Source organism: Budorcas taxicolor, chromosome 25, assembly GCF_023091745.1.
Source record: "Budorcas taxicolor isolate Tak-1 chromosome 25, Takin1.1, whole genome shotgun sequence".
Taxonomy (NCBI): domain Eukaryota; kingdom Metazoa; phylum Chordata; class Mammalia; order Artiodactyla; family Bovidae; genus Budorcas; species Budorcas taxicolor.
In genome coordinates this window covers 40,508,837-40,573,140 of record NC_068934.1, presented here as the reverse complement: position 1 = coordinate 40,573,140, position 64,304 = coordinate 40,508,837, and the positions used below count along the sequence as shown (strand labels likewise).

Here is a 64,304-nt window from a genome sequence, read left to right as displayed (position 1 = left end):
GAATCAAGATTGCCAGGAGGAATATCAATAACCTCAGATATGCAGATGACACCACCCTTATGGCAGAAAGTAAAGAGGAACTAAAAAGCCTCTTGATGAAAGTGAAAAAGAGGAGAGTGAAAAAGTTGGCTTAAAGCTCAACATTCAGAAAACGAAGATCATGGCGTCTGGTCCCATCACTTCATGGGAAATAGAAGGGGAAACAGTGGAAACAGTGTCAGACTTTATTTTTGGGGGCTCCAAAATCACTGCAGATGGTGACTGCAGCCATGAAATTAAAAGACACTTACTCCTTGGAAGGAAAGTTATAACCAACCTAGACAGCATATTGAAAAGCAGAGACATTACTTTGCCAACAAAGGTCCATCTAGTCAAGGCTATGGTTTTTCTAGTGGTCATATATGGATGTGAGATTTGGACTGTGAAGAAAGCTGAGTGCCAAAGAATTGATGCTTTTGAACTGTGGTGTTGGAGAAGGCTCTTGAGAGTCCCTTGGACTGCAAGGAGATCCAACCAGTCCATCCTAAAGGAGATCAGTCCTGGGTGTTCATTGGAAGGACTGATGCTGAAGCTGACTGATGCTGAAGCTGAAACTCCAATACTTTGGCCACCTCATGTGAAGAGTTGACTCATTGGAAAAGACCCTGATGCTGGGAGGGATTGGGGGCAGGAGGAGAAGGGGATGACAGATGAGATGGCTGGATGGCATCACCAACTCGATGGACATGAATCTGGGTGAACTCCGGGAGTTGGTGATGGACAGGGAGGACTGGCGTGCTGTGATTCATGGGGTCGCAGAGTCGGACACGACTGAGCGACTGAACTGAACTGAACAGTAAAGAAGGCTTCCCTGGTGGCTCAGTGGTAGAGAATCTACCTGCAATGCAGGAGACATGGGTTCAACCCCTGGTCCAGGAAGATCTCCTGGAGAAGGGAATGACAACCCACTCCAGTATTCTTGCCTGAGAAATCCCATGGACAGAGGAGCCTGGTGGGCTATGATCCATGAGTCACAAAAGAGTCGGACACAACTTAGTGACTGAATAACAACAGGTAAAGAACCCAGAGCAGCAGCAGAAGCTCGAGCTGAGGGAAAGGGAATTATCAACATAGGAACTGAAGAAGGAAGCCATGGTTATCAACTACAACTTTGTGACCAGTTATAAAAGTGACCAATTACAAAAACGAGAGCTCTGGTAGTTTTTTGTGTTTCTTTGCTCCTTGCATGCCTGTGTTCTGGGGGCTTCCCTGGTGGCTCAGTGGTAAAGAATCCACCTGCAGTGCAGGAGCTGCAGGAGACACAGGTTCAATCCCTGGGTTGGGAAGATTCCTGGAGGAGGGCATGGCAACCCACTCAGGTATTCTTGTCTGGAGAATCCCATGGACAGAGAAGCCTGGTAGGCTACAGTCCATAGGGTCAAAAAGAATCGCACACGACTGCAGCGACTTGACATGCATGCATGTGTTTATTTGTATATACTGACCATTTTCTCCTTTTTTCCTTTCTATTGACTATTTGTTGGAGGTCAACTTCATAATTTAATCTTTATGTAATAGAATATTTAGTGAGACCATGACAAATTTGTAGAGTAATTAATATAGTTAGCTATGGATACAGTGACTGTTGGGACTGTATGTCTTCTCATTTTAGGGGAAGAGTGAGAACATCACTTAAAAAAAATACTTTTATCTATTTGACTGCATCGGGTCTTGGTTGTGACACGCAGGTTAGATGAGGCTGCAAAATCTTATTTGTGGGGTAACCCTAATCCTCACCCTAGTTCCTTGACCAAAAATCAAACCCAGGCCTCTTGCACTGGGTTCAGTGTACTATGAGGGATGTCCCAAGAATGTCGCTTTTAAGAATAGATATATGTTGTCAGTAGGAATGCAACATGGAAGTTCAAATAAGTGTAGAATGGTGCATGAAAGCTGAGTAGCTGAAAAGACGGACATGAGCTCTGCATTCACCTTCAGAACCTGTCCTGTGGTTCCAGACTGGACTCGGCATTTCTCCCTTTCAGTGAGCACCATGGTAAGCCCTGTCTGTAGAGGGTGCTGGAGGGATATTGAAGGAAGGAAAGGGCTTGTCTTCCTAGCTCCCATAAGCTCTGGTTTGCTTTTCCTGCTCCTGCACTGTGGTCTCAGCGGTGCACGTGTGTGAGGACAGCTAGGATATCAGATGGTCCTCTCCAACCACATACCAAGAGCAGGCATTCCCTCAGCAACCTCACGAACCTGGTCCATGCCTGGTGACCACTTTGCTGTGGCCCTCCTGTTGAGGATACCGCATGCTCCAGGCCTTGGCACACATGGCAGTTCCCTAACTCTGTGCACTTGCCCCCTCAGCCTTGTTTATCTCTGCCCTGGATCACTTTTCCCCAAGCCCTCAGGCACAGACAGTGTGTATCCACAGCGGGGCCCAACTCCACATGTCTGCTCATGGACCTTGGCTCTTCTCCCCAGAGGGTTGATTCCTGTGGCCCTCCATGCCCGGCATGGATATCATGCACTGCAGGCCTTGTGCACCTGGGGCGTTCTGTGTGCACCTGCCCAACAGCCTTGGCTCATCTGTACCCTAGAGGGTTGTTTCTTGCCTGGCAACTGTGAACTAGCTCTGCCTTGGCCAACCAGTGAACTTGTTCACCACCCAGTGGGCTGCCGTGAGGTCTAAACCCCAGATTTGGGGGTGGGGGACCCTACAAAGTTTGTCCTCAGCCCTCAGGTACCCTTTTAGAAATCCCTTTACATTTTTATAGGGCTTTCCAGGTGGGTCAGTGGTAAAAAAAATCTGCCCGCCAGCGCAGGAGACACAGGAGATGCAGGTTCGATCCCTGGATCAGGAAGATCCTCTAGAGGAGGAAATGGCAACCCGGGTCTCCCACGTGGCTCAGATGGTAAAGCATTTGCCTACAAGACAGAAGACCCAGGTTGGATCCCTGGGTTGGGAAGATCCCTGGAGAAGGAAATGGCAGCCCACTCCAGTACTATTCCTTGGAAAATCCCACGGACGGAGGAGCCTGGCAGGCTACAGTCCATGGGGTCACAAAGAGCTGGACATGACTGGGCGACTCCACTTTCTTTCCACTGTCTCTTATAATTTAAGGATTATATTAAACCTGCCATGTTTAAATTACTAGGTAGTTTCTGTCTTCTGATTGGACTTAGATTGGACCACCTAGTTATCTAATTGTTACTGATTTCTAACTCAATTCCATCATTGTCAAAAATACATGCTCTTTCTCCCGATAAATGTAGTGATTATTGTTTTATGGTTCAGCATGTGACTTGCACTGGTCATTACTCTGCGTACATGGAAAACACTGCATTTTTTACTCATATGTATTATAAATAATAAGAAAAACATTTTAAAATAGTCTTTATATTTACTCAGATACTATTTCTGATGTACTCCATCCCTTTCAGAGGATCTGAATTTCCATCTGTTATCATTCCTCTTCAAGCCAAATAACTCCTTTAGCATTTCTTTATAGTGCAGGATTGCTGGCAACAAATTCTGTTTTATATCTGAAGTATATTTTTGGTAAATTTAGATTTCTGAGTTGACCTCTTTTTCTTGCAGCACTTTAGAGATGGTGTTACACTCTCCGCTGGCCTCTGATTTCTGGTGAGTAGCCAGTTGCTAATTGTTGTTCTTCTGTATGTGGTTTGTTTTTCTCTTGCTGCTTTCAAGATTTACTCTTCATCTTTAGCTTCTGACTATGATGTTCCTCGATGTGGCCTGTGTTAATTAAGGTGGCTTTGTGGAGTATCTAAAATCTGTACATTTTATCAAATCTGGGAAAATTTTGGCTGTTTTTTTTTTCTGCTTTCTTCCTTCTCTTTTCCTTCTAAGATTCTAATCATACATTTGTCAGGCTGTTTGACATTATCTAACTGGCCTGGGAGACTTTTAAAAAACCTCTTTTTGTCTCTGTTCTGCAGCATGGGGAGTTTCTATCGGTTTACCTTCTATTTCATTGACCAGTTCTGTAATCTTTTTTGCTGTTAAATCTGTTCATTTGATTAAAAATGTTTCAGTTGTTTTAATTTTTATTTCCAGAGTTTCTATTTTTCAAAAGTCATTTGTTTCTTTGCTGAGGTTGCCTATCTTTTTATTCACTGAGAACATAATTTCACTGCTGCTTTATTATCCTTGTCTGTTAACTCCATTATCTGGGTCACCTCAGTATTGGTGTCAGTTTTGAACGTTAAATTGTGGAGGCTCTGGTTTGTATTATTTGTCTCCAAAGAGTGATGGTTCTTTTATCAGGCAGTGTGGGTGAATTGTTGTTGTTGTTGTTTAGTTCTTAAGTCCTTTCTGGCTCTTTTTTGACCCCATGGCCTGTAGCCCTGCAGGCTCTTCTATCTGTGGGATTTCCCAGGCAAGAATACTAGAGTGGGTTGCCATTTCCTTCTCCAAGGGATCTTCCTGACCCAGGGATTGAACCTGGGTCTCCTGCATTGGCAGGCAGATTCTTTACCACTGAGTCATCTGGGAAGTCCATTTTGGGTGGATACACGGTGCAGATCACACTATGGGGCCATAGCTCCAATCTCAGCTTAGATTTTCTGTCTTTAGCTGAGTTGCTTGAATCTGAACAACACATTTGTGGTCCAGAGCTGGGGCAGAGATGTGGGCAGACAGAACTTGGTGATTGCTGCCTCTTCCCTTCTGAGGCTCCGTCTTTTCCTCCAGTGGCTTCAGTTGCCCCGGCTCAGTACTGTGATTGTCCACCAGCATAACATACCTACTGCTTTGTCAGCTGCCGAGTTACAAGCAGCAAAAATAGGACACTTTCTCTGCATAATTTCCTCCTGAGTGTGAACTCCCCATCAAACTGTCTCCCTTCATTCTCTAGTAGTCTTTAAGTAGCTGTTTTTCATATCATGTTCAGGTTTTACAGTTATTTGTTGGAGGGGTCCTTCTCAAGCATAGTACTCAGTCATTGTTAGACATCTTTAGGTGTAGTCTAAATATTTAATCCATTTCTTCCATATTTTCCTCTATTTCTTGAACATATCAGTTTAAACTCCTTTTCAATCTTCTCAACAATATTTGGCTCACCTGTTTCTATTTTCTACTTTTGCTCTGGTTTTAAATAATATGGTCTTATCTCTTGACTTGCTAGTAATTCTTACTGGATTTAGAAATTGTATATAAAAAAAATTATGGCACCTCTAGATGTTTTTTCTTCCAGTCTTTTCTGTGTTACACCAAGAGAATGGGGGCTGATCACCTTAATCCACTCAGAGACCACATGGTTTGAGGTTGCGCTGGGATTTTGATAAGCCTCAGTCTGCCTGTTTCACCTTGTTCCCATAAGGAGCCCTCCTGAGCTTTGAACTGAAAGACCTATGTGTTCACCATCCCTGCCCCATCGTGGGTCCTGAATTCTGATCATCAGCACCATTAGCCTGCCAAAAATTTGATTATGCTTTTCAGAAGTTTGAGGTTTAGCTTTTTATAGCTTCTGGCCCTATACGGCTTCAGTGTTTGCTAAGTATCTTAGAGAAGAAATGTGTTACGTCTTTAAGGCTCTTTCAGTCCCTGGTTTTGTTCTTCCAGTGTTATGAGAGCACTAAGCTCCACTGGCTTCTCTGGTCCCCTCTGCCTGGGCAATGCTTGGATTCTCAGCCTCTTGCTCAAACCCAGAGTCAGCAAATGCTCCCAGGGGGAAGTCTGCTGCAAACTGTCAGTTCACGTCCCTGATTCTACTTCAGAATTTTAGGCCCTTTCATCATCTTTCCTTCAGCAATTCTCTAAGATCTTTTTAGATAACTTTCATATTTTGTCTGGTCTTTCTAGTTCTCTAATAGAGCACTGGTCAGCTAGAAGCAACTCCATCCTATTAAAAGTCAGCACTTTTAAAAGTGTTTATTTTCTTCCTTTGATCTTTGAAAACTAACTGCCCCAAGCAATCAATTTACATCACATCTTAAAAATATATTCCTACTGCTATGTGAAAAAGAAAAACCAAACTATGTTATGGCATAGTCCCCATAATCACAACTGTATATAAAATATAAATACATAGCATCGAAGATATGATATTATTTCTGGGGTAGGATGTAGCCATTTTTTTTCTTTTGTAAAAATGTTTCTGAAATATTACACTGTCTGTAAGAAATTATGCAAGTAAATGTAGATTGTCAAGGAGGGGAGGGAGAAGGAACTCAGTGACTGAGATACAGAAGTGGGAAGACTAATTGCACAAATATAACTTCAATTTTGTATCACATGAATGCATTAACTATCAAGATAAAAGAAACAAAGGAAGAAAGAGGGAGGGAGGGAGGGAGGGAGGGAGGGAGGTGGGAAGGAAGGGAGGAAGAAAGGAAGGAACACACACACACACACCCAAGAGACTCCTGGGACTACAAAGTGCCATTTATATTGGGAGTGAGGACAACAAACATTTGATTGTACTTACTAGCTGCAGAGATTGCAGAGAACAATCCAGCCCTGATTCATTTGGGGACACAAAAAAATCTCCTATCTATCAGGGACTGTGATGAGCAAAGGGGATAATATTCTTGTAAGAGCTTTTACGGAAAGATTCAAAATTGTGCTATTGTCATTTTTTGTACAGACGAAGGTACAGTACACATAGATGGTGGTCTTGTTAGGACTTTTTCGATCACGTCTCCCAATCATAGGGGATGAGATCTTAGGTATTTTCTTAGAACTCTGTAACATTCTTTTAAAATATCTGATAAATCTTGACAGCACAGCTGATTAACTACAGCCTCTTTCCCGAGGACTTCATTGTAGGCTTCTAAACTAGGGGTCAGCATACCATGGCCTGAGAGCACATCTAGCCCGTTTTGTATGACCCTCAAGATTAGATTTACATTTTCATGTGGTTGAAACAAAATCTAAATATTTCTGACATGGGTCATTCCTCTGAGTTTCATCTCTGGCTGCTTTTGTGCTTTGATGTCAAAGTTGAGTAATTGCAACAGAGGCCACATGGCCCTCAAGATCTAAAATATTTACTATCTGACCTTTAACAGGAAAAGTTTGCCAACTCCTGGGCCAAAGTACTTCTGAATAATGAGTTTCATGGGGCAGCTTTCTGGTGGGACGGACTGACCGCACCCGTGTCTTTTGCCAAGAAACCTCCTAGCGCTTTCCCATTTCTGACACTGTGCTCAGTCACATGATTTGCTTTGACCAATGGGAATTGAAGAGACACAGTAGAGGCTTGAACTGGGGTTGCTCCCTATAGCTTGATTTCCTGCTTCTCTGCCACTGTCTAGTCAACCGACTCAGGCAAGCCTGCTGGACAATAAGTCATGTGAAGCAGAGTCATTCTAGCAGAGGTCAGCCTAGGTTAGCCAGAAGTCAATGATCTCAAGTTAATGACAGCTGGATGGCTGACCCACAGCTGACCACAAACACGTGTGTAAGCCCAGCAGAAACTACCCAAACCCAGTCAGATGAGCTGAGCCCCAACACTCAAGAGCCATGCCACCCAAGTGTAGTGGTGGGGCTGTTACACGCAACTATTCCGGCAATAGAAAACTGATACTACAGGCACACGAATGTTTAAAATTTCTTTTGCCAAAAGAGGCTAGGCAACATTTCACTCTCCTGAGGACAATTCTGGGCTCTGACAGGGGGAAAGACTGAATAAAACATGGCAGTCTGAAACTCCAGAGATGGGGGTGGGGCATCAGATCACATCTTTTCTGCAAAAATATCTTGTACTCACAATGGGATTCAAGGAATACCCATATCTGCTCTGTGGCTCAATCTGCCCACTGGACCAAGCAGACGCTAAGGCTAGGCTAGGCTAGGACTTGGCATTCCTCTTAACCACAGAGGGACTGAGCAAGGCAGAGACTCCATCATTTATGGAAAAGAATTTATTTCCTATTTATACAATGTAAAAAAAAAGTACCTTGGGTATAAAATCTAAATGTCTGAGGTGTGCTCAGTCAGGAGGCCAGAAAAGTCACTCTTTGCATCCTTCAATCATCAGTGTGCAGTGCAAACAGAGCCGGGGCTGGGAGCTCCTCCTGTACTAGGGTCAGTGGAAAGTTCCCTTGGGAAAAAGCCACGGAGCCCTTGGTGAGGAAGTGGGGCAGAGAGCGCGAAGGAAAGGGGGCAGGGCTGCAGCAGGAGGATAGGAAGGGATGATGTTCAGGAGTCTGCACTGGGGACACTTTAATGTGCTAGAGGGAGGCTCCGCCTCTTCACCTGCTGCACACTGACTGGCTGGGGCCTGTCCTCAGAATGTCAAGCTACTTCCTAGCACACAGGGCCGACGGCCCCCTCTGCAGAGCCCCCAGTGTGACTTCTGTCAAGAAGGAAAGGCGTTCATTGATGTGACAGAAAACGGTCACCTTTGAACTTGCATGAACTTCTTGCGCAGCCATAAAGAGTCCTGGTAGAAGCGAGGGTCGCCTAGCCTCACAGCTGTCCGTTTGTAAAAGTAACAGTACAACACTGCCGCTGTGGAGAATAAACAGGAAAGAAGAGTCAGGGATGCACCCGAGTGTGTGTTTCAGGGGAAGAACATGACCAGACGAGGCTGAGGGGCCCTGTCTCACGATTTCCCAGTGACTCCCAGAAAGGGCAGAGGGCAGTGGTCTCTCCTGGTCTTGGCATGGCTGTTCCACTCATCTCACGCCGGTTGTGATGGGCTGGGAAGTCAGGATCAAGGCCCTCGCTGCCAGAGCCACAGGTGGGGCCAAAGTGAGGCCTGAGGTTGCTGTGGTTCTTACCTAGCCTCTGGAATACAAACAATGTTTGAAGTCCATCTGTCCAGACAAAGCGGTTGGAGTTTTTCCAGCGTAAGTTCTGAAGGAGACAAGAATAGACAGAGAAAAGTGAATGGCCAGATGAGGCCCTGACATCTCCAGCCTGGTGAGCTACAGAGATGCTGCTTGATTTAGTATCAGGCTAATCTCACCCCCTTCTTTCTTTCCACAAGCCAAAAGAGTGTTTCTCAAACAAGCTTCAGCAAGTCCCCTTGTGTTTTGCTGCAGAGGAAGTAATTCTTTTAACCCTAAGGGAGTAAGTTTGAACTAAGCCATTTATTTCCTTTCATCCCATTGCCTTAGCCAATGAGAAATGATACACATTATCTCGGGAGTTCAGCATGGTCACTGTCTTGCCTTGGAAATCTGAGGCTTGGTTCCTGTCAGATAAAGGCTTGGTGCACTCAGGGTTTAATCAGATTAGCAGCTTCACAGTACAAAGCCAGGACTATTTTGGCTCTAGGAACCTGAGCAGAGACAATCCTCTCTGGGAAGCACCTTGAAACTTTGGCACTGTGCCGCTTCTCCCCTGTGAGTTCTTGTTCTCTCTGTGGAATCACAGGCGCAATCTAATGGGAGGTTTAGTCTGAGAAGGTGCCTTTAGTAAAGAAATGCCTAGAGAACCCTGAGGTTTTAACGTGTTCCATTAAATGAGTACCAAGAAACACATGAGATACCCACAGAGAATTTGTGGAGAAGAAATCTGAAGGAATTCCCTAGTTGCCCAGTGGTTAGGACTCCACACTTCCAATGCAGGGAGAATGGGTTTGATCACTGGTCGGGGAACTAAGAGCCCATAAGTCACTGTTGCTGTTATGTCGCTTCAGTCGTGTCCGACTCTGCGACCCCATAGATGGCTGCCCACCAGGCTCCCCCATCCCTGGGATTCTCCAGGCAAGAACACTGGAGTGGGTTGCCATTTCCTTCTCCAATGCATGAAAGTGAAAAGTGAAAGTGAAGTTGCTCAGTCGTGTCCGACTCTTTGCGACCCCATAGATGGCTGCCTACCAGGCTCCTCCACCGTGGGATTTTCCAGGCAAGAGTGCTGGAGTGGGTTGCCACTGCCTTCTCCTATTAAGTCACTAGGTACAGCCAAAAAAAAAAAAAAAGAAACAAAAAAGAAATCTGAAACCACGAAAACTGGATCTGCTTCGAGGCCTATGTTAGAACCAGAGGGAGGCATCTCGGAGGCTCGTTCTCCTAATGTAAGTGATAGGGACACAGCAGAGGGCTCGTGGCACTCCTGCCTGGCTCTTTCCCATGGGACACTGATGCCTAAGAATACCCTGTATCAACACGCACCTGCCCAAACAGCTAATGATGGAACAGATTCAATTTCCTGTTTTAACCTGCAGGTCTTCTGGGGCAAAAAGAATCAAACGTTCCACAAGTGCCCCTCAACTCCTGGATAAGGGTGTTCTTCAACACATAAGGTTGAGAAAAAGTATCTTATGAAATTCTCATGTGTCGAGCTCCAGGCTGGACCACATTCATTTCACCTGTTTCTTATAAAGGATTCTGTGAGATAAACATCCAGAGCTGCTGGGTTCCCACAGATAAGACATTTCAAGTCTTTTAAGGACTCAGAGCCTCCCTCTTACCATGACCCAGACATGAAGAGAGATGCTCAGGGCGAAGTACACAGCTGTCAGGATGATGGTCCCTTTGAACTTATGGAAGAGGAGGTTGACCAGGCCAGCCTGGAAGACGAAGGTGTTGAAGAACATGAGGAAAATGATGATGATGTTGAAGAGGACTGCGATATCCTGGATGCTGCAAACATGGAAAACAAAAGGACAGCCAAATGGAGGCCTGCGGAGCATCCACGAGTCGGCCCTGAATCCTAAGGGACACCATGAGGTCTTTCCTTGCCTCTGAACCCCGCCCCGCAGAGGTAGTGTGGGTTTTGGACCCCAAATGACATGAAATTAAAACTACCTACTACCTGTTGGTCCCATCAGTTGAGTGGCAGTCTATGGACAAGGCTTTCCTGCTGACACTCCCAACTCAACAAGCCTCTGAGGCACCTGTGAGAAGCAGCTAGTTTCCTCCTTGTATCCATAAAATGCCAGCCCTGTCAAATAACCTGGTGCCTAGTGCCATTCAAGTGTTGGTTCAAATGTCCCCTCTTCAGAAACTTTTCTTTCATGCCACTACTTTCTTCTCCCCATTCCACATACTTTATATCTACTGTATAACATTCATTACTATTTGAAGTTATTAAAATATTTGTCTCTCTCCACTAGAATGGAAATTCCATCAAACAGAACTTGTCAGGTCCACCACTGCAACTATAGCACTGTCTGGTAGGCTGATGAACATTTGCTGAGTGAAGACAGGGTCTAAAATTGTGGTTTTCTGTTTAGAACTTGACTCATGGAAACTAAAAATCACTGTGGATGAAAAATGACAATAGCCTCCATCCTCTGGGGTGCATATATGTTATCAACATGATTATTCTGGAAACTTCCTGGTGGTTCAGTGGTTATGAATCTGCCTTCCAATGCAGGGGATGCAGGTTTAATCCTGGTCAGGGAACTAAGATCCCACATGCCACAGGGCAACTAGAGAGCCTGTGCTGCAACGAAAACCCAGAACAGCCCCCCCGCCAAAAAAGATTATTTTTACTCAGGGCCAGGGCAGTGAAGGCGCCAAGTCCTAACTCCTGGACCGCCAGGAAGTCCCTGATAACCTCTTTATCTGACATTTTGCAGCCCTGTTTCATGGCACTGTAAGACACTTTCTACTCACAGATGCAGATAATGACAGTGTCAACAATCTGACCCTCTTTTTCTATGTGCACTGCTTCCCGTGTCCCAAACCCTTGTTAGAAGTATATCAAAGCGGAAGTATCAAAACAGTGTATCCTGTGACATGTCTATGGACCATGGAGTACCCAAGACAAACTGCAATTTTATTTTCCCTGATATTTCTCTATTAATAACTTTAAAATGCTAAATCATGCTTTTCTGAAATGACTGGGTTGAGCTGCGCAGTCCCACTCACATGAAGAGCACCAGCTGTATAACTGGAGCTGCTCGGAGAAGCTCAGAGAAGGAATTGACAAAGAGGTCATAGGACAGCAGCAGGAACTGCAGGGAGAGCACCAGGCTATAGTTACTGGTCTGAAGCATCTTCCTTCTGCTCTCTTGTGTCCCCAAGGGCACATTCCACAGTTCCTCAGAAAACAACTACTGGTCCTCCCCCAGGCACTGAGTTCTTCAGAATGGCAGCTGCTTCCCTTGCTCTAAGACAAGGGTCTGTTGAAGCCAAAAAAAAGAAAAGAGAGGTTAGAAATTCAACAGTACAATAAATATTTACTTAGGACCTACTATGTGCCAGGCACCATTCTAGGTGCTTGTGATACATCGATGACAAAACCAACAACAAAAAATGCCAACTAGTCATTCCTTCCACGGACACTCACCCTCAAACCTGTCTCCATGCCTGGAACCCTCTAAATGTAGAGCTCTTTCTAACTAGTTCTGAGTCCAAAGGAATCTAGGGAAAATACACAAATACACTATATGTCTGGTCATATAGTGATAATAATTCTAATTGCAGAAGCAAATCTTTGTATATCACTTGTAGTTCTAAGCAGAACATTATTTAAATCTCTCCATTACCCTTGAGGTGGAAGACACACTATTACTCTCTTCATTTTATAGAGGGGACAATTGAAGCTCAGGGAGGTAAAATAATTTGTCCAACGTCATATCGCTAGTAATTGGCAGGGCTAGCATTCAGATCTAGGCAGTCTGGGTCTGGAGTCTGAGCACTTAACTACTGCTCAAAGCTGCCTCTTACAAAACTGACAGGTTTACATGCAACTAGGCAGGAAAGGGCTTCCCAGGTGGTTCAGTGGTAAAGAATCCACCTGCCAATGCAGGAGACGTGGGTTTGATCCCTGGATTGGGAAGATCCCCTGGAGGAGGAAATGGCAACCCACTCCAGTACTCTTGCCTGGAAAATTCAGTGGACAGAAAAGCCTCGTGGCTACAGTCCATGGGGTCACAAAGAGTCAGACACAACTGAGCATGCACACAGGCAGGAAAAACATTGGCAGAGAAGTGGTTAATGGTGTAGGCAGAAAAAGCTGAGAGGAAATAGTGCTCTTCTAACGTTAAAGATTATGGTAGCGACACAATGGCACCAGGTAAGAGGGGCTGGGCCTTTATTTTCATTTATTCCAAGACAAAGAAGCTGCTCTGGGGTTGTCCTATGACCCTCTCCAGCTGGATCAAATCCATAAGCAAATTTCAAAATGTTTTGAAGTGTTACAGAATGATTAAATCAACATCTGTAAAATGTTACTTTACAAACTCTGCATATTTACTTCCTTATTTAATCCTATATCCATTTTAAGAACTAGCTGTTGTTATGCTTATCGCCCCACTTTACACAGAGCCTCTGAGAAGTCGTAGAACCTCGTCCACCTCACCTAATGAAGTACTCCCACTGAGGATGTACACTGTGGTTTTCTCTGAGCCGAGTTTCCTTATTCATCAAATAACATTGATAGTATCACCTATGTACCCGCACCAGGATAAACTTGTCAACCAAGATAAATTCCTTTAGTCCTCGAAACTACTCTGCAAGATGGGAAAGAATTATCCGCATTCTACAGGCAAGGACAGTGTCAGAGTTCAAGCCGTTCCTCCAGGATTCACAACTAGGTGTGATACGAAAGCCCATGCTCTTAACCGCTACTTCACAGGCCGCCACAGAAGGCTGTTGTGAGGCTCCCTTAAAAAGAACCGCTCACCGCCATCTCTAAGGGAAGGATGACCATCACCTCGGGTTAGCGTAGCGGTGATTTCGCAAGGTAATGAAGCAATTCGGTCTTCTCACCGCTATCTGCCGCGTTCCCTCGGTAGAGCAGAGCAATTTTCCCCACCCGTCCCAACCCACTTTTAAATGGGACTGCCTTAGCGAAAAACCAAAACCAAAGCAATTAACAACGAAATTCCGACTTCTGGCCTCTTCACACACTCCTCAACAAAGACTCACCTCAGAGGTCCAACGTCGGTTGTCATGGGGATACCACTCTGGCTTCCGGAAACAGGCTTTAAATTCCGGAAGTAGATGGCGGACGCGGGCTCAGCCTGCGCCATGCTACACGCTTGTCCTAGGCTTTCTCACCCCGCTCTATGGCCGACTCGGCCGCCATGTTTGGGCCCCCGCTTTTCTGGGCTCGCGTCTCTCCAGGCCTTCCCAGCGTCGCCGCGGCCTGTTCCAGGGCTCCTAGATCCGGCCAAGGCCTCCCGTTCACCCCGCGCGCCGCCTTGCGGAGGGCCAGCCCCTGGCCAGAGGCTTCGCCTTGGCCCGAACATTTCCGTTTCAACGGAATCGTGGGGCTGAGGGTGAGGACAGGGCCGACCCGTGACGGCATTCCTGGTCCCCGGTACCTCGGGGTTAGGGAAGAAACGCCCGCCGAAGAACTGGAGTTGGGGGTCAGCGCCTTGGAGCCCGAGAGCTGGGGACCCCGAGAGCCGGGACTTCATTTCCCAGGTGGCCACGCGCGCGACCGGACGTATGCGCGCCTATAAGAGGACATAACGCCCCCCCCCCCCACCCCGCCTCAGCTTTTCGGCTCTAGTGCAGCGGTACGTGGTGGTCGATAGTGTTGCTGAGAGTCTCTCTGCATCTTTCAGGAGCCAAGGGAGCAGCGGCTCTGGCGCGGGTTGGCAAGAGACGGGTCTCGGAGACCCCAGTCCCCTTTCGTCTCACTGTGGTTCGGCGGTGAGAAACAGCCCGGGCTGGGAGTTCAGGGATCTGGGTTCGAGTGCTAGCTTCGCTACTATCTCGTTTCGCGCGGTCACGACCCCTCTCTCTAAGTTTTCTCTCCTAGGAAATGGACACCATTCTCCATGCCCTTCCTTCCACAGGTGGTGGTTGTAAAGCACGAAAACTTTTCGGAAGTCGCAGTCAGCAGGCGGAGCCTACTTTTCACCCAAGGTTCAGTCGAGTTCAGTCGCTCAGTCGTGTCCGACTCTGCGACCCCATGAACCGCAGCACGCCAAGCCTCCCTGTCCATCACCAGCTCCCGGAGTTTACTCAGACTCCATTGAGTCGGTGATGCCAAGGTTAGCTGGGACAAAGGTGGTCCCGGCGGCTGGCGAGTCAAGGATCAGTCTCTGGACACTTCGGTCAGACCAGAGCACCGTGCGAAGGGCGTTCCTGTAATCCCTCTGGCGCTCAGGAGGACCTTGCTTATCTATCTCCTGCCTGGTATTTTAGGCCTCTCACTCCTGAGTCCCTGACTTTAAGGAAGCTCCGTTTGGAAGTGAGGCGTCCTTGGAGCTGAGGGGGAGTCAACCTGGAGTCTTTTTACCAGCTCTGCCACTCACCTTGGCCGAGTCACTTTCATAGTTTGGGCCCCAGTATTTTTAATCTGTAAGATAAAAGTTTAGGATTTGAGCTCTAACGCTGGGTCTCAAGATTCCTAAAGCCCCCCACCATTCGTCTGAAAAGTGGGAGCAGCCAACAGCCTTCCTGTGCCTTGATCTATTTGCACTTCTAAGTGCTTGTGAAAAAGTTTGGAATCGTGGGTTTCCCTAAGACTAGGGCTGAGTAGGATATACCCATTTCTGCCCCAGGGCTTGATTTGTTTTAGTGCAGCTTGGGAGAATCCTTTTTGCTTAGGGATTGAGAGTGTATTAGGTTGGGAGAGTACAACTCCTTAGATCAGGGTCAACAGACATGACCCACAGGCCAAATCTGGCTGGCCTGAATGGGTTTTACATTTTTCAGTGATTGAAAAGAAAAGGATATTTTGTGACGAAATGATACAAAAACTGAAATTTCAGTGTCCATAGTTTTTTGAACACAGCCAGTACATTTGTGAAAGTATTGTTTATGACTACTTCTGCAGTATATCAAGAGTTGATAGCACACTTATGACAAACCATATGGCCTGCAAAGTCTAAGATATTTACTATTCTCACACTTTACAGGACTTTGTGGACTTTTGTCTTCGAATGTGGCTCTACAAGTGCGGGCAGACTAGGAGCCTGCACACATCCTGAAATCTTAGCACATACTACTCTCTTGGAATAAATGAGAGGATATTCTTAGCATTTGGATGGTAATTTTCACTGCGTTCTTTTTCTCTCCTTTTGCTCTCCATTTCAAGCAGAGGGAGGGCTCGTCTGTGTACTCTGAGCAGTAAAACATTGCAGCCGGTCTGTCAGGAAAGTGTCCCCACTGTCTATTCCAAGTCTGTCCCAGAGCAGTAATCCAGAATCTCTTCTAGGGGGGTGGGTATGGTCCCTTTTGGACATTTTCTTTTTTCCTCTTAGAAAGGGAAACAAATTTAAAAGTAGATACTAGCCAGTGGATGGAGCCTGCTGATGGGGAGCCTCTTTGTGCTGACACTTCCCTGGAGAGGAGGTGATTGAACATCTGGTGACCTGAAACTTCCACTGCTCTTACAGGAACGAAGGGGACACCTCAGGCTGGCGAGCAAATTGCTGAGTTCAGCAGCTGAGTCCAAAAGCTTTCGGGAAGCAAGTGGAATGATTTTCTCCCTCTAATCTCCTGGAAACTTATATCTTTCTTCCCCCCAGCACTCAAATCTTGCTTTCTCAGAGACTTCTGCCACCTTGGATCCCTTTGTGAGAGCTCCACACCTGTTTCTGATTAGGTGGACACTTGGCATCAAGAGAGCTGGCATGACATGGAATCGGGACCACCAAGAGGCTTGGGCAGCCATAGGGGCCATGGGCTTCAGGGTTTCATTGGTAGTTAGGATGAAATGCTGTAATACTACTAAGAAAATTTTAATAATTTACAATGTCCTTACATATTTTCTCACTTGATCCTCTGGCAACCTGTGATCAAGTGGAAAACATGGGGTTTTGGAATGGAAATAATCCCTCACAGGATTGTCAAGAGGAGAACATGGGATCAATCATGTGTCTTAAGGTTCTGGTGTGATGTCTGTTCATAGCTGCCTTTCAGTAAGTTACATCCTGTTGCCATGGTTTTCTTTCAGATGAGAAGACAGTCCTTCAGATGTTAACTGATTTGCTCAAGGAGCCTCAGAGCCTAAGAACTGGAGTCCAGGCCACTACTCTGTCAGCTTGTCACTGGGTATAAAGGTGAGGGTCAAATGTTTTATTTCCTTGGGAGTTCTTGGCGATTTTAGGGGCCTCTTCTCGTGTTAGCTGGTTCCAGTTGAGGAACCTCAAGTTCCAGAAGCCATGTGTCACCTACTTGGCCTGACTCGTTGGGGACGGTGTGCCTGCCTTGAGAGCTGTTTTCATGCTGAAAGCAGGGGCATCCTGTGGCTTTGCAGACTGCCTGCCAACTCTCATGCCCACTTGCCTGGCTTTTAAGAGCAGCTGCTTAGGGGGCTGGGCATTCACCATGCCTGGAACCAGAGTTGGTTTCTGAGTTATCAGGTATACGTGGAAACCTCAAAATAAACTGTTTGCTTTCTAGATCATGAGTTCTTGCTTCCTCTTTTCTCCTCTGGACTTTCCCTAGAGAAGAGAAAGCAGAAGTTGCAGGTCTGGGACCAGCTGCAGGCTTTTAAGATGTGGAGTATGGGGACTGGAGCAAAGACCCTATCTTACCTTCCCATGGGTAGAGGTCACTGTCTGGGGAAGAACTCTGCTGTGGAAGTGGGATCCTATAACACTTTTCTCCCAGGTGGCCTGATGAATAGTGTGGAGACTGTGAATTTTGCCTCCTTATGTTAGAACGGAAGGCTTGGGGTTATCTAGCCTGGATTTTGATTTCTGCCCTTTCTTTTTGTGAGGAGTGGAAGTATAATTCTTTATCTCTGGTCCTGTGAGGGGAGGACCCATCCTAGGGCTCTGGACTTAGCATCCGGCCACCTCAGAGGAGGCCTCTCTCCAGGGCCAGCCCTGGGGCTGAGCTGGCTGCACTGTACACCGCCAGATGGTGGGGCGGCGCCTCACTCTCACTCATTGTTCATGACCAGAGATGGGGTCCAGCCTGCCGTCAAGGCTTCATGGGACAGTGCCCAGGCTGATGGCAGGGGAACCACCCTTCCGGCCAAGAGCAAGGTCAATGTTACCTCCTCCAGCTGGCGTGTGGGGTGCCCCCGAGCCAGCAGGGGTGTGTGATTCCCCCTTCCTCTAGGGCTGCCTGGTCAGAATGGCTGTGGGATGGTTTTACCTGTCTGTCCTGGCACTGTGCTCCCTGGGCTCGATATGCATCCTCTCCACCATCTACTGGATGCGGTACTGGCACGGTGGCTTCGCCTGGGATGGCAGCATCCTCATGTTCAACTGGCACCCGGTGCTCATGGTGACAAGCATGGTGGTGCTCTACAGTGCTGGTGAGTACAGGTCGGCAGTGGACACGTGGTGTGGCCCAGGCCCGTGCGGGGCAGCGTCACAGTGATCATTTTGAAATGTACAGAAGTATCAAATCACTGTGTAATGTAACAGGAAGTAACATAGTGCTGTGTAGGTCAATTATACTTCAAAAACAAACAAGCTCATAGTAAGAGTAAAAAAGATCAGATTTGTGGAGTGAGGGGTCCAGAGAAGGCGATGGCACCCCACTCCAGTACTCTTGCCTGGAAAATCCCATGGATGGAGGAGCCTGGTAGGAGGAGGCTGGTAGGCTGTGGTCCATGGGGTTGCGAAGAGTTGGACACGACTGAGCAACTTCACTTTCACTTTTCATTTTCATGCATTGGAGAAGGAAATGGCAACTCACTCCAGTGTTCTTGCCTGGAGAATCCCAGGGACGGGGGAGCCTGGTGGGCAGCCATTTATGGGGTCGCACAGAGTCGGACACAGCTGAAGCGACTTAGTAGCAGCAGCAGCAGAGGTGAGGGGTGGAGGGGAGGGGCAATTGAACAAAGGTTGTCAAAAGGCACAGACTTCCAGTTTTAAGATAAATAAGTATTAGGGATATAATGTACAACATGATCAATATGGTTTTTAATACTGCTGTGTGTTAAATATGAAAGTTGTTCAGATAGTAAATCCACAGAGTTGTCATCACAAGAAAAATTTTTTTTCTATTTAATTCTGAATCTGTATGAGAAGATAGGGGTTCACTAAACTTAGTGTGGTCATCATTTCATGATGTGAGCAAACCGTGAGGTGGGCTCCATTGTCTCCATTTTACAGATGAGGAAACTGAGATTTAGAAAGAAGATGCCAGATAGCTGAGAGGTGGAGCTGGGATTTGGACCTTGGTTATCTAACCTTAAAACTTGTGTCCTTGACAGCTCACTTCAGTTGTGAGAGTTCTTCCAGTTAGATGAAATAATGAATGTGACACTGCTTTCAACCTGTATATAAAAATGCATACACGTGGCATACACCACCAGTTCAGTTCAGTCGCTCAGTCGTGTCCAACTCTTTGTGACCCCAGGGACTGCAGCATGCCAGGCTTCCCTGTCCAGACCACCAGGGAATTTCCTAAATTGAAGTATTGTTGTTGTTTAGCCACTAACTTATGGACTGTAGCCTGCCCTTCTCTTCTGTCCATGAGATTTCCCAGGCAAGAGTACTGGAGCGGGTTGCCATTTCCTTCTCCATGGGATCATCCTGACCCAGGGATCAGACCACATCTCCTGCATTGGTGGGAGGATTCTTTACCGCTGAGCCACGTGGGAAGTCCAAAAAATTGAAGTATAGGTGATTTACAATGTTGTGTTAGTTTCCAATATACACTGATTCAGTTTTATATTCAGTGTATATATATATTATACACACACACACACACATTCTTTTCCATGATAGTTTATTACAAGACAGTGAATATAGTTCCCTGTGTTACACACCAGGATCCTACTATTTATCTGTTTTATATGTAGTAATTTGTATCTGCTAATCTCAAACTCCTGGTTTATCCCTGCCTCTCCCCCTCCCCTTTATCGTGGTCCCTTCTCCCCCTTCATGGCTGATGGCTGCACTAGAAGTGATGCCAGGATGGAAGATGCTGGAGAGTTGATACTGGTGTCCTAGCACTTCCTCCTCCCTGTTGGGAAGCTGTTTGGGATCACGGCAGGCTGATTCCCCTGATGCTTGGGTGAGCACGAGGGGAAGAGGCCGAGCCCTGAGACTGCTCTCTCCGACAGCATCGCTGGTCTACCGCCTGCCCCAGTCATGGGTAGGGCCCAGGCTGCCCTGGAAATCCGGCCACGCAGCCATGCACCTGCTGGCCTTCCTCCTGACTGTGCTGGGGCTGCACGCAGTCTTTGAATTTCACAACCACGCAAAGATCCCCCATCTCTACTCCCTGCACAGCTGGCTGGGCATCACCACTGTCTTCCTCTTCGCCTGCCAGGTGGGTACTCTCCGTCCTCCTTGGGTTCCCACTGGCTGCCCACTCCGGCTGGGGCTTCCCTGGCATCAGCACCAAGTCTTCCTTCTGCTCAGTGCCTGGAGACGGTGTGGCAGGGCGCATGCTGTAGGATCGGCAGTGGGAGGGGCTCTGGGAGGCTGGTGGTTCTCCCAATCACCCTGTTTCGCTTTCACCCCTCACACCACCCACTGTGGTCCTGGAGCGCTCTGAGCTAACTTGATCCCAGGACGTATCAGGCTGACTCTTAAGTCACCTTTTCCACTCCCCTTTTCTGTGAACCGAAAGCAATTCGAGCAGTAGTATCCACATCCTGATTGTAGCCATGTACGAGTTGGGAGTTTTGTGAGCCAGGATGGGAAGGAAGCAGAGACAAACGAGGGCTGGGTTTGCGGGAGGGTGGGGGTGTAGCCAGGCTTTTCATGTAGGTGACATTCCTGTTTGTGTCAGACCACAGGGAGGAGGCTGCAGTGCCTGGCAGGAGGGTTGAGCTGCGAGAGGTGGGCCAGGGTTCATTGACGAGCAGGGGTGCTAATGGGTGGTGTGACCCGGTGTGCCTTTGGTGACATGCAGTACAGTCAGGTATTTCCTGTGTCCGCAGTGGTTCCTGGGCTTCTCGGTCTTCCTGCTGCCCTGGGCATCCATGTGGCTGCGCAGCCTCCTGAAACCCATCCACGTCTTCTTTGGAGCCTCCATTCTCTCTCTCGCCATTGCATCTGTTGTTTCTGGCATTAACGAGAAGCTTTTCTTCAGTCTGTGAGTGTGGGGGGTGCGTGGGACCCCCAACTGTAAGCTGAGGGGCAGGAACAGGGTCTTCAAAAGATGGGTCATAGGACCCGTCTGAGGGAGGGAAGCCTTTGGGGTTGAGCTCGTTCCTGATCTGAAAGGTAGTGGACTCATCTTTCCTTAGGCTGAGATTGGTAAACTGGTCACCAAATACCTACCCAGAATCAAAGTGATTCAGAACCTACTCTGTGGCAGAAACTATTCTAAACGTCTCAAATTTAATCCTCCAAGTGCCCTACAGCGTTGGTAATGTTGTCACTGCCACGTATAAATTAGGGAACAGAGGCACAGAGAGGTCTCGCAATGTGCCAGTAAGTGGCAGAGCTCTGAGTTACAGGACTAGAGTTCGTACACCTAACCACTACTGTTCTCCATTTGGGGAGGCAGGGGGGTGCAGTGAGGAGCAGACAAGATTTGAGGTCAGACCTGGGTATAGATCTTGGCTGTGCCGTTTCCTGGTTGTGTAACTCAGGACGAGTTCATGTCATGTCTGGGAGCTTCAGCTTCCTCAAGGGTAGATAGCATTCTGCAGACAGGAGTCACGGCAGAGACTTAAAAAGTATGTTAATATTCCAGGTTGCAGGGGGCCCTGGGAAGTCTTTCTCATTCTCTGTTAGTGGCATTGGGTCCTGCATTGGGCAAAAACAGGTAGAAAAGTTTCTCAAGGGCCTGCATTGTTTTGTCATCCTCAGGAAAAATGGCACCAAGTCATACTCCAACTTGCCCAGTGAGGCTGTCTTTGCCAACTGCGCTGGGATGCTGGTGGTGGTCTTCGGGCTGCTGGTGCTCTATATCCTACTGGCTTCATCTTGGAAACGCCCAGAGCCAGGGATGCAGGCCGAGAGAGAGGTATGGGGTCTTGGTCTCCTGTTTCAGGTTGGGGTAGGGCCGGGTCTAGGGAGGGGTCACCCAGTAAAGGCTTGGGCTTTGCCAGGAAGACCAACCCAGTAACATGGTGGGAAACCAAGTTGCTTGAAGGCGGGGTTCTGCTGGCTGGCTGGGAGCACCAGAGTGAACCCAGCACTTCCTGTCGTGGCAAGTGCAGCTGCTCCTAGAGGCCTGTCTGCTGGGGGAGCAGGGGGTTCCTCCCCTCCCCAGATGGCTGTGGTCTCACGGGCAAGTGTGGCCTTACCTTCCCCAAAGAAGGGCTGTAGTGTGAGGAGGAGGTGTGCTGATTTCTGCTTCTCCAGCTTCAGAGCTCATCTAGTGGGATGGGAGCTTTCCTCGTGGGGGTGTGGTGACCGGTTGAGGGCTTGGGGCATTTTTTGCCTGTTTTCGGCCATGTAGGCACCTGAGGGATGGGGTGTGTCGGTTGAGGGACTCTGGGGCTTCCTTGAACAGTGTGGTGGGTGGACTTGGGGTTCACCCTGCAGGTTGGGGTCTGTCTGAGCAGCTCAGGCCTGGCGGGACTCCTACAGGCCACGGGCCATTTTGACACCTGCTTGTCTTTCCAGGCTCTGTTGCGTGGCGGGGAGTGAAGCAGGAAGGGGCTCCCAGAAGCAGTCGGTGTGCAGTCTAAACTCCTCCCTGAAGCTCTGCTCTTGCTGGTTGCGGGCCCCAGGCTCCCCTTGCCTCTGGGTGGGCCTGCTCCCCCACAGCCTGCCCATGTGCTTTCCTTGAGGGCTTTGGCTCCTCTGCCCCTTCTTGGCATTGACTTCTCAGGTCATCCATTTACCCTGGCCTTCTTGCCCTGGCTGCTCATGCTGTTGCTGCTTGTATGAAGTCAAGTTCGCTTCCCCTCATACCCCTAAGGATGTGGTAGGGAATTCTGAGGACTCAGATAAGCTGGGAATTGAGTGCCATCCACATTGTGAAGAGTTGGGGAGCCAGGGCTTCCGTTGGCTTTCCCCCGAAGTTTAGGCTGCCGCCCCGGCCAGGCTGCATCTGTTCTTGTAACCTCCCATCCAGCCCACCAGGACACGAGGCCGGGTGGGAATGCCAGAGGTGATGCTGGAAGGAACGCAGGGACTGGCAGAGCCACTTCTGCAGAAGAGAAGCTGAGGGCCGGCTGCTTGCTACTCGTTTCCTATCGCTGCCTTCTGTGTCTACGTGTTCTACGTGCCCTGTTAGCTGCTGCTGCGACTGGGGCCTGGATCCTGGCTCTTCCCTGTGACTGACATGCCCGTCACTGCTGCACAGCCCTGCGTAACCTGCTCTTCTGAGAAGAGCCTGTCCAGCTGTCCCTCGGAGTAGCAGACCTCTTCCCTTTCCCTTACTGGGTCCAAGCTCGCCTGCCTGTCCCCAGGTGGGATCAACCTTGCGCTCACCAGGGCCCTTGCCCAGCCATCTTCATTCTGCTGCTCACCATTGAACGTGCCAACGTTGCAGTGCGCTGTACCCAGCAGAGCCCTGGGAGCCATGGCCACCCCCGGGGGCAGCCCTTGCTGAGCCTCCAGGTGCCTCAGTTGCCCCTCCCACCCCACCCCCCACCGTGGCTGCTTGCCTAGCAGACAAGTCTCTGGTGTGACGCAAGTGTGAGGTGTTGCTTTTCTCCCAGTGAGAGACTGGGGTGGCAGGGCTTGCTTCTAAGTTTTGGCACTGCCCTCTGCACACAGGCCCTGCCAGGTCCCAGGCTCCATGCTGCTGTGCTTAAGTGACAAGCGGCAGGACACCTGGTGTCCTGACTTCTGGCAGGAGGCAACAAGGCTGACTGTCCACCCCACCCCACGTGGCCAGATGCTGGCAAGAGGGCTGTGACTGAACTTCCCAAGCGCCTGAGACCCTCCAAAGGCACTGGGATGCCCGCCAGGCACTCTGGTCACAAGACCAGTTCCCCCTTTTCTCCACGTGGGTAGGCATTTGACTTAAGAGGCTTGACTTTCATTAAATGTGTTTTTAAGAATCAAAGGCTTCTGTGCTGAAATGACACTGACATGAGCTTGGGCCATTTGCAGAAGCCATGGGCTAGTTCTGACCCTCAGACTTGGGGAGGGACAAACCCAAAGGCACCAAAGGTCCACATGACTCTTTTCCTGCAATTGCACGTGATTCTGGGATCCTGAACTTGTCCTTAAAAGTAAACGGCCTTTTGAGGATTTGGTTATCTTACCAGGAAGGAGCTGTTTCCTCTTTCATTTTCTGGAACACAAGACTCAAAGAGGCTTAAGTGATTTGCCTGAGGTCACCCAGCGAGGCAGTGGCAGAGTTGGGATCCACAGGCCAGGTGTCTGAGGCCAGAGTTTCCTTCCCAGCTGCTGGGCGTGTGTACCTGTGCCCACCGATCACTGTGCCTACGACCGGCGACCCGTGGTGTGTCTGATGGGTGGGGGACCCTGGGCAGAGAAGGGGAAGCCAAGGTGTTGAAGCTTGCGGTCAAGTTTGGGCAAAATAAGTGGTCCCAGTGTGACGAGCTGAAACCACCTAGTGGTGGAGCTGAGGACTTGGAAGGAGCTGGATGCAGACATGGGATGCTAGCAACCCCCAGTGAGTGAGCATCTGGATGGTCTCCGGCCCTTTATCTTCACTGGATCCTTTGAATCCTCTGTGTGCCTATGGGGCTTCCTGGTGGTTCAGCAGAGAGAATCCGCCTGCAGTTCAGGAGACGCAGGTTCGATCCCTGGGTTGGGGAGCTACTTCTGGAGGAGAGCATGGCAACCCACTCCAATACTGCTGACTGGAAAATCCCATGGACAGAGGAGCCTGGTGGGCTATAGTCTGTGGGGTTGCAAGAGGTTGGACACGAAGTGATTCAGCACACATGCCTATGAGGTGGGCACCAGTCTTGGTTTTAGATTCTAAGAGGCTAAATAGGCCTGAGTTTATGTGTAGCTAGTTTGAAACAGGACCAGGATTCAAGGTCATGTCAGTGTCTAAAGTAAGTCACACCAATGGCTTTAACTGTGCCCCCGTGCCAAGCAGGGGTCAGGGGTGCGCTGTGTGTCTCCACCAGGCACCATGCTGACCCCACAGGCCCTCCTGCTGCCCCCTGGGGCTGTCTGTGATGGCTCTGGAGACGTGGGGCCAACCTAACCATGGTTTCTATTCTGCTGATCCTTAAAAGAGTATGGTGATTTGTTTTCCTTTTGGTGACACACCTGCCCATTTGATTTCTGAAGAATCTATTAGTCTACAGCTGAGTAAAGCACACCTGTCCGGGATGGTGTGTGCACCGGAAGGACAGACTGCGGGTCCCAGTGGAGTTGGCCCACCTGCACAGAACCTGCCTTCGGGCCTCAGGTGGGAGGAGATGGGGGCTGAGCTCTGAGCCTCAGGGCATCAGTGGGCCCACTTGTTCACACGCTTGGATGAAGGTCCTTCAGAGGAAGCACACCTTTTCTGCTTCAGTGTTGTTTATTGGCTGGCTTTTCCACACCGGCTCAGTTCGTGTGCAGAAGACCTTTCACGGGGAGTCTCAAAACCAAATTAGCATCACCAGTTAAAGGCTGTGTTGCCACCCAGGGAAAAGCCTTATTAAAGCTCAGAACTGACTGGAGGCAGAGCCCGGTGACCCTAGAACTGCCCCCTCCCCGAAGAGGGAGAATGCATTGACACCCACTCTGGGCCTGCAGTTTCTGCAGTGGAAGATCTGTAGGCTGGCTGAGGAGATCCTGTTGAATGCAGAAGACAGGTCTTAAGAGCCAGAGGGAGGGGAGGACGGAAGAAGGCAGAAGTGACAGTGGCTGCTGGGGAAAGCAGTGAGAGAGGCCCTGAGGCCCATGGAGGCCTTCACACACCCTGACTCTGCAAGACCTCCAAGATGGCACGCAGAATGGCCGCGGCTGCCACCGCCCCAGGGTCTGGCTGATCCAGGCGCGCAGAGCTGATGTAACTGGCTCTTCCAGCTCCAGCTTCCATGTTCTTGGTGGCCTCGGCTGCGGCTTCTGCACTCTGAGGGATGGGGGTGTGGGAGCAGGTTCAAAGAGGAGCCATCAGGCTTCCTTCCTGCCATGGACCCTGGGGTCCCAGCTTTGCCAGGACCCTCTGCACAGTCACCAGGGTGGAGAGGTCACTGCCCACCCACCACTAGCAGGGACAAGGGGACACCATTTGCTGAGGGCCTGCTATGTCCCAGACCTATTGCTGGGACCCTATGTATCTCTCTAGTCCCCAGCCACCCTCTGAGATAGGTATTCTCCATTGTCAGAGGAGGAAAGCGAAGTACAGAAAGGATATGAACTTGTTCAAGGTCGCATGGAGATGGGAGCCTGGTGGTTCTGAGTCTGTCTCCCTGGGTGGCTGGGCCCAGCCTCACTCACCTTGACAGCCTTGGTCAGAATCTGGAGCAGATTGGCCCCTGGGCTCCTCCAGGCTTGGAGCTCCTGTCCTGCTGCCCACAGAGAATCCAGCTGGACAGGGGGAGGGAAGAGAGGGGCTGAGGATAGGCCCTGCCACTATGACTGGCATTCAGGGCTTCTACGCTCAAAAGGGGAAAGGCCTGGGCCAGATACACACCATAGTCCTGTCACCTGGGGCAGCCTTTCCGTACCTGGCAGGGAAGAGAACTAGTGAGGCTCACCACAGGCTATCACCACTCTGGGGGTGGGTGACATCAACCACCACCCCCAGCCCACTCCCGGTCCGGGGCCCTGGGCCCTGGCTCACTTCTGCATGGCCTCCAGGCCAGCATCCATGGCAGCAGACCAGGCTGGGAGGTCAGTCTTGGCCCTGAGTGGCTGGGCCGCTGCAGTCAGGAACAGGCCGTAGAGCTGGGGAGGACCAGGATGCTGAGCACGGTGTTGGCCTGGCACCTTGGCCAACACAGAACCCCTGTGTGTCAGCCTTCCACCCCTGGGGGCTGTTGGCACTCACCGCCCCTGAGGAGCCTCCCATCTTCTCCAGTAGCAGGAAGGACAATTTGGAGAGTAGCTGGGCAGGGCTGGCTGGGAGTGGGCCCTCCTTTAGCCACCCCTGAATAGCTGTAGGTAGATAGAGATGGCAAGGAATTCAGAGACCTTCCCTCCTGTCTGCCTGGACCCCAACCAAGTACCCAGGCCTCACTGCCAGGCGGGAGGAATGGGCGCTAGGAGAGGCTGAGGGAAGCAACATGAAGAGACTCCCCAGGCCCCTCTCTGTCCTGCTGCATCTGGAGAGGGGCGGGGACAGGTCACCGATGGCAACCTTGGTGGTCACTGAGCAGGCGATGATGCTTCCTCGCTTCCCTCTTTTTTGTCTTTTACTGATTTACCTTGTTAATGGTCTTTCTTTCCTACCAGAACATAAGCCACAAGGGCAGTGATTTTAATGTTTTTCCAGCTATTGTATCCATAGAGTTGAGGGCAGCACCTGACTCGTGGTGAGCACTAAGTATATTTTTCTTGATTGAACAAGATAATCGCTGGATAATTCAGAATTTTTGCCTCGTCTGGGTAAGCTGAGAAAGAGTAAGGGCATGAGTTTCCCTTTAGGATAATCTGAAGTTATTATTTGGGCTTCCCTTGTGGTTGGCTCAGCTGGTAAAGAATCCACCTGCAGTGTTGGAGACCTCAGTTCAATCTCTGGAAAAGGGAAAGCCTACCCACTGCAGTATTCTGGACTGGAGAATTCCATGGACTATATAGTCCATAGGGTCGCAAAGAGTCAGACATGACTGAGTGACTTTTAAAGTTATTATTTACTATGAAGATTTTATTCTGTGATAACAACCTTCCTACATTTGCAGTGCTAGAAGTATCTCTTTATGAAAACAGGTGAAAAGCACGCTAAGTTTGTGACGACCTCTTTTGGCAAAGTAATAGTTGCCAGCCCCATGTGAGTACTCCAAATGCTTTTGAAATCATTCTGACTCACGAAATGCCACCATCTCCACATGAGTGTGCCGTACCACCCATCTCCTGCCCCAGGGGGGTCCTGGCACCAACCTCTGGCTGCACGGCTGTGGGTGGAGCCACAGTCCCCATCACCGGCAGCGCGGTCCAGGGCGTTCAGATGCTCCTCCAGGCCCAGGAGGGTAGTGCACACCCGCTCCAGCACAAGTACCGTCTGCTTCGAGGCTGCACCTGCAAAGGGAGGACAGCAGAAGAGAGGCTCTTCTCACAGCTGAATATGACCAGAGTGCAGGTGCGGGCGCCAGGGCTCCTGCACGCCCTTCTGCACACACTGCAGCTGTTAGGCCTCAGGCCGAATGCCTGGGCCACCTCCCCAAGAGCATGGCCCCTACCTGCTGCAGCAGTGGAGTCAGGGGCTGCCAGGGGCTCCGTGGGGGCAGCCCGGCTCCGCTTCCGCCCAGTCACCCAGACCTTGGCCACGCTGGGCCAGGCCGAGGCAGTGGTTTCAGCATCTGGGGACAGCAGGATGACTCTTCTTAGAGACGGGTCGGCTGGCCAGGGATCAAGTAGGGCTTGGACTCCCCACCTGGTGGCCTGGTTCCCTCCACTGCAGTAAGTGGGTAATGAGTGCTGACTGTGTACATGGGAAATGAGGGCCCCTGGGGGAGGAGCCTAATTCTAACTCCTCTACAGTCAAGTGAGAGTTGGGGAAGGCTGGGGAAGCCAGAAAGGGCCTCTCCACGGGGTCCTAACTGTCATGGTCAGCCCTGATGGAGTTGGCTCCTTCCAGCTCCAGGGAGCCCTGGTTTGACTGACCCCAGCTTTCAGGTCTCACCTATCAGTTTCAGGAGGGGCTCATCCACCAGCAGGAGGGTGAGAGAAATGCCAGGCATCTCCAGAGCTGACATGAAGGTGCCCACTAGGGCACGGGCAATCTTCACCCCGCGGCCCTCTGCAGTACCAGAGCATGAGAGTGTGAGAAAGAAGGGAAGTGCTTCTGGGCAGTTTCCCCCAGCGCATCAGAGAAAGAAACAGAGTAAGAGAAAAACAAGGACTTTGGGAGCTGGGGCCCTGAGGTCAGCAGGGAGCCGGTCAGCTGTCCTCAAGGCTTCCTTTAAAGATACCCTGAATGACCATATACCCTGGAGGCGTCCCTTCTATGCGGGCAGATGAGTAACGACAGGTCTCAGTTACTGGGTTCTTCTTACCAGGTCCCATGTCCTTGCTAAGTGTGTTAAATCTCATATGGCTACCCACTCCAGTATTCTTGCCTGGGAAACCCCATGGACAGAGGAGGCCATGGGGTTGCAAAAATGTCGGACAAACTGAGCGACTAAACAACAATCCTCATGACAACCCTTTAAGGCAGCTACTATTACGACCCTCTTTTTACAGACCAGGCAACAGGCTCAAGACTCCTGGCAAGTAGGTGGCAGACGGCCATCTAAGTCGGGCTCTTCTGATTGCACAGCCCGTGCTCCAGACCATCACTGCGAGGCTCCATCTCAGGTGCCTTCCTTACATCCAGCTTCAAAGGGCGGGCAGGAGGAAGCTCGGGGGTCAGGAGGTCCGATTCCAGTGTGGGGCTCACCCAGAGAGCGGACGGCGGCGTCAGCTATGATGCCCAGTTCCAGAAATGACAGGCCACCCAGGTTGTTGACCATCAGCACTACTGAGGAGCCTGTGGGTGGACACGACACCCAGGTGACCCTGGGCCCCATTTCCAGGGGGGAGGCAAGGTAGGCAGACAGTGTGACAGTGCCTCACCGGGCTGCACAGGCACGTGGGACGCGTTGGAGGAGCTCGTCATGTGGTCCAGCATGAGCGCCACGATCTCGTCGGCAGGCGCCATCTGTCACGGGGAGCCGGGAATGAGCTGTGTCGGGGGCCCTGGTCTCGGGCTAGCCTGCGCTGGGGAGGCCACCTACCTTTATCCGGCGCACGCCAGCCTCCCCATGGATCCCTGTGGACAGACACAAGCACTGCTGACCCGCCTGGAGCCTGGGGATTCGCTCAGCTTGTTCTGCTCCAGCATTTTCTAAGTGGTCCACACTAGGCTAGGCATGTGTATCGGGGGAGTGTGGGGTTGGGGAACATAGATAGAATAGTGAAACACACACAGTCTCTGCTCTCTGGGAGCTACAGCTTGGTGGTGGAGAGAGCCAGAGCTTGACTTAACTTCCAACTAGTGAAGTAGCCTACCTGGAGGCAGTCAGAGTCCACATGAGGCCTCTGCCCATAACTCTGGAAGCACAGGGGAGGAAGAGGGGAAGTTCTGTAGCTGGGGTGGCCTCAGAACTGCCCTTGAAAGAAGGGCTGCATCTTGGCAGGGTCGTGGGTACCAGAGAATGGTGGGAGCACGGGCAAGGAGGTGCACGGGACACGAAGCCCTGGGTGCGGAGGGCAATGGCTGGTAGAAATCAGGCAGGTTGGGCCAGAGCGGCCTCATGGGCCCAATTAAAAAACCTCAGAGCCCCTAGGCGATGGCTCCATGTGAGCACACAGGACCCAGTAGATGGCTCCCAGGGTAGAAAATGCTGGAAAAACCCAGGGAGCCCAAGGGGGTCACAAGCTTACCCAGGCCCAGCTCCACCTCATCAGCGGAGAGCTCAAAAGTGGGTTTGGAACCAGGGACGCTGCAGGAGGACAAGCTCACTCCCAGGGTTCCTACGAGAAATGAGCTATGAAGGGGATGACTGCTCTGCTCCTCGCGTCAGGCGTCAGCTGGGCAACAGCAAGCTCAGAAGTCTCTTCACTGATACAGGCCGCCGGTCTCTTCATCTCAGTGATGGAAGAGAAGCCCTGCTCAGGCACCCAAAGCTGCCGTTCCCAGGAAACCCTCCCACAGCCCCTGGGAGGCCTCCTGTGCTGCTTCGGGGAACCTGCTCCTGGTCCAAGGTGGGCCTCGACCTCCCCTGCCCTTCCCGAGCCGAGCTGGCACTCACCCATGGCCTTGGCGACCACGCTCACCCGATCTGTGATCTCCTCCAGTCCCACACCTGCCTCGGCCAGAGCACCCGCCACCTGTGCCCGCAGAGACAGGCCCCCAGTGGGGAAGGGGTCACTGTACCACTTGCAGGCAGAAGACAGGCTGGGGCTGAGCTTCTAGCTGGAAACAGGGAACCTCTTCGTCTTGCCACATCAACCTGGCCCGCCGTATTTAGGGCAACTGCCAGGACTCTTAAGAATCCCAGAGCCAGAGGAACTTTACAAATGGAGAAATGGACCCAGAGAGGGGAGGTGGCTTGTCCAATGTCACACAGCCAGTTGGTGGCCAGTTTCCCAACTCTTGGCCTAGAGTCCTTTCTCCATGGCATATGTATTGTGGCTTACTTTGGCCACCCACCCACTTCTTGCCAAGCATCTAGTATGTGCTGAAAAGGGGAAAAGGTGTCTAAATCATAGTCCCTACCTTGGAGGAACTCGGTCTGGGGAGGGGTTGGAGAAACAGACAGCACAGACTGAACGTTTCATGAGAGGTGACGAATCTGATGATGGAGTTCACGGTAGTGGTTATGGGAACGCTGAAGGCAGGGGGTCCTAGCCTGCTTGGCGTGGTGAGAGGGCAAGCCTCCCAGAAGGATAGACAGCAGGTGTGGGCCTCTACAGAATAGCAGGAGTTAGCCAGGCTAAAGGGGGGTTGGACAGTGGAAGGATTTTCAAGGCCAAAGATTCAGCATCAGCAAAGCCCCAAAGGTGAGCCACAGCCCAGCAGTACAGGGCACCGGTGTTCATGGAGGATGAGGAGACCATAGGAACAATGGGAGAGGAACTTGAAAGCCAGGTAGGAGGGGCAAGAGTGTGGTGGGCACCTGACCGGAAAGCCTGTGCTGACCCTAGGAACCCTGGGTATGCTTTCTGTAGCTGAACAGCCTGGTCAGAGACACACTGTTAAAAGACACCTCTGGGGTGGTAGGGGGAAGAGATTGGGGCAGGGGCGGGAAGGAAGCAGGCAGAGGAGCCAGGTGAGAAGGCAGCGGCAGCCACCTGGGTGCAAGCAGGCAAGACCAAAGCAAGGCTAAGACAGGAAGGGCAGGGCTTGGAGGAGGAGGTATGTTTGGAGGCCCTGGGGAGTAGGGCCACAGGATTGGGTGATGGAAGGTCGGGTAGGGGGAGGGCAAGGAAGGGGCTGGGAGGATGAAAGTCTGTACCTGGGCTGAGCTAGTTATGGGGATGGGGGTGCCTTCCTGGATCAGGGAGCACTGGGGAAGCAGTGGCTTCCTGGGGGGCGGGACAGATGGCTGGAAAGATCTGGCGCTGGGTGCAGCCTGGAAACCAAGGGCTAGGGTCCCAGGAGGGGACCCTCACCTTGTGTATGAGCACTGTGCCACAGAGCCCACGCCGGCCTGCCTTCTTCAGGACGGTGAAGGCACTGTCGTCCCCGACGACCACCATCTCCACAGGGATGCCCTCCGCCCGGGCCTGCTCCCGGGCCAGGCCGAAGTTGAGCCGGTCCCCGGTGTAGTTCTTCACGATGAGGAGGGTCCCCACTGTGGGAACAGCCAGCAGGGCCCCATCAGAGCCTGCCCTCCCCACAGCAGCCCCTCCTGCAGGCCAGGCTTACCTGTGCCCGCCTGGGCCACGGCCCTGATAGCCGCCAGGATGCTGCCCACTGCCGGGGAGGTGAACACAGCTCCCGCAATGACCCCCGTCAGCATCCCCTTCCCTATGAAACCTGTGATGGAGAGAGGTGGGGAGAGGATGCTGGGTGGGGACCTGCGCCTGCAGGCCCTGGGGCTCAGGGCTTCATGCCCTGGTGAGCCCTACTGTGTGCCTGCTGCAGAAGAGCACCTGGGTCACGCTCCACAGATCTTTCATCTCCTTGGAGAGGTCTTCCCCAACCTCCCAACTGAACAGTCACTCACTCCACCCCTAGCTATTCACTGCTCCTTTTTCCTGCTCTCCTGCCCTCTCTACCTCACTTACAAGCTCTGAAATGATCTCTTTCATTTGTGTGTTTACCTGGTTTCTGTCTCCCCAGAGGAGAACAGAAGCTCCATGAGGGCAGGTACCTCGTTTGTCTGGGTCACTTTTGCGCCCCTGGTGGCCAGACAGTGCCAAGCACAGGTGCTCAGGAATGTTTGCTGAATGGATGGATGAATTCGCCAGAGAGACAGGAAAGATACAGAGGATACAAAAGCCTGGTCCCTATTCCTCCTCATGCCCCACCCCCATCCCTGAGCTCTCAGGGAAAGTCCACATGCCTGGCACTAAACAGGAAACAATCCAGGACAGTCCACTTTGAATGTGAAAATTCAGGCTGGGAATTCAGAAGAGGGATACTGCTCTAGGCTGGAAGAGTCAGGAAGGCTTCGTGGAGGAGGAGACGGCAGGTCAGCTGGGCCTGGCAGGCAGGGAGGATTTGTGAAATCACTGACACTCAGAGCTGGAAAGGCCTGAGAGATCATTTGGCCCAACCTTGTGCTTTTACAGACGTAGAGACTGAGGCACAGCGAGGCCAGGCCCAGCTCCAGATCACAGCTCAAGGGAGCGGGGAGCCAGAGCCAACACCAGGCTTCCAACTCTCAGCCAGGCTCCATCCTGAACCTCCTAATGGCACCAAAGATCTCCCAGCAGCCCCTGTCCACTCTGCCCAGTGCCCACCCCCCACCTCTGCTCAGGGTGCTCACCAGCATGGGCAGGCTCATGGCCGGAGCCCCCACCCGACAGTAGGGCCACGCGGCCCTTGAGACTGTCCAGATCAGAACGGAGAGCCACGCGGTGGCCCTGCAGGAGCTGTAGGCTGGGGTTGCAGGCCACCAGGCCGGCAAGAGCGTCGTCGGCACAGCCTGCCACTGAGTTCACTAGCTTCTTGGAGGTCTGTGGGAGAGAAGCAGGAGGAGGTTCTGGGTGTAGCTGGCAGGGACAACCCCCTGTCCTGCCCAGCCACACTGCTGTGACTAACACCCCTAGCCCATACCTGCCCAGGAACTCCAGGGAACAGTGGTTCCTTGAATTAGGCATCATTTTATGTGGTGGATGTTTCTATGACTTCGTAATTTGTGACTTTTTCTTCAGTGCCTAACCTGTGGCTTAAATTTATCCTGAAGAACGGCTTTGATACAGAGAAAATGGGGGGACTGGAGTCCTCAGTACACAAAAATAACTGGGGCTCAACAGCCTTTTGTCAAAGGAGGAGAAGCCCCAGGCTGGCGCTCCTGTCCCGGGGTGGGGGCCAGACAGGTCCCACACCCATCTGCTTCCTCAGCAAAACAGGGATTTAATGAACTACAGGGTATGCCCCCTATACAGTAAAAACTGAATAAAAGGGAGCTAGTCCCTTCTACTGCCAGCTCTGAAAAGCTGGAGCTGGCTGAAAGAGCTCCATGTGGCTCATGCCTTTGTCCCAAACAGTGGAACTGGTGACCAATTAGGATCAGAGAGGGCCGGGCTCCCAGCGCCCCCTGGTGGCCTGAGGGCAGCCTGCAGCTGAGCCTTCAAGTCCCGCGGAACTTGGTTCTTTCACGCAAACTCTGGCCTTTTCTGGGTCGGGGGTGGGCCAGGGCAGTGAGCCATACCTCATTCTAGATCTGATTCTAAGCGTTTTCAAGCACATCTCATTCAACCTTCCAACAACCCTATGGAGTAAAATTAGCCCAGTGAGGAAACAGGCAGCATTATATGACTTTGCCCAAGGTCACAAAGCCAGCAAGTGTCCAGGTCAGCCTGGCTCCAAAGCTAGTTCCATTTTGGCTTTATCATGCTGCTTTCCCCAGGGGCTGAAGGGAGGCTGAGAGTGGCAGACGTTCTGCCCGAGTGAAGGCATGGACTTGTGGCTCCCAGAGCCTGCCAGGGACTAGAATATGTGCAATGAAGTTGAGAGTGGGTTTGAATTCCAAGCCCAACCTCCAACGCCACCACCCTCTGAGAATGGATCCCCTTGCCAACCCTGACAGTCCGCCCTGCCTGGGATTTGCAACCATTCCCAAACCAGAGCCAGTGGAGAGGTCAGGGGCCAGTGCCATCTGTGGCTCCCAGTGGCCTGAGGGGATGGAAGAAGAAAGGAAAGTTGCCTCCCACAGGCAAATGTGGGACCCCTGGATCCTGGTCTGGTCAACACCCCATCGACTAATCTGCAGATGAGGAAAAAGGCTCAGAGAGGTCATGTTTCGGTAAAATGTCACACAGCTGGTTAGTAGTAGGCTGAAACTTGAACCCAGGTCTGCCCAGGCATGAGTTTGAGCACAATCCGTGACACAGTGAAGGGCAGGGAAGCCTGGTGTGTTGCAGTTTGTGGGGTCACAAAGAGCTGGACACGACTAAGAGATTTCACAACAACTGCCCAGGGCTGTTTTGCTTCAGATCAGTCCTAGAATGAGGTTGGGGCATGCCGAGGGGCATATTGAGCCTCCTGCACTGTAGATCCCACAAGCCCACACATGCCCAAGGCTCAGGAAGACACAACAGGTCCTTCTTCTGGACTCCTGTGTCTGGTAGTGTCTATTACAGAGTAGGTAGCTGTTAATGTTCTAAACGCATGACCCAGACCAGGGCCATGTGGGCCTTGGTGGGACTCAGAGGCTGCAGCCACAGACCGGGCTGGGCCTAGCTGGGAAATGAAGGGAAGTCAGGCCTTGAGACAGAGGATAATTCTCTCTGTTAAGCTCAGGAGGCAGCAACATCTCTTGGTCAGGGAGTGAGGAACTGCAACATGCCCGGGGCTGACACACCTACTGCCCCAAGCCCACAGTGCCCTTCCTCTGCCCTGGCCCTCATGGGACTCACCATGATGGGGCGGCTCTGAAGGAAGTTTGCCTCACACGGTCTCACTGAGCTTCTGGGAGATGGGCAATCCCGTGGGTGCAATCAGGTCCGAGCACAGTGAAGATGGCAAGCAGAATCTGCAAGAGGTGGGTGACAACATGAACTGCTGAAGACACTTGCAGCCTACTGGCACAGTCATGCTTCCAGCACCCTGGTAATTAGGGAGCTTCCCTAGACTTTGATCTAAGTCCAAACTCTAGAATGTGAGCTGGGGATGGAGAAGAGTTTGGGGCTGACCAAGGTTCACATTCTGCACCTGGCTGCCAGAACGCTGATAGATCCATGCTGGACACACGTCTTCCTTATGCTCAGGAGTGGTGCCCACCTTATCACCAAGGGGCAAAGTTACCCACAGAGTAACTTCATCTATTACACGGGCACACAGGCAGTGAATATGTTCCTAAAGATCTTCACAGACTTGCTCTTGTCAGTGTTGGCACCTCACCAGGAAGGAGATGGCTGAGTCTGTGGCTCTATCTTCCTCCTGGGAAACCGACCCAGCAAGCTCTGTGATGTGTCCAAGGCCATTCCAACAACAGCCAGGATTCAAACTTATGTTTAGCTTCTCTACAAATCCTGTGTTCTTTCCACTGATAAATTCAGTGCCTCCAAAGTCAAGGCTGAAAGTCCTGGGTGTGGGAAATCACATATGTAAATCACAAAGACCTTTTAGCTCCTTTTGGTTCAGCCAGGTTCAGAGGTGTCTTGAGCTCAAGGCACCTTTCTGCAATGGAAAGAATCCCCACCAGCCTCAGCACCTAGCTCTGCCTCTGATTTCCTAGGGGATTCTGGGTAAACCAATTTGCCTGAGCCTTAGCTTCCTCATTTGTAAAATGGGGGCAGCTTCCTCTACAGCCTTCTGGCAGGTGCTCCAAGCCACGTGGTTCTCCTTCTACTCCTTGCAGAGCCTGTCTGATGTGGAGTGGCTTGCAAGCTGCAGGGCTAACTGACTGCTTTCCTGGGTCACTAAGGTTCTCACCAGGGAAATTCTGGTTTCGTGTTTGAGGTCTGAGTTTACACAGACCATGGGGGCACTAACTCTGCTGGAGAAGTGGTCTGCTGGGACCTTGAAACACAAAGTTTCAAACACAAACAAGTTCAAAGGAGAGAAGGGACAGTCTAAGTGCCTCCCCCAGACGCCCGCCAGGTGAGATGGAGTGACTGGTCATTCTAGGATCAGGCAGGGCTGGGTTTAGAGATACTGGGAAGGCTAGGGAGAGGGAGGTACGAACCTCGGTTCTAGTCTGGGAGGTGCACAAATCGATGTCACCTTCCTCCCCTCTCTGGGCCTCTGCAGTATCTTCTGGTTCCAAAATAGGGAACAGCCCCGAGGGCTTCTGGAGCTAAGAAGGGGATGTGGACCGGGTCTGGGGAAGGGCGAGGGGAGCGGACTACGGATGAGGTCTGCGGGTCAGCTCCGGGGAAGAAGGAGGAGTCGGCGAACCTCTGCGACCCGCTCTCGTCCGGGTCAGCCTTTCCAGTAACCGCCACCGGTACCGAAAGACTCGCGACGGGGCGCCCTCATCCGGGTACTCCAAGCTCCGGCGGTAGAGAATGGGCGGGGCCTCAGGGGGCGGGGCCTCCCTTGGTTGGCCGCCTCTGGCGCCTTGAGTCCTCCAAGAGGCCAGGTGAGGCCGTCCCGTGATGCCCCGCGCCCCGGTCGCTCTGGCCTGCAACGTGTCTCTGGGGCGGAGACAGCGGCAGTGGAGTTCGCCGCGCGGGTGGGGGATCCTAGTCTTTTCGCTCGTGTCTATACCTCTAGCGTTGCGCTTGAGTCCCAGTGGGCTGCCCCAGGCCTCGACATGTCGTACAACTACGTGGTAACGGCACAGAAGCCCACCGCCGTGAACGGCTGCGTGACCGGTGAGGCTGCCAGGGCAGGAGACCCCTGCGAGGGAGGGAGCTGGGGGCAACCGAGGCCTAGGGAAGCCCGCGGCCCCCGGGTGGCCACCAAGCCCGCGGCCAGGACCGGGCCCGGGGAATGAAAGGCGCTGGCTGCGGAAGGACCTACCGCAGTCCCCGACTTCAAAGAAGCTGTCTAAACACACTCCTTTTAGGGGAGTAAGCGCCTTTAGGGGAGTCAAAGCTGCTTTTGAGGGTACACTTTCGTTCTCGGAGGTCACTTGGCCTCGAGGACAGGGACGGGCCCAGTGGGACAGAGAGTGGGGTATGAGTTGATTGTGCGGTGTTGCTTGAGCCGCGAGATTGGCCTCGCGAAAGGGCGGTGGTGATGGCGATTTGGGGGCACGAATTTTCAAGTGGGAGAGCCTGGGATGTGCAGGGATGTGAAGAGTGTCCGCACTTAGGCGAAAGAGAGGAGTCCGCTTTGCCTGAGGCTGTTGTTTACAAGAAGAAGCTTCTGGGGAAGAGGGTTTAGAATGGCCCAGCCCAGTGCTGGGCTTGCCTTGTTTGTTTGTGCAAGAATTGTTAAGGACACAGATGTCCAGAACCCCGGAATAATCATCTCGAACCAAATTTTCAACAATAGGAAGCTCTCAAGCTTGTATTTTTATATAAATTCTAGTCATGATTCCAAAAGAAAACTACTGTTTGGAGAGTTGGAGGCGGTGAAGGAGTGTGGAGGGGGTTTTGGTAGATTGCTGGGAGGGCAGGCGGGACAAACAAAGCAATATTTTAAGGTGAAGCTCTGAGAATTCTCTTTGTTTGATCTGGTCTGTTTGGTAAAGGTTTTGCGAAAATCCAGCTAAGGAACTGACAAGAGAGGAACACTTTCTCCAGCATCTCTTGTTAATTAGAGGATGAGTCGGCCACTGCAATGGGAAAAGTGAAATTCGAGGGCACAGAGCCATCTGAAGGGTTTTCACAGTCATTGTCAGTTGAAGGACACGCTGCTGTTAGGCCCAGGCTAGTTTTTTTTAGTCTGATGAAGAAAGTAGCTTTCTTGAACGTATGGAGTGAGACTCTTTGAGGATTTGTTAAGAAGGGAGAGAATGGAGGGAGCCAGAGAAATATGTGAAGTAAATGAGAATTCAGGAGGTTTTAAGTAGAAGTGATAGGATTACTTAGTGCTTTGGCTTCAAAAATTAGAGGATCTGTTCTTGCAGGACACTTTACTTCAGCGGAAGACTTGAACCTGTTGATTGCCAAAAATACGAGATTAGAGATCTATGTGGTCACTGCTGAGGGGCTTCGGCCCGTTAAAGAGGTGGGCATGTATGGGAAGATTGCTGTCATGGAGCTTTTCAGGCCCAAGGTAAGTGCTCTGGGTTGGTTGGGCCCAGCAACAAGGGGAGAACTATTGGTTGTAGTTGAGTTTATGTTGTTTTATGTCATTGCTCGTTTAGGATGGGTGCAATAAGGCCTAGGAGAGAAACTTTTCTCTTTTTGAATGGCAGATTTCAGTTTATATTCTTATTTAATAAGTTTCAAGAGATAGAAGGAGAAATTCACTGGGGAAAAAGTTTATTTTATCAAGTTGACTTCTTTAGGAGAGGATGTGAAAGCAGTTTGAAATGTGGGTCACCATCCTGTGGGCCATCATAGTGATTCAGAGAGTAGGCTCTGGAGTTAGGGCAGTACACTTTATTCCTTATTAAATCTAACTGGATGTCACCTAACCTGTCAGAGCCTTATTTCTGCATCTGCAAGATGGGGATAACAGTATCCAGTCTTCTGGGTTATTGTGAAGATGAATAGCACCTAGCACATAATGAGCATTCACTGTCGCCAGTTACCATCGAATTATTATCATTATTATAACCCAGCTGCTTTCTTCAAAATAGCCACCATGTTGCTTCATTATGTGTTTATTGAATCTGATAAGAAAGCAGTGGGTTCAAAATTTAAATTCTAACCCTTTGAACAAAAACTCACTTTGTGGGGTCTGTATTAATAAGTAAGAAAGACTTGGTAGATGCATTTGAGCTTCCCTTGTTCACAGTTTTTTCCTTTTTTCCAAGTACTTGGGAGGGATTAGAGGAGGCGTTACAGTCATCTTTCAGAATTTGAATGGAATAACTGAGATTAGCTGACATGGAACTAGATGAATACATTGTTTGTAGAGCAGAGATACAGAATCTTGGAAGTGGACTAAATGTTTACCAGCTTCAGTTTTGACCTTTTGTACACACCCTTAGGGTGTGTGTAACTCATGTTGTTTATTAACATACATGCTCACCATGGAGTTTTTTCAGGGAGAAAAGAAAATTCTTGAAGAATTTCATATGCTTAGGGAATGATGAAAGTCTAGATAGGTATTCCTGTTTTCAAAAGAAATCTATTTTGATAGTATGATGTTGGTTTCCAGGGGGAGAGCAAGGACCTACTGTTTATCCTGACAGCTAAGTACAATGCCTGCATCTTGGAGTATAAGCAGAGTGGCGAGAGCATTGACATCATAACTCGAGCTCATGGCAATGTGCAGGTGAGGTGGCTGCTGCAGGCTGATGAGTTTTCCAGGTAGGGTTGTCATGATTTGGTGAAGGAAATTGACGTGCTGGGGCAGCTCTCTCTGTGTGGTTAGAGAAACAAGGAGAAAACACTTTTTTTACTCAGAATCCAAGGGATAAGGTAGGTAATAATACTTCATTGAGATTCAGTATATTGCAAAAAAGCCCACACTGACATTTGGGCTGCTTGGCATGTCAAAAAGATGGCACTCGTTTTACTACCACTCCTGCTAAAGTCGTCCTGGGAAGGTGGTACCCAGTGTTCTCTGTTACCCTAGGTGTTGAGGTTCTTCCCTAACCCCAGTTTTATTTCTCAGGACCGAATTGGCCGCCCCTCAGAGACGGGCATTATTGGCATCATTGACCCCGAGTGCCGAATGATTGGCCTGCGACTCTATGATGGCCTGTTCAAGGTTATTCCACTAGACCGGGACAATAAAGAGCTCAAGGCCTTTAACATCCGCCTGGAGGAGTTGCATGTTATCGACGTCAAGTTCTTATATGGTTGCCAAGCACCTACCATCTGCTTTGTCTACCAGGTACTGGAGCAGGAGGAGAGGGAGCAGCAGTGTGGTTTGGCACAGTGGCGGGTTCATTTTTGTTCATCAGAATGTCTGGATTTCATGGTAGAATGGGCAGAAGTGTTTAATGTATTTGTCCTGAAATGTTTTGAATGATGCAATTAGTATGTGTTAGGTTTTGGTTGCACCTTGAGAACAGTAGTACTTATTGTGGAGGCAGGAAACAGGGGCTTGTAGCAGGCTTTAATCCTGAGATTACACTCTGGTTGTGCGCCTCGGAGATTGTGTAGGGTGACCCAGTTTATACTTTGTCACTTACTGGCATGCTAGGGGATTATTAAAATTTAGCTGTAGAGAAATGATCTGGAAATTGCCTTTACACGCAGTGAGAAAATGTCTTGGGGATGCTTTATGTGTCTTCCAAGAAGAAGTACACTTTGATCAGCATACAGCTTTCTGGTGACTGCTGGCTCTTGACTTCTATTTTAGTCTGTGCCTAAAACTTTTGTAGAGCTGATCCTGGGCAGCTGTTCTCTGGGCCAGATCTCTTGAGGGGGTGGGGGTGGGGGCAGGGTGGCGGAGCACCAGACTAACATGCTTGTATCTTGGTAAAATCTCAGCCTTTTAACAAAGGGCCATACAGCATGAGGTTATTTCAGTAGCATGTGCTTGAATAAATGTTGGAAGGAAGCTTAGTCCAAGTCTTAAGAACTGTGTGTGGACATGTAAACACTTTGAAAGCTGTGTTAAGTATTGGAAATACTGATGTATTTTTGTATATTTCTTAGTGTCACCTGAGCGCTACAGCTTTGATCCTGATTGGTATATAGTTCATTTGAATAGGTTGAAACCAGCTTTGGAGATTTTGTTTAATCTTGTTTATAATACATTAAATATCAGAGCTGAAATAAAAACTTAGGATTTCTCTCCCTTCTTCAGTTTTGTAAATATCCAGTCATTAAGACATTGATGTTGGTTATTCAGGACTGACTCTGGGCAGGCTCAGGGCTGCCAGTTGTGAATGACCTTCATTTCCATACGTGGGAAATGGAGACCCAAATCCAAACCCCATCTTGAACATATGGTGACGTTGAGTCTTACTCCTAATCATTGCTGGGAAAATCCTCATCAGCTATAAATTATTTTTTTCCTCCTGTTTTGTGCCCAAAAGTTAGTTTGAAAACTGCCACGTGAGGGAGTTCCCTGGTGGTCCAGTGGTTAGGATTTAGCACTTTGACTGTCGTGGGCTGGGTTCAGTCCCTGGTCTGGGAACTGAGATCCTTCAAGCCCCGCGGCATGGCCAAAATTAAAAAGATAACAGAAAAAGGAAAATACCACGTGAAAGGTAGTCATGCACAGTGCGTCAGGAGCTATAACCGTGATTGAGATGTGGTCCCTGCCTTGAAACACACTGTCGGATTCCTCCCATAACTTTCCAGAGCCGGCCCCAGCCTTTGATGCGGCCGCTCTCCCCTGGCCCCAGGCCAGCTCCTTTAGTCTCTTAAAGGTGACTTCGATGGTTCCAGGTCTGAAGTGAGTCACGGCTCAGAAAAAGGAGGGGACGGTGGTGTTGGTGACGCAGGGTCGGAAGCTGCGACCAGTGTTAGAGGGGCTGCTTGCTCTGTTTTCTGCTGCCGCCCCGTCAGTCTGCGTCTGAGAGTGTGTCAAACAAAGTTTTAAAATTTGTAAATGCATTTCAATTCTCAATGTGTTTGTTTTTCCTCTTTAGCTATTTTGTAAGTTCCTTGAAGGTAAGGAATAGAGGAGATACACACACACAAATACACACACATGTACGTATATGCACATTATATTTCTATAGTGGTTAGTACAGTGTGACATGTTCATTTTTCTACTTTTTAAATCTCTTTGTTGGTTTCGTTGTTAGAAACAGTTGGCCTCAGTCGCAGTCTCCCCAGACTGTCCCAAGCCCAGCTGGTGGCTGTCAGCACGCTCATGGATAAGGATGGGGAGGCCGGTGTGACAGGAGCATCCAGTGCTGTCCCTTTCAGGACCCTTCTCCAGCCCAGGGTTCACCCTTCCTAGGGTCTAATGATTCTACCTTTCCCCACCTAGGACCCTCAGGGGCGGCATGTAAAAACCTATGAGGTGTCTCTCCGAGAGAAGGAGTTCAATAAGGGCCCTTGGAAACAGGAAAACGTAGAAGCTGAAGCTTCCATGGTGATTGCAGGTTTGTTGGGGGACATAGGAAATAGGCCCTGCCCCAGTTCTCTGTTGTTCCTTCCCCACCTTCTCTGCCCCTTTATTTCCGTGCTCCAGTGCTGTTGAGCACACGCATTGTTCACCCCTCCCTTATGTCTCCTCTCTGTAAATGTGCTTCTCTTTGCTTTTTGCATTTCCATCTTCAAGATTGTCTTGTTTTTCACTCTTTCCCCTCAAAGTATAGTTTTCCTTTCTTTGCAGTGGTGGGTTTAACTAAAACAATGAGATTGATTTGCCAAGTGGCACATGGAAAATAGTCTCATTTTATTGTTGGCAAACATTTTTAAAATCCAAAAGAGGCAATAATGCTTATCTTATCTGGTTCCTTTATTTCCCAGACGAGGAAACAGGGCCGAGGGACTTGCCTGTGCCTGTACCTCACTGGCAAAGCCTTTGCTGTTTATCCTATATCCTTCCTCAACATTGTTGTGTGTTTTACCCAGTAGAGAAATTTTAAAAGTCTTAAGTGCAAATTGGTTCTTCTGTATGGTAACCCTGATAATGGGGCAAGTTCAGCTAAGGAACAAGGGGAAAAGTAAAAACTTTTGGATCAGACGTTTAGAAGAGAAAGGGGCAGAATGCATATGGAAGAACACTGGGAAGACTCCCCACCCTTCAGGCCATGTGAACTTCAAAAGAGTGGCAGTAAAAATATTTATCAGGAGTACAGAGTGGGCAGCTTACAATTTCTAAGACAGGAATCTCAGAAAAAGGTTATCGTGTTCCCTGGACTTTGATGTCTAAAATAATGATTATCTTCCAGTTCGCCTCAGAGATAGCTGGCTCAGTGCCTAAGTTGCCTCAGGGTTTGGCAGGGTCTGGGTGCTCAGCATTCTAATGCGGCCCTCTCTCCTGCAGTCCCTGAGCCCTTTGGAGGCGCCATCATCATTGGACAGGAGTCCATCACGTATCACAATGGTGACAAATACCTGGCGATTGCCCCTCCCATCATTAAGGTGAGCAGCATTCCTTTCCTTTTTTTCCTTCTGTTTGTCTCTCCCTCCTTCCCCCCTCATTGGTCAGAAGGGGATTCATAACTGTCACGTTATTCACTGTGTATATGAGACTGTGTCGGTCACTGGGAGTACAAAGAGAGATTGGCTTGGTTTTGCTAACAAAGAGCTTGCTTGCTAACTAAGGGAGAGAGAATAAAGTTCAGATTATCCTTTCTATTCACTGGTGTAATCTGAAGAAAGGAGAAATTCGGGTAATTTTATTGAATGTTAAAGTCTTAAGAGCACAAAGCATGTAAAATAATAAAGTGAAAAATACATATAGACTTAAAACATTAGTCATAAAAAAATTCACCTTAAAATATTGAGTCATAAAAATGAAGCCTTACATGCTTTTTTATCTTCTGAGGCTAAATAACAAAATCTGTGGTAGCGTAGTCCAGGGAATACTTACAGCTGTTTCCTCTTCTGTATATTTGTTTTCCAGTAGAATAATATGTGAGTAAACAGTTAAAGTATATTGAGCTCCTTAGAACGTTGTCCTCAAAAATCAAACGTCCCTGTTTTTGGTCACCTATGTGACTTGAGTGGATTCCTTGCTCATGAAGTGACTGGATTTGGTAAATGGAATGGTCTGCTAGAGTTTACTGTCTGGTGTGGAAGATGCTTTATATCTAATGATTGTGTCTTCCCTCTTGGCAGCAAAGCACAATTGTGTGTCACAATCGAGTGGACCCCAATGGCTCTCGCTATCTGCTGGGAGACATGGAAGGACGGCTCTTCATGCTGCTTTTGGAGAAGGAGGAACAGATGGATGGCACCGTCACCCTCAAGGATCTCCGTGTGGAACTCCTTGGGGAGGTGGGCCTTGTCCCGACTCTTTTACATTCTGCTAGGTGCCTGGTGACCCCAGATGTGTGGTCCCAAACTGCAGCTGGGAATTACATGAGTTGACACCGAATAACAAATGCTCAGTCCTGCTGTGGGAGTTAGTTTTGGAATGAGTAGATTCTAGAGAATCTCACAAGCAGTGGGGTGCTAGCTCAAGTAAAAAGAGAAACAGAAAGATACACTATAGAATTAAAGGTTAATCTAAGGCTGATACTCATTTATGGGAGGACATTCCAAAATCGCACTGTTAAGAACAACTCAGTGAATTTTAGAGGTCTCTAGCTATTTGGAGCTGTTGGGATTAAAATGGTCATTTAGATCAGGCACCTGCAAGACAAATTACATATGTTTCTGACTATAGGGATGCGATAAAGGAAGAATCACAAACTTAAGGGATTTAGAAACGTTCATTGCATGTTACCTGGGGATTTGAAATGGAGACTTATTTTGGGGACCATGGCTGCAGTTGTTGTTTCTCTAGGCACAGGTCTGAGAGATGGATAGGATGGTGTCTGGATCCCTTGTGAAGTACTTTCTGGTGTCTTTCATGCTACTGATTTTCTTTTAGACCTCTATTGCCGAGTGCTTGACGTACCTTGACAATGGTGTTGTGTTTGTCGGTTCTCGCCTTGGTGATTCCCAGCTTGTGAAGGTGAGAAGACATTTTCTTCTTTCTGGCTTCTATTTTGCAGTCTTCACTGCTTTTTCATCAAGTTTTCCCCCTGTGTTTGGTGCCACTCAGAGTTTCTTCAGTTCATCCCTATCCCTATTATACACCATTTTGCTTGATTGATGTAGCATCCTACCTTGATGAGCTTTTTGTCCTAAATGTTCATTCAGCAGTGTGTTAGGTTTTGTGGATACAATGGTGAACCAGACCCAGCTTCTGCCTTCAAATAGATCATAGTCTAATGTACTTTATCCCCTCTAGAATATGAGAATTTGAGCCTTCTCTGTAGAAAATGCATGCAAACATTTTACATTAATTTCCAAACTATTCCTCTGAAATCCATCCATGGGATGCCAGATTAGAAATTCCTGGCTGGTTAGTGGGTCACCCATAGGATGCCCATGTCCCTTAGTCAGCATTGCCCTTCTGGAAGCATCCAGTAGGGCACAGGAAAGGCAGACCTAGTAGGGCTGAGTTTCTTTTGGATGATAACTATCTCTCTAGGGTGCATCTGGAGTGTTCTAAGACTAAAGTTGTTCTTTCTTTTTTAGCTTAATGTTGACAGCAATGAACAAGGCTCCTACGTAGTGGCCATGGAAACCTTTACCAATTTAGGACCCATTGTGGACATGTGTGTTGTGGACCTGGAGAGGCAGGGGCAGGGACAGGTAAGGGGTCATCCTGGAAAGGGATAGTTGGTATGGCCACTCAAACTGTGTCCTGGGTCTGCTTAGCTTGAATGGGGAATGTGCATTGCAGAGAAGTTTTGAGAGCCTCACTCACTAATTCCAAAAATGCAAGAATTACTGCCATTTATTGAGTGCCTATCTTGGTCTGCCAGGCGCTTTACATACATTATCTCTGATCACCCCAGCACCCTTTTAGATATGGATTCTTGGCTATTTCAGAAGTGAGGAAACTTAAGGCTGTGAAGGATTAAACAACTTGTCCAATGTCATGTAACTATTAAAGGGCAAGCGTGTCTGCCCCCAGATCCTGTGTACTTTCTAGTAAACTAGGATCCCAGGAAGGAAACAAGTTTGCTGGGAGCAGTGGTAGGACCCTTTTGCTTCTTGGACTGGGGCGCCCTATCTGCTTGATAAATTTGAGACACTTTGGAGGTTACCCTCTGCTAATTCTGCATCCTCAAACCTAGCTCCCCAGCAGAGGGTGCTTGGATTTAGGTACACCTTGTTTACTTTCTGAGCATCAGTCTAGTTGCCCCATCTCTGGAGGGGGTTATTTAGAAACCTTTTCTCTACTTGCAGCTGGTCACTTGCTCTGGGGCATTCAAGGAAGGTTCCTTGCGAATCATCCGGAACGGAATTGGAATCCACGAGCATGCCAGCATTGACTTGCCAGGCATCAAAGGTAGCCTTTCGGTGGACATAGGATGCAGATCTTATTTGAGTGACTTTGGCCTCATTACATGTCATGAAGACACTTGGGAGCTAGAGGAATGCAAATCAAATGAAGAGAAAAAGAAAGTTTTAATGCCAGATAAGCAGTGGAAGGTTAAATGTATTTAAAGGTTTCAAAGTAAACTTAAAAAAAAAAGATATTGACCAAAATTGGATAATGGAGTAGAGGAACGGGCAATTTAGTGGAAAATTTAATGTTGTTTATATAAGGGAACTGATAGAATCCCTAAAGAAAGAGGAGACTGAGAATGTCATAGAACGAGGTACATATCAAAGGTAACTTCTGGAACAGAAGTACAAATCTTCCTAAATTCTGAGAGAACTCTAATGATCAAAAAGATCAAAGACAGACTACATAGCGAAGGAGTTTTTTAATATACAAACAGTAGACATAACCTAAAATAATATGATAGAACTCAATGTCAAACATCTGTATGAGTAACTGATAGATATCTACTATCAGTAAATGTAAACAGGCTGAAATCGCCTATTATGAGAAGTGGATGATCAGATTGGCTGATAAGGCAAAAATTAGTTCAAAGTAGTATATACAACACAACTTAAAAAAATAATTTAGAATATAAAAAAATAAGATGAGAACAGATTAAAAAGAGATATATGAATTAGGAAGAGATCATAAAACTACAAAACTCAAGAGAATTAATTGAATAGCTAGAGACAGTAAGAACTCATTAAGGTAGGATATAAAATTAATGTACTGAAATCAATAGCTTTCATGTAAAAACACAGTCAGTTAGAAGGTGTAGTAGAGGGAAAGAGGCAATTTACAATAGCATTAGAAAGATAAAATACCATGGAATAAGTTTAACAAGAATTGTGCAAAATTTATTTAAGGAAAACTTTGAAATACTCTTAAAGGATTGAAAGGATAGATTGATCAAATAAAAAAGACATGGTAAGGTCTTATAAATTAATATTATAAAAGCTTTTTCTCTCTTTGATATTTATATTAAAATATATTTCAATAAAAAAATATCAGTTTTTTTTCTTTGACCTGGACAAGTCAAAGTCCAAATGTGAAGCAGAAGATGCAAGGAAAGGTAGGAAAAACTTAAAAAAGAACAATGAGGCGGGTCTAGTCCTACCAGATATTAAAAGGACTGTTAAACCTTAAAAATTAAAAGTGTGGTTTTGGTGCACAAATAGGCAGGAGTCCCATGAGCAAACTCAAATGTCCAGAAATAGACACAATTGTATATGGGGCTTTAGTGTAGGATAGGGGCGGTATCAACTCAGTAAGCTTAGGATGATTCTTTTGAATGAACAGTATTGGGATAACTAGAGTCATTTGAAAAAAGATAAGTTTGGGTCCACACTGCACAATGTGTACAATCTAAATAGATCAAAGACTTAACGTGAAAAAATGAAGCCATGCAAAAGCTAGAAGAAAAAGTTGGTGATTTCCTTTCTAATTTTGCAGTGGGGAAAGTCTTTTAAACTCTGAGTCAAAAGTACAGAAGCCAAAAGGAGACTGATAAATTCAACAACATAAACATAAAATACTCTGCGTGGCAGAAACAAAACACTATAAGTGGAGTTAGAAGAAATGGTCAGTTAGATGAAAACATTTGTAGTTCATCTTATACACAAAGGCCTAATCTGTCTAATTGATAAAAAATTTCTAGAAAGACCACCAAACTTCTTGCCTCCAAATTGACAGGGTACGTGAATGGACAGATAACAAGCCTAACTTATAATAAGTTCAAATCAAAACAAAATAGTGATACTATTCTTTACCAGATGCCAAAATCCAAATGTGACAATGTCTGTGTTGGTGAGGCTGTGAGGAATGGGCATGCTCATTGGCAGTGTCTATTGAAATTACAGCTGATTTACCCTTTAAGCCCAGTTCTGGGCATCTGACCCATAGACTTTCATATGTATAAGATGACATAAATATAAGGTTATTCATTGTGGTATTGTATATTATGGCAGAATACTGAAAAAGCATCCATCATTGGGAACTTGCTAGTAAACTAGTACATCCATAAAATAAATACTGTGCAGAGATCAAAAACAAGGAACTGTTTGGTTCTGATAAGGACTCAGACATATATTAGATGAAAAAAAGTGTGTAGACACTTTGTGAGAGGCTACTGTGTTGGCTTGCAATACAGCATTTATCTATTGAAAAGAATTGGAGGGATAAATTATTATTGTTTACTTATTTGGGGGCTAGTAGAAGTATAGGAGTGAGACTTCTGTATTAAATATTTAAAAAATAAATTTTGACTTTGAGTTGTAGAAATGAATTATCCCATCCAAAATCAATATAGTCTCACCCCTATACCTCTCCTTCCAACCTAGCCCCCAGATGAAAAGCTTTGAAATATTAAGCTCAAACAGTTTAAAAAATACCAAACTTCTTCAGTGTCTTGAAGCCAGGGAGGAACAGAGTGGGTATTTCATCTTAGGACTGACTCCGAGTTTCTTGCTCTTTCTGTGGGGTTAGGCTGCTCCTTCCTTAGACCATGTGGAGCCGAGTGTTGGTCCATGCTGTGCCTCTTAATCTTTGATCTGTGTTCCAGGCCTGTGGCCACTGAGGTCTGATCCCAACCGGGAGACCGATGACACTTTGGTGCTCTCTTTTGTGGGCCAGACAAGGTAAGACGAGTCAGCTCCAAGCATCCATGTAAAGATTGCAAGGTGGGGCAGCTGGTCCGGCTAACCCCAGCCTTCCCTTCTGCTGCAGAGTTCTCATGTTAAACGGAGAGGAAGTGGAAGAAACCGAACTGATGGGTTTTGTGGACGATCAGCAGACTTTCTTCTGTGGCAACGTGGCTCATCAACAACTTATCCAGGTAGTAACTGAGGAAAGAGCAGGCCCCATTTATGCATCACTTTGACCTGGAGTGTAGTACAGAACACCATTGGATTTTAAAAGTCAATTTTTATGTCTCTAAAAGTAATGTAAAAAGGCCTGGAAAAAAATTGAAATTACCTAGAGAATCCCAAGGACAGGGGAGCCTGGTGGGCTGCCGTCTGTGGGGTCGCACAGAGTCAGACATGACTGAAGTGACTTGGCAGCGGCAGCAGCAATCACCCATTGCTGAGAGCAGTGTAACTTTTTTTTTAACTTTGGAGTTACTCCTTTTAGTTTTAATTTTCTTTTGCAAATGTATGTACAGTCGGCCCTTTTTATCTGTGGGTTTTGCATACATGGACTCAACCAACCACGATGAGAAGTATTTGGGGTGGGAATTCCCTGGAGGTCCAGTGGCTAGGACTTGATACTTGGACTTCAATTCCTGGTCAGCGGACTGAGATCCTGCAAGCCACTCGGTGCAGCCAAAAAAATAAAAAATTGGGGGGGAAAAAACATCAGAAAGTTCAAAAAGCAAAACTTGAATTTGCTTTGCACCAGCCACTGTTTACATATCATTTACATTGTATTCACAGTTATTTACAGTATTTACATTGTATATTATATTGTAGATTCCCTTGTAGCTGAGTCAGTAAAGAATCTGCCTGTAGTGCAGGGGACCTGGATTCGATCCCTGGGTTGGGAAGAGCCCCTGGAGAAGGAAATGGCAACCCACTCCAGTATCCTTGCCTGGAAAATCTCATGGACAGAAGGGCCTGGTGGGCTGCAGTCCATGGGGTCACAAAGACTCGGGCACGACTGAGCAACTAACACTACATTGTATTAGGTATTATAGATAATCTAGAGATGATTTAAAGTGCACTTAAGGATGTGAGCAGGTTAGAAGCAAATACTGTTCCATTTTATATGAGGGACTTGAACATCTATGCATTTGATATTGACTGGAGATTCTGGAACCAGTCCCCTGCAGGTACTGAGGGATGGCTGTATGTTGTACTTATTTACATTTATTACATATTACATTTATGTCGTATTTATTTACATTTTCTATTATGGATGGGATCATTGTGTATACATATATATATATAAATATATATATATATACTTGGGGGGGCAGGGCGATATTGTTTTAGCACTAATTATATCCTGTCATCTGAGACACATTTTCCCACTCATTTTAATAGTAATATATACTTATTTGGAAAATACTGAGAAGCACAAAGAAGAAAAAGATTAGTCATATGCTACCATCCCTATGTGACTTTTGATAGCACTTCCAGTGTACTACTTATAACTAGAGTTCTAACTGTTCAGATACTTATTTTAACTTTTTCTGTGATAATGAGGATCATACAGCCCTTTGTACTTGTTAGCCATGAGAGCCTGATTTCTGTGCACCTCTCAGGACCTGGCAGGCTTAAGTTGGGAGTGACCGTGATGCTCTTGGTTTTTGCACACCCTCCTCACCTCGGGAGCTGCTCTCCACACTGAGCAGAGGCAGTATTTGCCTGTCGTGGCTATAGCACTTGAGGGCCTAAGGATTACTGAACTGTCTCCATCGTTTTATTCTCTTGATCTTCCTTTTAGCTAACAGGCAGTGGTGGGTTTAGTTAAAAACCAGAGGGAAGGTCTGTCACTTTGTTGAACAAGTGTGGGAAGTGCCCAGATACTGACTCAGTGCTTTGTCAGTGTTTTCTAACTGGGACCTGAATTCTGGCCCCAGCTCACATATCTTGTTATTCAAGGACATTCCTCTTTTTTTTTTTTTTTTTTAAATTTTCAAAATTACGCTGCTGCACGGGTTTTGTAATTTGTGCTGGACCAGACCCTTCAAAAGCTGATTTCCTATTTTATGCCAGCTCACTTATTACTAATGATGGGTTTCTTTACCAAATGGAAAGACTTAATAACTCTAGGAAGTATTATGTAATCCCATTGTAGTTCATTAGTATCAGTAATAGCTTGTGGTATTTTTCTGCATCTCCCATAGTGTTTATAATTCTAAAGGTCTTTCTTTAAGTAGAAACTCAATTTTGATAAATAAGATATATTGATATTTACTGAAGAATTTTATGTGATTTTAATGGTTCATGCATAGTAAAGAACTTGGATATTTTAGATTCTTTTGGCCGTGCTACACAGGTTGCAGGATGTTAGTTCCTTGACCAGGGATTGAATGTGTGCCCTCGGCAGTGAAAAGGCAGACTCCTAACCACTGGACCACCAGGGAATTCCCAGAAATTGGGTATTTTAGAGATCTGATTTTGGGGTTGAGAAAAACAGGGTCCTACTCCATTGATACCTTTCCATAGGGTGCCATTTGTGATACCCAAGCCTTAATCAGAGTGAAACAGGAAATGCCTTCTCTTTTTCGGGCTGTAGGTATATGAGCTGTAAGCTGCTTGAAGCCAGTCTTCTTCAAGGCTTCAGTTTAAAATGACATCTTCATGTAATCAGTCATTGCGGAACTTGGAAAAATCTATCTATATAGCAGAGAAGGACCTCATACCTTATTCTTAGGGTTCCATGAGGGCAGCATTTACCACCTTCTCACCTCTGTGCAGATCCCTGCAGGGGCTTGGAGACATGGCTCTTTTTTCTCTAGATCACTTCAGCATCTGTGAGGCTGGTCTCTCAAGAGCCCAAAGCACTCGTCAGTGAGTGGAAGGAGCCTCAGGGCAAGAATATCAGCGTGGCCTCCTGCAACAGCAGCCAGGTAGTAGTCGCCGTGGGGAGGGCCCTCTACTACCTGCAGATCCATCCTCAGGAGCTCCGGCAGATCAGGTGTGTGTTTCTGTCTCTGCTCTTTCTGCCTCCCCTCTTCTCTGGGACTTCTTTGATCCCCGGAGTCCTTTCTCTGCCATATTCTTTTCTGTTTAGCCACACAGAGATGGAACACGAAGTGGCCTGCTTGGACATTACCCCTCTAGGAGACAGCAATGGAATGTCCCCTCTTTGTGCCATCGGCCTCTGGACAGACATCTCAGCTCGAATTGCGAAGCTGCCCTCTTTCGAGCTACTGCACAAAGAGATGCTGGGTGGAGGTGTGTTTCTTTTTTTGGTGGGGAGGAGGGTGTTTCTTTTAAAGGCCTGAGTTAGGATCAGAATCAGGATTTGGAACAAGAGCTCAATGTACGTCTTTCTCACAGAGATCATTCCCCGTTCCATCCTGATGACCACCTTTGAGAGCAGCCACTACCTCCTCTGTGCCTTGGGAGACGGAGCACTCTTCTACTTTGGGCTCAACATCGAGACAGGTGAGACTAGCGCGTCAGGTGAGGGGCGCTTTGGAGAATCCAGGGTATTGGAGTTGGCAGAGTGCTTCGCTTCAGGGTGCAGCTTTCGAACCTTCACAGTCCAGCTGTTTGTCCTGTTTTGTTTCTGTTTTTCTCCTGATGCTGTTCTTTCTGTAGGCCTGTTGAGCGACCGTAAGAAGGTGACTCTGGGCACCCAGCCCACGGTATTGAGAACTTTCCGTTCTCTTTCAACCACCAACGTCTTTGCTTGCTCCGACCGCCCTACTGTCATCTACAGCAGCAACCACAAATTGGTCTTCTCCAATGTCAACCTCAAGGAAGTGAACTACATGTGTCCCCTCAATTCAGATGGCTATCCTGACAGGTGAGCCTCTTTTTCTTTCTTCAGTGAGAGCCAGGACAGAAGGCATCATGACCCTTCCCCTCCAGCCTTTCTGCAGTGACAAAGCCTGGCTGAGATGGGATGTGTAGAACAGAGATTTGCAGACCTGCAGCAGAAATACCTCGTAAGCCTTTTAAATGTGCTGAATGGGTTTTGAATCTTTCTTAGAGTTTGCTTTGGCAGATCTAGGGTTGGGGCCCAGATCTGAATCTGTATTTTTAGAAAACCTCTTAGGCAATTCAAGTGACTGGCCAAGTTTCAGAGTCCCTGTGGCAGAGATTCATTATGCGTTCCCCTGGAGCAGGGATTCTCAAAGTGGCTCTCTCACTGCAGCCGTGGCACTACATGGGAACTCTCTTTTAGAAATGTACATTCTCACACCTCGCCCATGGACCCACCAAATCAAGCTCCAGGGGCAGGGCCAGCAGTCTTAGCTTCACAAGCCCCCCAGGTCGTTTTGATGCCAGCGTGGTTTGATAGTTCGAGAATCACTGTTCTATATCCAGATGCTACACGTTAGTGTTAAACAGATAGCTGTAAAAATCTCAGCCTAGGCCCAACCAGACCAATTAAATAAAATCTGGAGAGGTGGGGCTGAACTTCAGGTGTGTTTTAACAGAGCGCTGTAGTTGAGAATCACTGCCCTGTAGTAAACTAGTGTAATTCTGCCTTGTTTTTCTTCCTCTTATGGAGTTGCCTCATAGAATCCTTTTCTTCCTTGGCTGTACTCAGTCTAAACCCAGAACCTTCTTTCCAGCCTGGCACTGGCCAACAACAGCACCCTCACGATTGGCACCATCGATGAGATCCAGAAGTTGCACATTCGGACGGTTCCCCTGTATGAATCTCCCAGGTGAGGGGCAGGGCAGGGGAGCTGCGGGGGAGGGGGCCCTGGGGTGGGCGTGCAGCGCTTCAGCCTTTTCCTGAGGGGCCTTGTTGTTCCATGCTTGTTCTGTAGGAAGATCTGCTATCAAGAGGTGTCCCAGTGCTTCGGGGTCCTTTCCAGCCGCATCGAAGTCCAGGACACGAGTGGGGGCACAACTGCTCTGAGGCCCAGCGCCAGCACCCAGGTGAGGGCAGCGGACGAAGAACAGTGGTGTGAGAGCAGCGGCAGACTGTTCGGAAAGGGTCGGATAGTAGATACTTTAGACTTTGCAGGTCACAGTCACAGCTACTTGCCTCGGCCCTTACAAAGGTGTCTGTAGACAACAGGTGGGCGTAGCTGGGCTCCAGTAAAATCTTAAAAAAATAGGCAGGGAGCTGGATTTGGCCGCCTCGGTAGAGGCTTGAGAAGAGCTTTGAATAAGTGTGGCTTCAGTGATTTTGCTACCTAGTGCCCTTGCCTTATGAATAATTCCTCTCCTCTCATTATCATTTTGGGCACTTTGTGTCGGGTATGGGTAGTAGCGTCGTGCCGTAGGTAACAGCATGGGACTTGGAGTCTGACAAAACTGGCTGCAGGGTTGTGGCTCACTGTGTCACCTTGGGCAGCTTCAGTTTTCTCATCTGCAAAATGATAATGAACTGTCTAGAGCCGTACATCACAGACCTGGTGGAGATGTTAGCTGGTCATTTTATTCCATGTATTCTTTGCCTTTCTTGCTTGCAGACATCCATGGTCTGACTTCTTCCCTTAATCCAGAGTAGGTCTTTATGTATTCGTTTTTATTCGCAGTGGTTTCCTGCCGTTCCCATTGAGAGAGGTGGAAGCCTGTCACTTTATTAGGTCGCCTGGGTTTCTTGTTAGCTTTCTTGATTGACTTAGCATCACCGTTGTAGTGCTCTTAAATGCCCTTAGATTCTGGCAGTGTTTTGGACTGCTGTGTCAATTCCATATGGAGTTTGGATCCTTAGCCTCAGTCCCTGTGTCCTCTCTGAAGCCCTTTGCACTTGGGCTCTGTGCAGGCGGCCAGCCTCAAGTTTTTCTCGTTCAAACTCTGCCTCTCTGTTCTCTGATCCTGTCTGATGCTCACACTGCTGTCCCAGCACCCGTTCTTTTGAGAGGGGTGATGTGTGTTCTCTCTGTTCCCAGGCCCTGTCCAGCAGCGTCAGCTCCAGCAAGCTGTTCTCCAGCAGCACAGCCCCTCACGAGACCTCCTTTGGAGAAGAGGTGGAGGTGCATAACCTCCTTATCATTGACCAGCACACCTTTGAAGGTGCAAATGAGCTCTTTCTGTCATGTGTACCTACGTCCTCCCTAAGCTAGGCTCTTCTGGGCTCTGCTGTATTCCAGAATTTGATAGACACTGGCAGACTATCCTAGGAGGAGAAGAAAGGGTGGGGCCTCAGAGTTGGCTGTGAGTTCAGAGTACTGGGCCTCCTCATGTCAGAATAGGCTGGCGAGGAGATAGGAGTAGCAGGAAGCAGATGCCTTCTGTACTGTGCTCCAAGCTGAGCTGTGGACCTCAGAGAAGTGCAGAAGCACACATGCGTGGGGTCGTCAGTCAGTCACCTCTCTACTGTTCTTCTTCTAGTGCTTCATGCCCACCAGTTTCTGCAGAATGAGTATGCCCTCAGCCTGGTCTCCTGCAAGTTGGGCAAAGACCCCAACACGTACTTCATTGTGGGCACGGCCATGGTGTACCCAGAAGAGGCAGAGCCCAAGCAGGGTCGTATTGTGGTCTTTCAGTATTCAGATGGTAAGTGGACACAGTCTCTGGCTTTTGAGAAATTTAAAAACTGGGAAAGGAAGCAGACAGACAGTTTTAGGTTTCAGCCTTAGTTATGCAGAAGAACTTGGGTTAATTGCAGTGACACAAGATTCAAGGTGTTTCTCTCTTAAGCTCTTGATGGTCTGAATGAGTTTTGGAGTATGTGAGCAGCGGCACAAATAAAATCTGCCCCTTTTTTTCTTCCTTTTTCACTCTTTGAAAGGAAGAGAACGGGAGGGGCGACCAGAATGAGATTAGGATTTCTGGTAGGACTCTGTGGAGTGTACTCCACTCGGCTGCTCAGCCTCTTAGGCCCTCTTCCAGCGTCAGCACTTGGTGCTCGTTTCTGCATCTTCTCATCTCCCTACCCATGATGGCTCTGAAGACTAGCTGTCAGCCCCCAAACCTCAGGTTAGATGGCTGAGGTAGAGTCTGGTCTCCATCTTGAGGGGAGATCTGGAGTCCCAGGTGGGAGGCAGAATCTGAGCACTGTCTGGAATCGTTGCATGTTATGTGGGGGCCCACACTTCTAGAGGTAATTAACCCCAGTATATATGGATTCTGTATTCTCTGCTTTGAAATGAGGGGTTTGGAGGGGCAGGAATTAGAGCCGGGGGTGGGGGGAAGGGAAGTACAAGATTCTTCTGATTAAAGTGTGGGCTCATGAAGGAGACTGAAGGGTATCTTTTTTCCTCCAGGAAAACTACAGACTGTGGCTGAAAAGGAGGTGAAGGGGGCCGTGTACTCCATGGTAGAGTTTAACGGGAAGCTGTTAGCCAGCATCAACAGCACGGTGAGCCCTCCTTCTGGCCTCAGCCTCACACCTCTGTCCACAGAGCCTGGGTCCCGTGCATTTTCTCCCTCTGGCCTCGGCCTCAGGCCTCACGCCTCTGTCCAGAGAGCCTGGGTCCCGTGCATTTTCTCCCTCTGGCCTCGGCCTCAGGCCTCACGCCTCTGTCCACAGAGCCTGGGCCCCGTGCATTTTCTCCCTCTGGCCTCGGCCTCAGGCCTCACACCTCCGTCCACAGAGCCTGGGCCCCGTGCATTTTCTCCCTCTGGCCTCGGCCTCAGGCCTCACACCTCTGTCCACAGAGCCTGGGTCCCCGTGCATTTTCTCCCTCTGGCCTCGGCCTCAGGCCTCACACCTCTGTCCACAGAGCCTGGGTCCCCGTGCATTTTCTCCCTCTGGCCTCGGCCTCAGGCCTCACACCTCTGTCCACAGAGCCTGGGTCCCCGTGCATTTTCTCCCTCTGGCCTCGGCCTCAGGCCTCACGCCTCCGTCCACAGAGCCTGGGCCCTGTGCATTTTCTCCCTCTGGCCTCGGCCTCAGGCCTCACGCCTCCGTCCACAGAGCCTGGGCCCCGTGCATTTTCTCCCTCTGGCCTCGGCCTCAGGCCTCACGCCTCCGTCCACAGAGCCTGGGCCCTGTGCATTTTCTGAACTGCGTGTGTGTCCTGATTTTAAGGGTAGCAGAGTAGCGAGCACGGAGGATGGCGCTGGGAATATGGGGAGGTGGGGTTGGACCAGACGCCAGGTTTGGTTCTGTGAAGCCCTGTACATATTGTTCTGTGGGAATTGAGAAGAGGGTAAGAACTGTGGTCCCTGCACTTAGAATGTGTCATGGCCTGACAATATTTCATCTGTGTGGGACAGAATGGGCCAAACTGCATTCATCCTGAGTAAACCCCTGAAATACTAGGCCTGTGAAATTCTCCACTTTTCTTCTGGCATGACTTCACCTCCTCCCTTGCCAAAAAAACACAAAAGTAATACACTATACACGGTCAAACAAATTTGGGACTTGCTGTATCCTGTATCTTCTGCTTAGAAGCTTCTCGGTGCATTGTAGCATATGAAAGATTCTGAGAAGATCAAGAGTAGAAAATCATTGCTTAAATACTTCTTTTTTTTTTCCAAAGAGAAAGCAGCTTTATTTATTTTTTGGCTGTGCTTTGTGGCACGTGAGATCTTAATTCCTAGACCAGGTATCTAACCTGCACCCTCTGCAGTGAAAGCACAGAGCCTTAACCACTAGACCAGCAGGGACGTCCCCTTAAGTACTTTAACTTGACATTCATTCAGAAGTACTAACTGAGCACTTGAAGTATACTAAGCACTGTTTTGGTAGTTGGGATGTAGCAGTAGATGAACTGGACAAAGAGCTAGCCTCCTGGGGCCTGTGAGCAAATAGAATATATATGTGTATGTACGATGAGAAGTACCTTGTGAAAAATAAAAACAGGACAAGAAGCTGACGGGGTACCAGTGCAAGCAGGGAGGTGGCGCTGTTTTGTCATATGCTCAGGAGGGTTTGCACAGTGGCTTTTGGGCAGATGTCTAAGGGAAAGGAGGGAGCCAGCCATGCATTGCTCTGGAAGAAGACAAGTGACAGGAGTCCATGGCCGGCCTGCACCCAGTGTGGGAAGGCAGTGCTGGGTGCTGGGAGATAAGTTGGAGAGGCAGCCGGGAGGTAGCACGTGCGGAACCAGATAGGCTGTGTGCTTTGGGTTTGTAAGGACTTTGGGTTTTACTCCGAGGGGATGGGAACCTCCAGAGGGTTTGAGCAAATGCATGACATGACTGTAATTTTTTTATATAAGTATGTATAATATATATATATATATATATATATATAAGATGCTGGTTTACTTATTAGGCTGTGTCCAGTCTTAGTTGTGGCACACAGGGTTTTTGTTGTAGGCGCGGGCTTTCTAGTTGTGGTGTGGGGGGGGGGTTTCGTTGCCCTACGGCATGTGGGATCTCAGTTCCCCAACCAGGGATTGAACTCATGTCCCCTGCATTGGAAGGTGGATTCTTTTCCTTTTTAAATTTATTTATTTTTAATTGAAGGATAATTGCTTTACAATATTGTGTTGGTTTCTGCTATATGGAAAGTGGGTTCTTAACCACTGGACCACCAGTGAAGTCCCTGCAGTTACATTTTGAAAAGCTCACTGCACATCTCGGAGAGGGTGGTAGAAGACCAGGGGTAGGAGCAGTGAGGTCAGCTCAGAGGCTCTGGTGATGACCCAGAGAGCAGTGGACGGTGCTGGGAGCATGTGCTGACCGAGGAGCTGAAGGGTAGTCAGATTCCACAGATGTTAGTATTGAGGGCTTGAAGATGTGTCATGAGAAGGGAATAAAGGGTCAAGAGTTTTGGCCTGAGTAGCAGAGATAGTGTTGCTCTGTACTGATGGAGGAAGATTGTGAGTGGGGCAGGTTTGGAGAGTAAGGGAAAACTGTATCTTTGCTTACAACATTTCTGACACCATGTGTGAGGAGTTTTTATCCCTACGACAATCAGTTTTCCAACTGGGGGTCCTGTAATTTACTTGAATTCTGATTTTAGCTGCCCAGAGTTGGAGTCAGCTGTCATAGGTTCAAGGGCTCGGTCCCACAAGACTGTCTTTATGCAAACCCCAGCCCAAGTAGTGTTCCTCACACTTCTGTCTGACTTGCTCCTAAGTTAGGGGTTCCCACAATTAGGTTTCATAATTTGCTGGAAGGGCTCATGAGACTCAGAATGTTTACTTGCATTTGCCGCTTCTTCACCCCACTCTTGGAAGTCTGGAAGCCCAGTTCAACTCGGCTTATCCTAATCTGTGGTGTTCTGGGCTCACTTGACCCAGAACAGGAGGTGTGGTAGCCGTTGTGATTATTACGAGTGAGCCTTGGAGTGCACACCTGTGGAGCTAGGGTTCTTTGGACACATCTTGAGAAATCATGGCTTAATATATTCTTCCCAGGAGTGTCTGTATGTGCAGAGGTTTGGGTGGGGCTGCCTTGACCCTGAAGGATCTGCTGGGACTGGGCCGTGCCGAGTATCTGTTCATCTGTCTGTTAATCGTAAAGCATCTTGTTTCTTTTGGAGATATGGTTATAACTGAAGAAACACTGCAGTGAAGAGAAAAGGGGTATTTTTTCCCCTTTGGGTAGAGGGGTGGCCAGAGACTTCAGTTCTTTAGAGTAAGTTTCTGTTGGACTTTTCTGTTCTATTTTCTTTGCTCATTGGATGTACATCAAAAGGTGCCAGGGATGTATGTGTTTTGAGAAGGGTTCAGAAAGGGCAGTTTGGTGGGAGGTGATCTTCCTTCTGATCAGGAAATTGGAAATGGATCTTCTCTTTCTAGAGATATTTCTGTAGACAGTTACCAGACTTAAGTCACAAAACCATCTCGTCATTTCTATAGTGTTACTTGCATTACTATTTACTTAGTATTTTTCTTTATCCTGACTTTTTTTTTAATATAAAGGAAGACTTTGTAGTATTGTTTCATGTGCTCACTCTGTTTTCATCTTTCATGAATATATGATAATTACAAACGCTCATGCAAGTTCCGCAGCAAACCATTTCACACCCCACACTGCACTTGGGTAAGTGGTGCAGCAGATGGAAGGCCCCTGGGGCTGAGAGAAACACGCTGCCCACCCTCACACCCCGCCCCCCCAGGTGCGGCTTTATGAGTGGACGACGGAGAAGGAGCTGCGCACCGAGTGCAACCACTACAACAACATCATGGCGCTCTACCTGAAGACCAAGGGCGACTTCATCCTGGTGGGCGACCTGATGCGCTCGGTGCTGCTGCTGGCCTACAAGCCCATGGAGGGCAACTTCGAAGAGGTAGGGGGGTGTGGGCAGTCGGCTTGCTTAAGCTGGCGGTCAGGGGTGATGAAGCCCAGTGTGGGCGGAAACCTCATCCCTGGAGCACAAATTGTGCATCTGTTCAGTCTTTTTAGAGACCCCCAACTTGAACTCTGAGTAGGCCCTGTTCCAGGACGGTGTTGGCCAGGCAAAGGGGAGACTCTCTCTAGAGGGGTGGTTGTTAAACACAGGCAGGGCAGGCACTTGGCCAAGTCCCAGCACTGGCTTGCATGCAAACTGCTGATTGTATTTCCCCTCTTATATTTTGTCTTTTTTAAGATTGCTCGAGACTTTAACCCCAACTGGATGAGTGCTGTGGAAATCTTGGATGATGACAATTTCCTGGGGGCTGAAAATGCCTTTAACTTGTTTGTGTGTCAGAAGGATAGGTGAGTGGCCAGCTGTGGGAGTGGCCTGTGGTAGGTGAGGACACAGGGCCCTCACAGGCTTGCATGCGCCTCTTCACAGGGGTAGACGGTATCTGTGAGAGAATCAGGCTGCAGAGATGGATGAGCCTCTTCAGGCCGGCTCCTCTGTGGACTGGGTGGGCCCACCAGGGAGTCTGTCCATCACTGCACGCGGTCCTTGGGGTCCCGTCTGGGGGGACAGGAGGCCTGGGTTGTGAGTGTCTTGCACCCCTTGCAGCGCTGCCACCACGGACGAGGAGCGGCAACACCTCCAGGAGGTTGGGCTCTTCCACTTGGGCGAGTTCGTCAACGTCTTTTGCCACGGCTCTCTGGTTATGCAGAACCTGGGCGAGACTTCCACGCCCACGCAGGGCTCGGTGCTCTTCGGCACGGTCAATGGCATGATTGGTAAGGGTGGCCCCGAGGGGGGTGCTCCCATGCAGCCCTCCTTCCCAGGGCCAGGGGAGAGCAGGGTTTCGAGAGTCCGTGGCTGGCTGGTCTGTCCTCCTCCCTGGGCTCCCCTTGGTAGGCAGTGCTCGCTGTGGGCTCTGGAGCGCCCTGTAGCTTTTGATTCCCTTTGCTTCCTTAGGCCTGGTGACTTCATTGTCAGAGAGCTGGTACAACCTCTTGTTGGACATGCAGAATCGACTCAATAAAGTCATCAAAAGTGTGGGCAAGATTGAGCACTCCTTATATCCTTCCCAGAGGTGCCCCCCTTACTCAAAAACATGGCCTGGCCCAGGCAGAGTGCACATTACCGTGAGCAGCCTCTGGAAGTTTGTCCCTCTAGAAAACGTCTTGACTAGATTCCAGTGGGGAACAGGCTACGTAAAAACTTCTCATGGAAAATTTCAAGCACACGATATTGGAGAGAACCGTATGAGTATAATGAACCCCCATGCACTTATCTCCCAGTTTTATTGGTTCATCTTGAAAATGTATGTTGATGTTCATGCACTGTGTCTGCTTCTGACCTTCTGGCGTTGCATGTCAGACCTAAGTTTAGATCACAACTTAGAACATCCTTTCAGAGATCTTGTTTGGGGCAGCGGTGTTTGAGGACCCTCGCTAGAGAGGCTAAATGGAAAAGGAGGAGAAAAGCAAAGAAGCTGTAAATTCCAGAAGCCCAAGGGTCAGCCCCCTGGACAGTGAGGATCCAAGTACTATTGGAAGTTTGTTTATTATGGGAGAGGGACGAGGAGCCCTCGGGCTCTGGAGGGGATTCTGCTGAGAAGTCTGTTGTAAGACAGGATGAACCAGCTCTCGCCGAGGAGGGAGGAGGTAGGCTGACTTGTTGGTGTTTTGCTAACCCGCAGGACTTTAGGCACATCTCTTGTTTCACTGAGCCTCAGTTTATTAATCTGTGAAGGCCAGGCTTAAAGAGTGGTTCTTCCTAGGCAAGCATCCAGTTCGCGTGGAGCAGTTGTTAAAAAAAAAAACATCTCTACATGTCCATGCTCTGAACTAAGAATCATGTGTATTCTGTTTTTAAAATTTTAATTTTTTAATTGTTTTTGGTCTTGCTGTGTGGCTTGCAGCATCTTAGTTCCCTGACTAGGGATTAAACAAACTCATGCCCTCGGCATTGAAAGCCCAGACTCTTAACCACTGGGCTGCAGGGGAAATCCCTGTAATTTTTAAAATGTTATTTTGACAATTATTCCAGTTGAGAGGATCATTGGATTAGGTAACGGTTTATAGGTCTTTGAAATTGCAAAACTGTCCAAACAGCTGTGATATTTAGCTGAACCTGTTGTTTTCTGTTCTCCTCCTGATAATTGCTTCAGACTGTGGTCTTGTGCACAGAGGTAAGGATGACTTCGGAGAGGGTATTTATTATTTCCCAGTGATCAGCACATTCCTTAACTCACCTGTCCACTTGGAGATCCTTTCATACTGAACGAAAGACAGAACCAGCCACCGGCTTCATCGATGGTGACTTGATTGAGAGTTTCCTGGATATCAGCCGGCCCAAGATGCAGGAAGTTGTGGCAAACCTACAGGTGAGCTGTGCCACTGTGCAGGGTGCAGCCCTGGGGCCAGTGACTCAAGTCCATTGCAGGGCCAGGCACACCAGGAGGCCTCCCCTCCCTTGGTTCCCAAGTGCCAAGAGCTCTTTTTAAAGTTTTCTTCTACCCACATGGAAAGGTAGTGTCCAAGGGCAAGGAGATAAGGCTGAGGCTCGTGGGTTCCCCCACCAGGCACCAAGCACTGTAACTTTAGCAACGAGGGCACCTTCGGGCATGTCTGGGATCCCTGGCACATCCTTAGGAAAGGGGCAGGGACAGGATCCTGCAGAGAAGAGGAGTTTCCATGGTGCTGGAGTTTGGGGTATTGCCCACTGGAGGCGGTGCCTCTGGCAAACAGCCGGACGGAGGTGGATGTATATCCTGGGTGGCAGCCTCTGGGCAGCTTTGCTCTCAGCAGACCATGCTCACCTGGACCCCCAAGGGGAAGCACGGGCTTCTGGTGATGAGTCCTCGCTCCTGCCACGGCAGTGTGGCGCAGGGTACCGTTGTGGGCGTCCCCTTCCCCAGGGAGGGAGAGCCCGCTCTCAGCCCTCACAGCCTCCCCTCTTCCCCTTTCCTCGTTGCAGTATGACGATGGCAGCGGGATGAAGCGAGAGGCCACTGCGGATGACCTGATCAAGGTGGTGGAGGAGTTAACTCGGATCCATTAGCCAAGGGCAGGGATCCCTTCCCAGACCCTCTCTGAAGGCTTTGCCCTCCTGCTCTCCTCCTCCCTGCCACTGTCTCTCGGCCATGGGAAGCCTGTCCCTAAGCCCCAGAAGCCACAGCCTACCTGAGTGGAAATGGGGATTTCGTAGAACGAAAACCAGTTCACTGGAGACCTGGGCAAGGGCTGATGGTGAAATATTTTCTCCCTGGATTTTTACCAGTCTCATATGATTCCAGCCATCACCTTGGGCCACCAAGCCTGGATTGGTGCAGCCAATTGTCCTCCTTCCAGGGAGCAGTTTTGCAGCTCTTTGGCTGAAAGGAAGCTCTGTGTGTGTGTGTGTGTGTATGTGTGTGTGTGTGTGTGTGTGTGTGTCTCCCACACTCATGCATTGTCCTCACTATCTTTTTATTTAGGTTTGGGGTTGGGGAGGGTTGTGGGTAGGGGGGAGGTGGGGTGGGAGGGGTTCGTTGTCTTTGAGGTGAGAGCTTCCTTCGCTTTCTTCTGTTGCCTCTGAGGGCTTTGGGTCTGGAGGGCTGACCACCAGGCCATGGGCTGCCTGAGGGTAAGACCTGCAGATGGTGGATGATTTCCAAGCCACAGCCTTTTTGTCTCCGGGGAACTGCCTTCTTCAGAGGAAAGGAGGTGGGGGGCCGTGAATTGGTGGTTAGTTTCTGAGTTTTACCAAATAAAGTAGAGTCTAAGAAGAAAGATTTATTTGTTTCTGCTCTTCTTTTCCTGCTTGGCTCTCCAGCATCCCAGACGCTCTGTGCTCAGGGTACTGCAAGCACCATTCTGTCCTTCACAGCCATTGCAGCGGCCCCTTGTCCTGGCTGCTGGAACATTCCTTTCAGGTAGAGAAGTGTCCGCTGTACCTCTCCTTTGTCATATGATCGCTGTTGGTGGGATCCCAGGGATGAAGGGAGTCAGGTTTCTGAAATTCAGCTGTCTTGGGTTGCCTTTGACTCCAGTCATCCTTCTATTCCCAGTGGCCTCTGTTAGTAATGCTGCTTGGGCTGCCTCTCCTGACGTCAT

At 49.0% G+C, this 64,304-nt stretch overlaps 4 protein-coding genes across 5 annotated transcripts; 2 read left to right on the top strand and 2 right to left on the bottom strand.

Annotated features, from left to right (window-relative positions):
* Window positions 1–7,940: 7,940 nt before the first annotated feature.
* TMEM138 (transmembrane protein 138) lies at window positions 7,941–13,326 on the bottom strand. 2 transcript variants are annotated; one of them, XM_052662282.1, is made up of 5 exons: window positions 13,211–13,326; window positions 11,776–12,029; window positions 10,371–10,542; window positions 8,734–8,809; window positions 7,941–8,461 (listed from the first exon to the last, which is right to left on the bottom strand). In XM_052662282.1, exons 2-5 carry the CDS (start codon window positions 11,901–11,903, stop codon window positions 8,349–8,351), a joined length of 489 nt encoding a protein of 162 aa, XP_052518242.1. In that variant the 5' UTR covers window positions 11,904–12,029; window positions 13,211–13,326; the 3' UTR covers window positions 7,941–8,348. The 2 variants fall into 2 exon arrangements, with proteins under 2 accessions (XP_052518242.1, XP_052518241.1); XM_052662281.1 differs by lacking the exon at window positions 7,941–8,461 and having other exon boundaries at window positions 8,469–8,809.
* A 578-nt stretch (window positions 13,327–13,904) lies between these two features.
* Window positions 13,905–23,681, top strand: LOC128068736 (lysosomal membrane ascorbate-dependent ferrireductase CYB561A3). The gene is made up of 8 exons (XM_052661933.1): window positions 13,905–14,511; window positions 16,766–16,871; window positions 17,881–18,079; window positions 19,841–20,049; window positions 20,666–20,820; window positions 21,543–21,699; window positions 22,305–22,356; window positions 23,406–23,681. Exons 3-7 carry the CDS (start codon window positions 17,896–17,898, stop codon window positions 22,326–22,328), a joined length of 729 nt encoding a protein of 242 aa, XP_052517893.1. The 5' UTR covers window positions 13,905–14,511; window positions 16,766–16,871; window positions 17,881–17,895; the 3' UTR covers window positions 22,329–22,356; window positions 23,406–23,681.
* A 1,452-nt stretch (window positions 23,682–25,133) lies between these two features.
* Window positions 25,134–36,849, bottom strand: TKFC (triokinase and FMN cyclase). Its single transcript, XM_052661580.1, has 18 exons — window positions 36,551–36,849; window positions 35,280–35,395; window positions 33,185–33,374; window positions 32,119–32,229; window positions 31,863–32,044; window positions 30,500–30,578; window positions 30,132–30,221; window positions 29,483–29,517; window positions 29,322–29,406; window positions 29,146–29,235; window positions 28,390–28,506; window positions 27,947–28,066; window positions 27,648–27,785; window positions 26,599–26,705; window positions 26,392–26,495; window positions 26,242–26,275; window positions 26,046–26,135; window positions 25,134–25,677 (listed from the first exon to the last, which is right to left on the bottom strand). Exons 2-18 carry the CDS (start codon window positions 35,280–35,282, stop codon window positions 25,516–25,518), a joined length of 1,737 nt encoding a protein of 578 aa, XP_052517540.1. The 5' UTR covers window positions 35,283–35,395; window positions 36,551–36,849; the 3' UTR covers window positions 25,134–25,515.
* Window positions 36,850–36,983: 134 nt separating this feature from the next.
* Window positions 36,984–63,686, top strand: DDB1 (damage specific DNA binding protein 1). The gene is made up of 27 exons (XM_052662546.1): window positions 36,984–37,181; window positions 38,384–38,532; window positions 39,586–39,702; window positions 40,045–40,266; window positions 42,325–42,439; window positions 43,330–43,427; window positions 44,127–44,285; window positions 44,884–44,967; window positions 45,537–45,653; window positions 46,254–46,356; window positions 48,956–49,031; window positions 49,120–49,228; window positions 51,857–52,035; window positions 52,132–52,295; window positions 52,401–52,508; window positions 52,665–52,872; window positions 53,648–53,743; window positions 53,849–53,960; window positions 54,923–55,046; window positions 55,365–55,529; window positions 56,240–56,334; window positions 59,992–60,162; window positions 60,463–60,572; window positions 60,829–60,998; window positions 61,180–61,282; window positions 62,470–62,593; window positions 63,187–63,686. Exons 1-27 carry the CDS (start codon window positions 37,121–37,123, stop codon window positions 63,268–63,270), a joined length of 3,423 nt encoding a protein of 1,140 aa, XP_052518506.1. The 5' UTR covers window positions 36,984–37,120; the 3' UTR covers window positions 63,271–63,686.
* The last annotated feature ends 618 nt before the right edge of the window (window positions 63,687–64,304 follow it).

Excerpts from the sequence above, each read along its gene's own strand:
- TMEM138 (XM_052662281.1), bottom strand. The coding sequence starts at position 11,903 with ATGCTTCAGACCAGTAACTATAGCCTGGTGCTCTCCCTGCAGTTCCTG. Across the intron at positions 10,543-11,775 it reads ATACAGCTGGTGCTCTTCAT|CATCCAGGATATCGCAGTCC; the intron begins GTGAGTGGGACT and ends CCATGTTTGCAG. Across the intron at positions 8,810-10,370 it reads CTCTTCATGTCTGGGTCATG|AACTTACGCTGGAAAAACTC; the intron begins GTAAGAGGGAGG and ends TGTCTCCTTCAG.
- LOC128068736 (XM_052661933.1), top strand. The coding sequence starts at position 17,896 with ATGGCTGTGGGATGGTTTTACCTGTCTGTCCTGGCACTGTGCTCCCTG. Across the intron at positions 20,050-20,665 it reads TCTTCCTCTTCGCCTGCCAG|TGGTTCCTGGGCTTCTCGGT; the intron begins GTGGGTACTCTC and ends CTGTGTCCGCAG. Across the intron at positions 20,821-21,542 it reads GAGAAGCTTTTCTTCAGTCT|GAAAAATGGCACCAAGTCAT; the intron begins GTGAGTGTGGGG and ends TGTCATCCTCAG.
- TKFC (XM_052661580.1), bottom strand. Across the intron at positions 29,407-29,482 it reads CTGGCGTGCGCCGGATAAAG|ATGGCGCCTGCCGACGAGAT; the intron begins GTAGGTGGCCTC and ends TCCCCGTGACAG. Across the intron at positions 28,507-29,145 it reads CGCCGCCGTCCGCTCTCTGG|AGGGCCGCGGGGTGAAGATT; the intron begins GTGAGCCCCACA and ends CTGGTACTGCAG.
- DDB1 (XM_052662546.1), top strand. The coding sequence starts at position 37,121 with ATGTCGTACAACTACGTGGTAACGGCACAGAAGCCCACCGCCGTGAAC. Across the intron at positions 46,357-48,955 it reads TGACTTGCCAGGCATCAAAG|GCCTGTGGCCACTGAGGTCT; the intron begins GTAGCCTTTCGG and ends TCTGTGTTCCAG. Across the intron at positions 61,283-62,469 it reads GGCAAGATTGAGCACTCCTT|TTGGAGATCCTTTCATACTG; the intron begins ATATCCTTCCCA and ends TCACCTGTCCAC.